We start from the raw sequence: 72,089 nt of genomic DNA, 5'->3' as shown, positions 1-72,089 counted from the left end.
AAAAAGAGCAAAAACAGATATTTTCGGGGTATTTTATAGCCCATCAAAGGGAAAGTTATTCACATGTGACATCACAAATATTTAATGCGTCGCCAAAGGGAGGATCTCCATAGCATAAGTGTTTGCAATATGCTCTTAAATGCTGTTAACTTTCTCATTATTTCTCCGATTTTTCAAAAACTTGTTTTGATATTATCTTTTCAACAAAATAACGACATTTCGTCCACGAAAAAAAAATTGAAGTAAAAATAATAAATATAAGAATTAGAAAAAAAGGTCTTCACTTTCAAAAGGGGGGCACACTTCTGTTTTAAAGGAACTTTTATATTACAAATTTTAATTGTGCCTCGGATCCGTGTACAGTACGTCCCCTAAAAAACTATAAACTTTTGTCACGGCTGCCAAATAAGAACTATATCACTTTGGGGGAAATACGGAAGCCAACGAAGTCAACTTTCAAATGACACCAACAAGTTGGAAAACTATTCATGCTTGAGCAAGCACTGCCCACTGAAACAAAGGGTATGAAAATTAGGCTGGACCGAAATTAGCCTTCCAATTTATTCAGTTTTTGAGAGGCAAATCCTTTGGAACTTGCAAAGTTAAGGGCGTTGTGATGAATTAATGATCTACCGTGACCAGTTTTGGTTGTTTACTAAATTGAACTTTAATGCATGAGTGAACACAAATTACACTTTTTGGGCAGCATTTCAACTTTATCATGTGGATCTCAGCAACGTGTTCATGGGAGTCGGATAATATAAATAAAGGGATGGTCCGGGCTGAAAGTTCACTGAGCGAAATGCCGAAAAATTCATCAAAATCGGATTACAAATAACAAAGTTATTGAATTTTAAAGTTTAAGCAATATTTTGTGAAAAATTTCGTCATAGGTGGGCTGATGATGTCACATCTCCACTTGTTCTTTTGTATTTTATTATATGAAATTAAATTTATTCATTTTTTCCTCCAAGAACTAGAAAAATTGGAATGACAACTTATTTAGTGCATTAGATATTTATTGCTGCAACTTATTTCATTATAATGGAGACATATTATTCACACAAGTATCAGCCCACCTAATGAATATTAATGACGACTGCTTCCACAAAATATTGCTAAGCTTTAAACTACAATAACTTTTTTATTTGTTATCCGATTTTGATGAAATTTTCGGCATTTTGCTCAGTGAATGCTACTCTATGTATTAAGATATAAATATTTTCAGCCCGGACCATCCCTTTAAGTGGGAGAAGTAGGTTGATGGAATAAGGGTCAGCAGAACATTTAGCCCCCTCCCCCTTTCCTCTCTCCCGCTCCGGTCACGCCTTTCTGATAGTAACGATAAGGGTCTGACCCAAACGTGAATAATCATATCTGACTGATACACATCTATGAAAACTCAATTACACACTAGTATAGTAATGATTATGATAACTTCTGCGCATTCCGAAGCTGGAGAGGACACGACGCGTCTCACAAAGAAACTATTTCAACTCTTTTCACCATTGTGATAACTTCAATAACATCCCAATTTCCACACCTTTGTTGCAATTGATACCCGACACAATGGGAACATATAGCCTCCAGGGGTTGAACAATACCAATCATTACAATTCATGCGCCACCTCTTACAATACAACATGTAGACACACCGCGCCCCCTCTCACACCTATCCTATTATTCAAATTAATTAATAATTCATGCGTTAAAACCCGCCCGTTGACATAGGCGATGATCTCTCAAAACCCGGTCGATAATCCGATATATCTGCCCCCACCGATACCGCAAATACCCGCAGTCAGTATCGGATTAAAGAGAATACTACTGACACCGAGTAGGGTATGAGGATGCTAATTGCGGGATATAATCCTTTTATAACGGAGTCCCGTTATTCCATGACGTCATAATGGATAATAGTTACTATGTTTAGCTGAGTTACAGTACATATCTCGTTATAGGATCATGGATATGGCCTTTAAGGCAATGAAAGTTGGCCCCTCATTTAAATGGCGCCTTCACGAATTAATTCCAAATATAATATGCTTCATTATGAGATGAAAGTAAGTACCAGATTTACAGGGTTGTAATATATATATATATATATATATATATATATATATATATATATATATATATATATGTAGCATTACGCCATGTACAGTAGCAGGGGCGCTGTACATTCCGTACGGTATTAATTTTTTTCTAAATAAATAGATGCTTGTAAGCATTCATGCTTTCTAAGCAATCAGGGAAAAAATCACCACCACTAATGAATACATAACTTCTACAAAACAAAATCATTTTCTGTTATTAAAGTTAACATACATATATACGCTTCCATTATATATCTACTACACGTTTACCATAATAAGAATAAAAAGCTTACATGTAGAATGTTGATTCATTAATGCTGTAAACTGCATTATTTAGTCTGAACAAATACGTTCAAATTATTTCAACCATGATGTTATGTGCTGAATAAAAAAATATCACTGGATATACGCTGTTTTAACATTTTAAGTACGTTATACAACTATTGTTTAAAATTTTAAACAACTGTTTTTAACAAGTTGTTTAAAAAAGTTTAAGCAATTGTATAAAAAAAAGTTCAAACAACGTGTTTTTTAGAGTGACAAGTTTAAACAACGTACTATTTTTTAACCGTTTATGCTTACTTTTTCCGAACATTGTTTTTTCTCCCGAGTCATGATGTCAACGAACTACCATCTCCGACAGTCTTGCAATTTTAAACACGTTTATCATAGCCATGTTCTAGCTGTCGGGCAAAAAGCTGATTGTGATTAAGTAATTAACCCTCACATCAGCTGAAACAGCCCGTCATTTGGCCATAAACTCCAAATGAGGGCTTAATTATATATATTTAACCGCTCAGACTTGACTGGCAGCTCAATGAAGTACAGAGAATGCCGTTCAAGGTGAATGATAGGGAAGTAATAAGTAAGTAATTAGATCATGGAAACGTCCATAATAATAAAATTATTCTAAAAGATGGATTTTCAACGCGTAAAAGGTTTCTGTAGCCATGGGAAACTTGAGTGTGAGCATTAATGGAAGGTGGGCGTGGTCATATTGCCACGACATTCTCCCGGTATGCATCGATAGGTCTACCAATGTGTGATTTCAAGTAAAAGTGTTGATCTTTTAGTGTTGGGTGTTAGCTCATTTTTTTATTACATGTATTGAGTACAACACCGAACATAAAATAAAGATGGTCCCGAAAAGTCGCATCTATAGGAAATGCAATCCAAATTTGCTTCCAACGCCAACACTAACACCAACACCGGACTGCCCCAAATTGGTTGGACAAAATACCCTCGTGCTGGCTAAAATTTTACCCATTATTTTTTTACACTGATATATACAGTTTATGCAATACATTGTCTTGCATGTTTGTTTCCTGCTTCAATACTGTTGATTCTTATAATATTTCCATAAGATGTAGGCCAACTGGTTTTGTTGGAAATGGGGAAAATATCTTTAAAAAACGAAACTGAACTGATATCAATCCCGGGTGATTGCAATAAAAGTGACCCACATTTTTTTTTTTTAATCAGTGTCGCTATTCCAAATTGGATGCGAATGATTGAATCAATTTGAAAAACGTGCCATCGCATCACAGGTTTGGGTTGAAAAGGACTTGAAGAGGAAGGTATCATACTGTGAATCTACAGGCGAAGTGCCCAATGATGACATTACAGCAAATAGACAACACTTGCTCTCTATTATCAGTCCCCACACTCGTGGAGGTTTACCCAATATTGGGTAAAGGGGAACAAGCATGTTGGTTGGGTAAAAGATACCAAATATTTGTTAAATTTTACGCAACGTTGCGTTGTAATAGCCCAATACGGGGTAAAAAAAAATACCCAGCAAACATGCATGTTCCCTTTCTACCCAATATTCCTTGTATCTATTTTTTGAGGGGTCCACATTATACAAGCTTTGCTTTTCAGTGGACCCCTCCATTCTTCTTATGATATATAATTGCATTGATTCAATTATATCTAATGATATTGATTATATTGATTTAATTTGACATGTATGTTAATTTATATTTAGATTACTTTCAAATATGTATTTTTTTTTCTTCCAATATTGAATTTTGTTCATGCTATTGTTTATTTAAATTGAATCAATCTATCTTGTACTTATTTGTATCATTTTGAAGAATGAAAATAAATTTGAATTGAATTGAAATATTGGGTAAATTTTACTCAATGATTTAGAGTGCAATGTACAACGAACTACTTAGTAAAATCGCTGTTTAACATTTTATGCAATGCCGTTTGCTATATGGACCTTGCAGTGGTTGTTTGAAAGTCTAAGCAACTATGTTTCATTTATTGATAATTATATATTACAACATCAGATTTATTGTTTAAGAATTTTAACACTTGTTACACTCTTTAAAAACTACTGTAAGGTTCATATAGTTATGAGCGTTGGATGGAAAAATGGTAAACACCGTTTTTACTATGTAATACAATGGATAGATATTTTTTCCGTCACTTTTTCACTTCGGAAAAAAATAATTCGTTGACATTATATTTTTTTCATATATTTAATGAATCCAGAAAGATGCAGACGTGATGTGCATGTGATCATAAAAATAAAAATACGGATCATTAGTTTCATCAGTTTGTTGCTTTTAAATCTTCTATAAAAAGTTTTCTTTTTATTTAAAACTTGAATTTTTTTCAATTTTATTATACCATGCAGTTTAACAAATATTCTAATACATTCCCCACATAATCCCTAACACTATATCAAGTGATCTAATTGTTCATATATATTGATACATTCTAGGAAAATTAAAAAACAAACATGCATTTTCAAATAATCGCTTTTTATGGCATGATAAGAACAGACTTTTGAATGTTTAATTTGTTTTCAATTTGAAAGTTAATAAGTTAAAAGATTTTTAAAATCCATTTTCGAAATTAAATTTTATATTTGATATGGTTCATGTTCAATTCGGCAATCGGTAGCACGTCAGTGTCTAAAAAAATCAATTTCACGCCACGTTATGCGTGTTATAGCCGTTGTTTTTAAAGGCGACGCGACATTTGTTCCGACGACAATATGGTTAGGGTTGCGATAGGCAGATAGGGTTTTACGAAAGTTTTGGGGCTGGATTTAAGATAGGGTGTATTTTTTAAATCCAGGGTTTAAGTTGTCCATTCAATTTGTGTGTGGAATGTATGGTGGAGCAATTGTCGCCGTAGCTAATGTCGTGGAATCGTTTTTACTATGGACCCTACAATGTCTTGACGTACTAGAAAATACTACCACCAGAGCTGAATGAAGCAGTGACCTTTGACACAATTAAGTTCATAGACCTTTCGATTTCATAAATTCCTTCGCGCACAAATGTTATCACCCTCAATTCCCAAAAAAGGGCGACCCCTCGACCCAAGAGCAGCCTAATGGGTGTTTGTTGTCTCCATGCAGCTTGTTGTCAAAACAAAAAGAAAATCCCATCCCAATAAACAGGTTATTCATCATTTTTCAAAGGTGATCTAGAGCACCTACATGTTTTTTTCCCAAAAAAACCTTCGATCAAACTTCGTTGAAACTTCATGTCATATATAGGCCTAAGCCAAACTTCCAACTTTACACTTTTTAACTTGATACTTAATTGTTTAATATCAAGGCGGTCTTTCTTTTTTTCCGTTCTAATTAGTTTCCTTTTTTACATTTTCTTTTTTTTTTCTTTGTTACCGTTTTATGTTCTTTATTTCATTATATATTTAGTGATGCAAATTAAGCTTAAAGGTATTGCAACCAATCAAGCTTTGAAATTATATCGGCGAACCTCTGTATTTTCATTGTGTATTTACTCGTGTAAGCCTATACTTTTACATAAATTATCTCGGTAATCTAATACATTGTATTCACGTTGTGACATTGTCCTGATTGTGAACATAATAACTATTGTATTCGTTCTTCATACGAGCATATATTTTTTTTTTTGGTTAAACATGAATTCAATCCAATAGGGGAAATAACTAAACATATTGAATCCAATAAAGGGAATAACTAACTTCGTTACATATAATGAATAATTAAGAAAATATCCTACAAACAATACAATGATTCACATCGAATACTATTTCAAACAAACTGAGACGATTTTGGTTTCTCTGTTTTAGGAAACTTCTAACTTTATAAAACATGGATGAGAATGATTGTTAGTAAATGATAAAAAAGGCTGTTATGAAAAAAAAATAATTTTTCATTAAAAATATACAATTACTTGAAAGCTATATGAACAGTTATTTTATTTGTGTTTCGTCGTTTCAATTTGCATTATCCCTAACGACATTGTAATAGGGAATATATATATGTCTAATAATTTCCCTTTAAATACAAAATGTTCTCATACTTTCTATGATGGGATCATCTACTGTCTGTGGGTGGTATATTCAGTGACCGTGGAGCTATAAAAGGCGTATTACGAGTTAGAATAGGTTTTGAAGTACCAATCGCTTTATTGAATCTGTCAGAGTATACGAAGTCATAAACTCAGATTAGAGGTTTAGTTCCAAGGCAAAATCATTTGAAATTGAAATATACGCTTTCAGCAGTGAGGTAAACCTCCCAGCTATTTTATTTCGTAAAATTGTCTAGCCAGAAGTGTGTGATCAGAACATGATCCTGCCATGGATAGGTCCATGGTCCTACTATCGTGACCATGGTTGAATATAGGGTTATTCTGAATATCGAGCACTTTATATATAAACAAAAAATAGTACATAAAGTGCGTAAAAGGGGGCTAAAGAAGATAAACAGAATAAGACGAAGAAAAAGAAGCTAAGGGGATGAGAGGGTAAAGAAAAGGAACAAAAAGTAGAAAAATAGAAATAATATTAAGAAAAAGGGCGCAGGAAGAATTGACAAATACAAAAAGGTTTGCGCTTCGCGCACTCATTAATTCGTATGCGAGATACGTTATCATACACTGCAACACTTCTGGGGCCCGTCTTACAGAGAGTTGCGATTGATCCGATCAATTGCAACTATGAAAAGCCAGCAAAGTCAACATGCAAAATGCATTTTTGTTTTTTAAAAAATCTAGATATGAATATAATCCAGAAATTAATTGATTTCTCGACGATTTGGTGTGTTCTCCTTTGTTTACAAAGGACATTTTGCAAATTTCATGTAAAAAAAAATATGAGACTGATGGATTTCAATAGAGTTACGATTGATTGGATCAATCGTAACTCTTTGTAAGACGGGGTCCAGGTCTGAATATAATCAACTTATCAACGGATCCTGCATGTTCACGAATTATTCTGTACTTTCGGCTCTGTTCTATTTCCTCATTAAGTTCACCTCATGCGCATCCTGCTAATGACAGAAGCAAGTGTCGAATACATGAAAGGGAAGAGATTACCCTCTCGCACTTTGTTAGATATTACTTTATAGTTTATAGTCATTAGTAAATTAAAACTACATGGTAATGAATCTATATATCAAGGATTATTGAATAGAAAATATTACATTCACCGATTCGAGCTTGACGAGCTAATCATGTTGTTAAGGGCATGTTTACCCTTATTGTTGCATTTTCAAGGTCCTATTAATTACGGGGAATTACGTAGGCTGCACTATTCATTGACGATCATCATTAATGAATCTTATAGATTAATGGACATTCTTTTGTTATTATAAAAGTTTTACTACTTATTGATTTCCAAGCTAATGATATGTAAATAACGGCATATTTACCCAGGGTAGTCGCTTCAGTTCCAAAAAATGTTCGCCCTGCTATCATTATTACCTCGGCTTAATAGTTGGGCTGACTAGGTGCTCTTCGAGCTATTTCTTCATTTTAGGTATACCAATTCACCTCACCTGAGTAAATTTCTTGCTGAAGGAAAACATGACATGGCTTGGAAACGAACCCACGTCCCTCAGATTAAAAGACGAGAGTCGTAACCACTATATCACGACGCCCCACCCCTTAAAAATACAACAAATCATCATGCATCCCGGTCAGGACGAAGCTTTTTAATGATTTTGCTTTCCCCACCCTTTTTTCTGAAGGGGGAATATTACGGCTGATATTAATAGACGTCATTACGACATAGATACGTCACGTACGAATGACAGAGAACGGGAAAGTGGTCTAGCAGCACATCTTTGCTAAACGCGCCTAATTCTTTGGGTAAACCTTCAGCATGTTCAGTGAATATGGTTTCTACAATTCTACTTGAATTAATTAACAATGGGCTCACTGAAAATAGAGTATAATCTGCATCATCCGCATAATCAATTGCCCAAATGTAAACATGGCATACTAACAAACCTTCTATAGTACGTTCAGTGGTATGTTGAATTAGAAGGTCGAATATGACTTGTGATTTACAGTAAGGACATAAAATCTAGACTAACAAATACATTTAATCATTTTAACTTGCTTCTTGTGTCATTGACTTTTGGCGGGAAAACGGCGGCCATCTTGAATTTTCTCCGTTTTGCCGAAGTCATCCGCTGGAGGGACAATATTCTTGCCAGCTTTCTGGGATGCAACTGAGGAACACCACATCAGGGAAGTAAAAATTATTATTATACTTCTTTGTACTTTATGCATGCTGTATTTGACTTTGACATTATTTGACAATATTGGAACCTGGCTTTGCATGTTCAATGTGAAGAGTGTGTGTCGTTGAGAGTGTCTCTACACTGCAGCTTGCTACTACCATGGTCACATTTGTTCTACGGCGGCCGTACGGCGAGTCGAATACAGCCGTTTTATCAATTTTGATTCAAACCACCTATTTGAATTTGGACAAAAAATGTTAAAACGGCTGTTTTCGACTCGCCGTACGGCCGCCGTAGAACAAATGTGACCATGGCATACACGATGATGTCGACAGTCAATCACTGAATCAGCAATGAAAATGTGATTTTACACCACACCACGCTTTTTAGCCTGTGATTTTTAAAAAAAAGTTTTAAAACATTTGGTCCTAACTGGTCATCCCCCTTCTTTTTAAGAAAGACATTTTAACAAAAGGAATTGAACTTTTTACTTTTTAAACTGAGAAAGTCCACAGACATCTTTTTGCAGGAACAGAGGATTTGATTTGGTTTTGAAGTCTACAATTTGATAGCTAAATTGACGCAATGTCTTCGTTTAACATTACTATATACATCTTATTTTGGTGTCTCCTGGGAAAATATTTTTCCTTGGGAATGGTCAGTGATGCTTATGTGTCTACGGCTACGCTAAATAACGCTAAGGAAAATGAATGGGACAGTGGTTTTTCTCATCTTATACCAAGATATGATTGTACGAGATACTCTTCTTTGTACATAATTTCGTGTAACCATTTGTCAAGAACATCTCTCATAAACCCTAGAAAGCATTTTGGTTACTTTTTAATTCTCTTGATGAGCGGGGATATTAACCTGAATCCAGGGCCAGGATGTAGTAATTGCAGTAAACTTTTTGCGAGAAACAGTCGGAGATTGAAATGCTATGATTGTGAGGACTTGTTTCATGTTAAATGCGTTGGAGTATCAGCTGCTGAGTATAAGAGCATTCATCAAGATAGTTTGCCTTGGATATGTTCGAACTGTAAACCGGAACCATGTGGGATGTGTGATGAAATGGTTACGAGACATGATAGGGGTATACAGTGTGATGAATGTAACAGATGGATACATGCACATTGCGGTGGAGTTGATGATGAAGCATACAGCAAATTGGAGGGGAAGAACTGTGTGTGGATCTGCCCAATATGTAGTGGAATGAACATTTCAGATTCACTATTTAATTCATCTGCCGAAAGTACCACCTCAAATATATTTTCTGTTCTGAAAGATGGTGATGATGGGAATTTGGCAGATTTTCCAGCCCAAGAAGCTCCTTGTAGATCTCAACCTAAACGAAAGACACATGGTCATTTAAGAAGGAGAAAACAGCAAAAAGGAAAAAATGTGATTAAGACAATGTTAATAAATTTCCAGAGTATCTGTAATAAAAAATCTGAACTAAAGGTCTTGTTAGAGGAGTTTAAACCTGACATTGTGCAAGGAACCGAGACATGGTTATCTTCTTCAATTCATAGCAATGAAATTTTCCCAGATGACTATGTAGTATTTCGACGGGATAGACAAGTGGGTCAGCATGGGGGTATCCTGACGGCATGCAGAAATGACTTGGTGATGTCACGTAAGGAGGAATTCGAGGGAGATGGTGAGATTCTTTGGACCCAGATTGAGCTTCAGGGTCGACGAACACTGTTGATAGGAACTGTCTATAAGCACAAACACGATGATAAAGATACAGTCAATGAACTGGAACAATCCTTTGGGAAAATAAGTAGGAAGGGTAAGCCTTATAACATATTGCTTTCAGGGGACTTTAACCAACCAAATGTGAATTGGGAAGAGTCAACGATTTTGGCAAATCATGCTGCCTCCAAGGAGACAGCCCAGGCTCTCCTTGAAACTACAACTGGATTTGATCTGACACAAGTTGTTAAGGAACCGACAAGGAAAAAAAATATACTTGATTTAATCTTCACAAACAACACTGGTCTTGTCAGTGATGTCAAGGTTATTGCTGGGGTAAGTGACCATGACATTGTTATAGCCGACTTGAATTTGCAAGCGAGATGGAAGAGGCAACCTAGGAAGAGTTATTTCGTACGGAAGAAAGCAAACGTGGAACAAATCAACTCCAGCATAGATGATTTAGGGAGAACTTACTCTTTATTGCAAGAAGCTTCAGTGCAAGAGAAATGGGATTTGATAGAAGGGGGACTGAAAAGAATCATGAAGGCTCACATACCACAAAAGAAGGCCGCCAAGGTAAACAGCCTCCCATGGTTTAACATACAGCATCACCGATTGAGACGAAGAAAACAAAGACAGTACAACAGAGCTAAACGTTCAGGGAGAGCTTCAGATTGGGATAACTTTGTCTTGACTCAGAAGGCCTTGCGAAAGTCGCTAAACTCAGCAGAGCGTGAGTTCGTGTCTAATAGACTTTCGGATGCACTGAGGGATAATGTCAAGCAGTTTTGGTCTTACATGAAACGACTTGGCAATAGTGAGACAGGTGTAGCAGATCTGATAGTTAACAACAAAATAATTAGTGATGGAAGAGAAAAGGCAGAAGTCCTTAATGCTCAGTTTGCTGGAGTATTTACACAGGAGGACTGTTCTAATATCCCGGAGTTGGGCACAAGCAACATCCCAGCCATTCCAGATTTGAAAATCTATGAAGAGGGTGTGCTCAAACAACTTCGGAACCTCGGTCCCAACAAAGCTCCAGGACCAGATCAGATTCCTCCTTGGTTCCTGCAGATGTTCGCGGATAAGTTGACACCTATTCTCACCGATCTGTTCCAAACATCAGTGGATACTGGCACCCTTCCCCGCCAATGGAAGGAGGCAAATATCTGTGCTGTGTTCAAGAAAGGAAATAAGCAATCACCAGATAACTATAGACCGGTTTCTCTGACATGTGTTCTGAGTAAAGTCCTGGAACACATTGTCCACTCCCACATTATGGACCACTTTGAAGACTACGGGATTCTGGTGGACTCTCAACATGGGTTCAGAGCGAGGCGTTCTACAGAAACACAGTTGATTTTAACAGTTAATGATGTGGCAAAAGCTCTTGATAGAGGAGATTCCATTCACATGGCAATATTGGACTTCACAAAGGCCTTTGATAAGGTTCCGCACGAACGCCTCCTTGGTAAACTTAATTATTATGGAATAAAAGGAAATCTCCTAAACTGGATTCGGGGTTTCTTGACTGGAAGGTCACAGAGGGTAATATGTGAAGGGAGCACGTCATCCTCCAAAGATGTTGTATCAGGCGTTCCGCAAGGAACAGTTCTCGGACCATTGATGTTCCTGACATATATCAACGACATGCCTGACAAGTTAAAATGTCAGGCTAGATTGTTCGCGGACGACTGTTTGTTGTATACCCCAGTCGCAAAAGAGGAAGACATGTGCAACTTGCAAGATGATCTTCGGTTGCTGGAAAAATGGCAAAGTACATGGAAAATGAGCTTCAATCCTTCAAAGTGCACCGTCTTGGCAGTATCTAAGAAGAAATCGCCTCCTCTCAGGGACTATATTTTTTGTGGACAGGTGCTAGAAAAGACAACGTCCCATCCTTATCTGGGGGTTCAGCTGGACAATAAACTAACATGGAGGGAACAAGTGGATAAAACAGCTAACAAAGCCCAAAAAACCCTTGGCTTTCTAAGAAGAAATCTATGGTTCTGTCCAAGGGATGTCAAAGTCATAGCCTATAAATCGTTAGTCAGACCAGTATTAGAGTACGCCACTTGTGCATGGGATCCTTATAAAGCTGATCAAATCAGAACTCTTGAAGGGGTTCAACGAAAGGCAGCCCGTTTTTGCTGTGGTGATTATAGCCGTGAAATTAGCGTCAGTGGAATGTTAAAAGACCTCCAACTCGATACGCTGGAAAGTAGAAGGGAAAAGAACAGACTGGCAATGATGTACAAAATCCAGAATAATAATGTTGATATAAACAAAGAGGAATACATTAACTTGATCTCGACAAGAGAGACAAGGAATAATAGTGGTACTCGCATAGAAGTGCCATTTGCCCGGACAGATACTTACAAAAACTCATTCTTTCCAAGAACAATCAGAGCTTGGAATGACTTGAATCCCGATATAAAAAACAAAACATCAGTAGAAAGTTTTAGAGCAACACTCTAACCCACACGTGAGCAGCACGCTGGCGATTTGCAGACTACTGCCCTGCCGGTGTAAACTTCAGAAGGTTCAGAAGGTAATCTGTACAGTAAATATAGTTCATTATCATTTATTCATCTATTTGTTTCTTTCTTTATTTACTTACTTATTTATTCATTCATTCATTTATTCATATATATATTCATATTCCACAAATCTTCAAAGTACATTTCAGACTGAGATTACAAATCTAACTGTGGATTCGTTCGCCCATGCAACTCAATGCAATGCAGCAGTGACTTTAGCGAGTCGATTGGAGAGTCGACTCCCCGTCCGTCCCCGTTGTTCTCCCTAATCCTGCAACGCCGCATCTCTATCTCCAGTCCATGAGGCATACTCAACTACGGCATCAGGTATGTACATGCTGCCATGATGTGGCGTCAAGGGTCTCGTCTCACAAAGAGTTGTGATTGATCCAATCAATCACAAATATGGAGAGCCGGCAACACCAACATCTAAAACGCATGTTTAATCAAAATGATTTTTAGATATAATGTATACTCACACATAAATCGTTTTCTTGACCATTTATTGTGCTTCCCCTTTCTTTACAAAAGACATTGAGCAAATTTCATGTGGGCAAAAAAGATTATGAAAATGATGGATTTCCATCTAGTTGACGCTGATCGGTCAATCTCAACTATTTTGTAAGATGATACCCAGATCTGTTGGACCCTTCATCCGTCACGACAGTCTCAAAACACCAGCGGTACTTCAAATCTGTACGAGGCACGGTCCGTATTGATTGGAACTCGTCGACACCTATTGCAAAAATGTTTGAAAATGCGAAACTCAATCACACCCTTTGGTAGCAATCAACTCTTTGTTATGTGCTGGGAAGAGTTAAGTCTACTGATCTTATTCCAACGAGGCAAATAACATGAATAAAACAAACTAAACAATGAATATCGAGATGCGGACGTGTAATGAACAGAGTTTGCCAGACTTTGCCGCATTTTGCTCGAATATACAGCAAATTAATATACAAGTTGTTGTTTTTCTTGCTCACAGATAACTATACTTGTATACAGTGCCAACAAGGAAGATGAGACTGGTGTTAATTATATATAAAGAAGACAAGAAAATCATTAAGCATGTTAAGGATAGGTTTAAGAGTTGGTTCTGCCATGATGAATGAGTCCAAAAAACAAAATTCAATTTTGGTGAAAAAAAATCAATCGTAACAGCTGAAGTCCTCTTATTTACTAAAAGCCTATCGTAGTAGAAAATTTATTTATTAGATTTTTTTCTCAATGATAACCTTCTAAAAGAAATATCTGAAAAGATTGCATCGTTTAATGGTGTAATTTCTGTCAAGTTTCATCAATATAATGCATTTATGGTTTGTTTGAATTTGTATATTGTATTTGAATATTTACTTATACCGTTTACTTGATATTTTTAATGTACGATTCTATTTGTAAACAGTCGCATATTTCAGTCTTACGACTGCTTGTGATTGTGTATTTTTTATAGTTCTATTGCATTGAATCCAATTATAGTAACTGTTTTGTAAATATTTATTTTGAAAGAAAGCTGGTGAAGTATCATCAGTTCAGTGCTCCCCGAACTACAGAGACGACAGCACTTGAAATAAATAAATAACAATAAATATCCAAACAGTTTCTTTTCTCTGAAAATCACACAATAGCCATGATAGATACTCGTCATGATACAATGGAGTATCCAATCGAATGTTTACGGTCGTTGACAGTAAGAGCTGTCACAGCTTCAACCCTGAATATCGATCTCGGTCTCGAATGTGTGAAAAACATTAACGAACTCATAACATAAGCCGTGACAATAATCACACCTTATAAACTAGTCAAGCCAGGCGTACACTTCGCGATTCGTTGCGATCCGAATGTCAAAGAAATTGTAATATAACATTTGATTTGAGCATTCCAACCGATAAAATAATAGCGATCAGAGATAAGAATAGAGTTAGGACTACTGAAATAGAAATTCAGTCTATGTGTGTGTGTATTTGAGTTTTGTCAGACGTGTATCAATCAGATATGATTATTTACGTCTGGGACCGACCTTTAACGTCACCATCCGAAAGACGTGACCAGGGCTCGAACCTCTGCATATCAATTTGTAACTTCCCCACAGCTTGGATTACAGTCGCACGCCACAACGCCCAGTTTTCGAGCTTCTCTGTAGTCTGTATACAGGAATACCAGCAGAGTCAAATCCAAATCGTAATGACGTCATCATAGGTTGCGATTTGAAGTCGATTTTTACTTTACTTCGACCACGAGCTTGGAGCAAAACAAAATCATGATTTTATCCCGGGATTTTATTATTTCTTACATTATGCCGAATTTCAAATGAAATAGTTTTACTGTTTGGAACTTTCACATTTATCACAAAATGCAATTTATTAAAAGATCCCATCGGAACGCATGGTGTGCGCTCCATGGTTTAAGTGAAAGGGGTGAGGAGATTCAGATTGAGGAGAGGGGGTGGGGTGCGAACTCTGATGAAGTAGAGTGGGGGAGGGGAGATGGATTGGGATGGTAGCTGAAGAGTAATATTTCGCTGGCCATACATTCTGTTATGTAAAAATGGAAGCACCGCCTGATATTGCAGAACCATTAGAATGTTCGAAGCATCTGTACTCCATTTACTGTGATATAAAATATATAAATGATGGTGGTGGTGGTGGTGATGGTGGTGGTGATGGTGGTGATGACGGTGGTGGTGGTAGTGGTGGTGGTGGTGATGGTGGTGGTGATGGTAGTGATGGTGGTAGTGGTGGTGATGGTGGTGTAGTGGAGATGATGGTGGTGGTGGTAGTGATGGTGATGGTGGTAGTTGTGGTGACGGTGGTGTAGTGGTGATAATGGTGGTGGTGATGGTGGTGTCGGTGGTGATTGTAACCTACAATACATAACTATTAGAACGCATATACTAGTAGGCCTATTCTAAATACATCGCCATAAAACATGTAGCCTATAAGAGATCATGATACCCTTCTTATTACTTACATGTAATTTCAATTGATGATGATGATCATCATCATTTTGAATCAAAATAGATATAGGCCGATGACAAAAAAACAAAATATACGCATAAGTAAAAAAAAAAATGAATCCTTGATTTTATATAAAGAAAGGTATAATTATGAGACATCGTAGACGAAATGGGATAGGATTTCGGGGTTGAGATCACAATAAGAAAGGGCTAAAATGCGGAATCATCTGTACCGCTTGACATGACTCGTTAACACACTAACCCTGTGACCGTCTTTATACCTTGGTCTCACCATCATGATGCTCATTACGGAATTGGGTGCAATTACGTCGTGAGGGATCGGGGTGAGACGTGGAGAGGCCTGGTATGTTTGGAGAAAGGATATCCCCGACTCGTTCGACAACAAGGAATAAAGAATCTCAACAAGTCCACGTACTTCACAATTAGAAGGTGAAGGAGGGGAGAAGAAGGCATCCTATTCACCCCTTCAATTGAATTACCTTGATAATGCAGTTTGTATAGTCAGAGAGCTTGGTAAACTGCTTCAAGCATGCCTTAAGCTATCGGGCACAGTTTCTAAAAAAGTGACATTGATCAGAATGGCAGTGCAATCTTTGAAGCATGAAGTCATGGAAGTATTTCGACGCCGACGGTCAATCTGGGATATGGCTGCACACACTGAATAAAATTTCGACTTAATTGTAATTAATTGTTTATACATGTATGTATCTGGAATATCCAAAGGAACTGTTGTTGAGCTATAGCGCCATGAGCGTCTCTGGACGATTTGTGCGCCCAATGAGACATTTCCATTATCATTATCATTATTTTTGGCGCTATTCCATTATTCTTAATGGTCCAAGACGGATTATGGCTTTCCTGATATCAATTTTGATGTAGATTAAAGAGGCTCTTCACCATAACATGATGCTTATTTGAATTTCATTGAAGAGCGAAATTCAAGAAGTAAAACTAAAAATTGACAAAAATTGCATATGTATATAGCGAGAGAGCAGTCTGAAGTGCAAAAAGCTCTGTCCAGACCAGCACGAAGACGTATTCGTTTAAGAATATCTGATTATTATACCTGCTGGATCATATTTCGCTTTTCTTATCTGCAAGTGAAAACGATGTAAACAATTACCAATACGTTCTTGTAATAATTCATGTATCAAAATTATTCGAATAATTACCTTAGAACTCTCCGACATTACCCCCTGTTGCACCCACAAATGTAATAACGCCCACAAATGTAATAACGCCCACAAATGTAATAACACTTTACCCACAAATGTAATAACGCCCACAAATGTAATAACACTTTACCCACAAATGTAATAATTTCACCCACAAATGTAATAATGCACTTTACCCACAAATGTAATAATTTTTGATCGCCCACAAATGTAATAATGACTTTACCCACAAATGTAATAAATTTGAAGGGATTTTTGGCAAATCCGTTCTGAACTAAAATCGTATAGTAATGCGTTCATATAGCACAAAAGTGCAAAGTCTCTTTTCCTGACCCGGTTAATTAACAAATTATACTATAAATCCAAAGTCTTTATTCCAGACCCGGTTGTTTCAAAAATAATAATATGAGCCCAAAGTCTTTATTCCAGACCCGGTTGTTTAAGAAATAATCATATGAGCCTAAAGTCTTTATTCCAGACCCGATTGTTTAAAAAATGATAATAGAAGTCCAAAGTCGTTTCTCCAGACCCGGTTGTTTAAAAATTTATAATGTAAATCCAAAGTCTTTTTCCAGACCCTGTTGTTTCAAAAATTATGATATAAATCCAAAGTCTTTATTCCAGACCCGGTTGTTTAAAAAATAATAAAATAAGTCCAAAGTCTTTATTCCAGACCCGATTGTTTAAGAAATAATCATATGAGCCTAAAGTCTTTATTCCAGACCCGGTTGTTTCAAAAATGATAAGTCCAAAGTCGTTTCTCCAGACCCGGTTGTTTAAAAAATTATAATATAAATCCAAAGTCTTTTTTCAGACCCTGTTGTTTCAAAAATTATAATATAAATCCAAAGTCTTTATTCCAGACCCGGTTGTTTAAAAAATAATAATATAAGTCCAAAGTCTTTATTCCAGACCCGATTGTTTAAAAAATGATAATATAAGTCCAAAGTCTTTTCTCCAGACCCGGTTGTTTCAAAAATTATAATATAAATCCAAAGTCTTTTTCCAGACCCTGTTGTTTCAAAAATCATAATATAAATCCAAAGTCTTTATTCCAGACCCGGTTGTTCAAAAGATAATAATATATGTCCAAAGACCCGATTGTTTCAAATATTATGATATAAGTCCAAACTAAGATACGATAATGATATTCCGGTGGAATAAAAATGAGAATCGAACCTAGCCTAGTCTCCAGACCCAGTTAATTAAAACTGGTGGAATCAAAGTCTTTGTTGTTGTTTTAAATTATACTGAACGTATTGTGAATATACGCGCTATGAGTAAATTGAGAATCAAGCATAGTCTTTTCTCCAGACCCGGTTATTTAAAACTAAAAACTAAAACCCTATAGTAATGCCTTCATATAGCACAAAAGTCCAGTCTTTTTCCAGACGCAGTAGTTTCAAAAATTATAATGTAAGTCCAAAGTCTTTTTTCCAGACCCAGTTATTTAAAAAAATATAATATAAGTCCAAACTAAGATACCATAATGATATTCCAGTGGAAAAAAAGAAAATCGAGCTTAGCCTTTTCTCCAAACCCTGTTTTCCTTCAGCAAGAAATTTATCCGCAATGTGCTGCACTCGACCCAGGTGAGGTGAATGGGTACCCGGCAGGATTAATTCCTTGCATGCACTGAGCGCCGGTGATGGCAGCTCGAGCTAAAGCCGGGGTAATAATAGCAGCGCTTTGTATCCTCAGGCAAAAGGCGCTTTATAAATACCGCTATTATTATTATTATTATTATTATTCAAAAATTGTAAATAACAATAGAACAACAACAAAAACCGTATAAAGACCCCATAATCTTATCAATGCTGGATAACATGGACATATAGCGTAGTCTTTCAGCCAGACCCAGTCATTTGTTTTTCAAAATAAGGCTAAGAGTAAAAATATAAATAACTCCAAATCTAATACCAAGCAATCCTTGAACCTAAGAACATGTTTTTAAAAAGAGGTTTAGAATGTTTTCTTTATTCCAGACCTAATTATTACAAAAATTACGAAAAAAATCTAACATAAGACCCTATCATATTCTCTTGGAATAACATCCTCCAGACCAGGTTATCTAAGAAATGAATTAAAAAAGAAAATCAAATCTAAAACCAGTTTTCAAAAGTTACACCCAGTAAAAAATATGTCTGTACCCCACACCCAGATTCTTTTGTATAATAATACTAAGACCCCTACAAAACATTGTAATTATGCATTTGCAAAGAAAACGTCCATTTTCCAGACTTGGTTATTATTTAAAAATAAAATTGTCTAAAACAAATAGCCAATAATCTAACTACTGTGGAATAACATGGAGATCGATTGTAGACTTTTCTCCAGACACAATTATTTCAAGAATAAAAAAACAATAAAACCCAACCCCCAACAACGAATCTAAGAACCAAAAATCCTCCAAATTAAGACCAAGTACAAAAGCACATGTTTAGAGCGTTGTCTCTATTCCAGACCCAGTCATTTAGAAATTAATTCAAACAATCTTAAAAACATAAGACTTTGTCATATTCTTATTCCTGTTGAATAACATTATTATTATGCTTAGACCTTCGTCTAGATCCAGCTATTTATAAGATAAATAAATAGTGAAAAAAAATCAAAGCTAAGACCAATCTTTAAAATTGAACCCAGTTAAATGCTTGGGTTTAGAGAGTTGTCTTTACCCCACATCCAGTTCTCTTAAAATACAAATTAAGCAAAAGATTAATCTAAAAACTTAGACACCAGCATCTCCCAAACTATAAAACCCTGTGATAAGGCATACCGTAAGTTGGTATACAACTTGTTTTTGTTTGATGGAAGTGAAATAAATAAAATATAATAATAATAATAATAATATATATGCTGAATATATTACAAATAGTGCTTGGTACACCGAAAATTTAAAATACCGAAGAACTTGTTAAAACTTTATCCCCTCTTGCTAGAATGATTTTCTTTTATATAATATCTCATAGATCGTCGATCAACAACCTTATCGTTTACTGGAAGTAATCCCCATATTGTGTGCTGATATCTTATTCCTCAGTTTTTTGTTTTATATGTATTTAAAGGTTTTGTGTTTTTTTTTTCATTAAAAAAAGGAATGAATATACAAAAAATAATAATAATAAACAAGTGGAATGCTTCTAACCGTCTCACCTGCATCACGCGATTCAAAATAGCAGCAGTGCTGACATTGAAAACTACTATAACTCGCACAAGATGTTAAGTGACACTTGGTTACTCTTATTTCCACGTTTTATGAACTAGACCAATACACTTACAGAAATAGGATGGTAATTCAACAAAATACCCCCAATGTGGCCAAAATTCATTGACCTCACATGACCTTTGACCTTGATCATGTGACCTGAAACTTGCACAGGATATTCAGTGATACTTTATTACTCTTATGTCCAAGTTTCAAAAGTCAGATCAATAAACTTGCAAAGTTATGATGGTAATTCAACAGATACCCCCATTATGGCCAAAGTTCATTGACCTTTGTCATGTGACCTAAAATGCACACAGGATGTTCAGTGATACTTGATTACTCTTATGTCCAAGTTTTATGAACTAGACCAACATACTTTCAAAGTTATGATGGTAATTCAACAAATGCCCCCAATTCGGCCAAAGTTCATTGACCCTAAATGACCTTTGACCTTGGTCATGTGACGTAAAACTCATGCAGGATGTTTGGTAATACTTGATTAATCTTATGTCCAAGTTTAATGAACTAGGTCTATATATTTTCTAAGTTATGATGATATTTCAAAATCTTAACCTGAGGTTAAGATTTTGATGTTGATTCCCCCAACATGGTCTAAGTTCATTGACCCTAAATGACCTTTGACTTTGGTCATGTGACATGAAACTCTGATAGGATGTTAAGTAATACTTGATTAACCTTATGGCCAAGTTTCATGAACTAGGTCCATATACTTTCTAAGTTATGATGTCATTTCAAAAACTTAACCTTTGGTTAAGATTCGATGTTGACGCCGCCGCCACCGTCGCCGTCGGAAAAGCAGCGCCTATAGTCTCACTCTGCTATGCAGGTGAGACAAAAGGAAGTAATGAAAATAATACTAAATAAAATTGTTACCCTACTTCTCATACAGTGGGTGGCATAAATAGTCAATCATGACTTATTGCCAAATAAAAACATGGAATCGAATGCCATGGTTATCCCCTCTTGTTAGAATGTTTTTCTGTTATATAATATATCATAGATCGTCAATCAACAACTTTATCGTTTTCGGGAAGTAATCCCCCTATTGCTTACTGATATCTTATTTCTCAGTTTTTTTTTTCATATGTATTTTAATGTTTTGTTATTTAGGTTTATTCATAGAAAAAAGGAAGGAATATACAAGAAATTATTTTTTTTAAAGGACAAGTCCACCCCAACAAAAACTTGATGTGAATAAAAAGAGAAAAATTCAACAAGCATAACACTGAAAATTTCATCAAAATCGGATGTAAAATAAGAAAGTTATGGCATTTTAATGTTTCGCTTCATTTCACAAAACAGTTATATGCACATCTCGGTCGGTATGCAAATGAAGAACTGATGACATCAATCACTCACTATTTCTTTTGTATTTTCTTAAATGAAATATGAAATATTTTTATTTTCTCGTTATTGTCATGTGAAATGAGGTTTCATTCCTCCCTGCAACACGTGGAAATTTATTATTTTAACATTTTGTGCTTTAGGCAAGGAGGTCCTAATCGTCAAATTTGTAAAAATTGAAATAATGTATAATTCAAACAATGAAAACCAAAAGAAATAGTGAGTGAGTGACATCATCAACTCTCTCATTTGGATGTAGCTGGCTCGTTCATATAACTAGTTTGTTAAAAATAAACAAAACTTTGAAATGTCATAACTTTCTTATTTTACATCCGATTTTGATGAAATTTTCAGCATTGTGCTTGTCTGATTTTCCTCTATTGATTCAAATCAACATTTTTCTGAAGAGGACTTGACCTTTAATGGTTGCAGGGTCTTTGTTTTGTTGTTGTTGTTGTGTTTTTAATGACTTTTATAACTGGGTCTGACAGAAAGACTACGCTATATTTCCATGTTATTCAACATAAATAGGATCGTGGGTCTTTGTTTTTTTTTATAATTATTATAATTTTTGAAATAAATGGGTCTGGAAAAAAGACTTTGGACTTATATTATAATTTTTTTAATTAACCGGGTCTGGAAAAAAAGATTTCGCATTTTTGTGCTATATAAACACATTACTATAAAGTTTCAGCTTTTAGTTACCGGGTCTGGAGCAAAGACTATGCATGATTTTCAATTTACCATTAGCGTCTGGAGAAAAGACTAAGCTCGATCTAAGCTCTCATTCTGAGCGCGCGGAAGAGGAAGGGTTCTCGCCGAGCTCTTCCTTTCCTTCCTTTTGGTTTTGGTTTTCTTTATCAGAATTGCTATTTTTCATCAAGCCGCATATTTTACGGATAATTTCGGACCAATATTTGGATTTCTTCTGCAAAGAGAAAGCAAAGGTAAGCAGGATTTGTTGGCCTTTAACTGTTTTCCATTCCGCACACACTAACGCATAGGCTAACACGTAATTTAAAAAAACCCCGCCCTTAACGGCGGACCAATCATGGCACAGGGTCACGCTAAAACGGGACCGCAATTGCAAGATACCACTGACGATGAATTCCGGACTGTCACGTACGCACGATCACCTAAAATCAAATTTCGCGGCAAACGAAGACGTGAAGGAAGCTTGGACGTGGAAAATATCACGCCCAGGGCGGAATCTTCGTCAGATAGTACAAGCAACACAACTTTTACGATACATAGCACCCCATCCACAAACAGAAGGGCCAATTTTACTCTGTATATTAGCCCAATAGAAAAAAACAAGAATTTCAATAACGTAAATCCCATAGAAATAGCAAGAGCAATTAAAAGCACTTGTCCCAATCCAATTGACAATATTATCTCTCTCCCTCACAGCATTATTGTCAAGTGCAAAAACCAAAAGCAAATGACCGCTATTCAACAAATAACCCAAATTGGCAACATCCCAGTAAAAATAGAAGAAAAGCGAGCCGGTGTGAAGGGTGTTATTTATGGGGTTTCTACAGCTATCTCAGAAGAGGAAATCAAGCAGGAGCTAAAGACCCAAGGAGTTTCTTTTGCAAAGAGAATTACTAAGAAAGCAAAACAAAATGAAAATGGTCCCATCGAAGAGATACCCCTCAAAAGTGTAATTTTGACATTCAATAAAACAAATCTCCCCCAACAAGTAAACTTATGTTTTCAAATTTTCCCAGTTAAGGTCTTTGTACCCCGTGCTTCAAGATGCTTCAAATGTCAACGTTTTGGCCACGGCATAGCCCAATGCAGAGCAAAGATACGTTGTGTTAGGTGCGGAGAAGCACATACCTTTGAGGAATGTCAAAAGAAAGAAGATAGGAAGTGTATCAATTGCGGGGGTAGACATTCTGCAGCATACAACGGCTGTGCCGTGGCAAAAAAGGCACAGAAAATACAGCACATAAAAGTAACTAAGAACACAACTTATGCTAACGCCGCAAAAATGCTCGCTAATGAAGAAAAAACAACAGAAAATAACTTGACCACGCCTCATAATGTAGACTCAACCAACAAGCACCAAATTGATCCCCGTGTAGCTCAAACTAAATCCGCCCCTTCAGTGGTCCGTCCAAAAGAACCCCTCCCCCAAAAGACGGCACAACAAACAGAAGTACCAATGGATTTTAATTATGAACAAACAAGAAAAGAAGAACATAGGTACGAGCCTCAAACGAAAAGTAATTTTTTAACAACAGCAGACAATGAACAGATTATAAATTTTATTACTTATCTTATATTCATTTTTGCGGAAGGAAAAACAAAGAATGAAATTTTAGCCCTGGTCGAATCGGTAACTGGACGATTGCTTAAAAGTGGATCCACCCCTACCCCACAGGCAGAAGGAGGTAGCTAGTTTTTTTCTTATTATGGCGTCCCTAGCAATATTGCAGTGGAACGCACAGGGCCTACACTGCCATGGCAGTGAACTTATAAGATACCTAAGTAACCCTCACAATTTATTCTATCACATTATTTGCATACAAGAAACTTGGTTTGGGGAAGATCATATTTTTAACATTCCCAATTATACATGTATACCCAGGAACCGTATAAATCAAAATAGAGGAGGGTGTGCATTTTACATCCACAACACAGTCCACTATTTAACCCCTCATTTTGATGAAGAACATGAAATCCAACATATTAAAGTGTATTTTGGCGAGTCCCATATTGGAATAGTCAACTTTTACAATCCATGTCAAAAATTAAATGAAAATATTTTAAATAAATTACTGAGTATAGCCTGTGATACTGATAGGTTTCTCATACTAGGAGACTTTAATTCCCACAACAGCCTTTGGGGCAGTGCAAAAAATGATCATAACGGTCTTATCATAGAAGATTTCATTAATAAACACAATTTAGTTATATTAAACGATCTTTCAGGAACAAGACTTGATCCTCTCTCTGGAAAATTGTCCAATTTGGATCTTACTTTAACTTCCCCAGCTTTATCAAACCGATGCTCCTGGGAGGTCCTCAATTATTCCTTTGGCAGTGATCATTTTCCTATATCGATAGAGCTTTTTATGGATATCTCTAAAGACACCGCTCCTCAAAAAGATGATTCTAGTCGTATGAAATTGTGGTCTTTCAAAAATACAAAATGGGCTGATTTCGCTAAGAAGTGTGAAGAATTGATGGATGAATTCATAAATTTTGAAAGTCCTCAAGAATTTTATACTTTTTTCATAAAAAGTCTTACAGATATTATTCTTAAGACAGTTCCTTCTAACACAAAAAGTCAGCATAACCCTATACCTTGGTGGACTCCCGAATGTACCAAAAGCATCAAAGCGAGGAATAGAGCTAAAAATAAATTAACAAGACATATATCTGTAGAAAATCTTGCCTCTTTTAAGGAAAAAAAGGCAGAAGCACAAAAAATTCTACGCAAAACGAAAAAGGAATATTGGGATTTATTCTGTAAGAAACTCAACCGTTTCGTCCCCGAAGGCAAAATATGGGCAACAATCAAACGGATGAACGGCTTAACTAGCAAGAAATCTAACAGAATGTCGGCACTTATTGAAAAGGATAAGGTAATAACAAAAGATCCAGACAAATCAGAATTATTAGGTACCCATTTTCAGGAAATAGGATCATCTACCTTTCCAACAAAAGACCTACTACCCAACCTTGAATTGGAGATACTTCAGGCACAATCTGAGGGTTTAGATCATGTAATAAATGAATCTTTTACAATTTTGGAACTAGAAAAGGTTCTCAAAACCTGCAAAAATTCAGCCCCAGGTAAAGACAACATACCTTATATTGTTTATCAAAATCTTCCTCTTAAATCTAAAAAAGTAATGTTGAAAATAATGAACAAAATTTGGGACTCGGGAAATATACCCCATGAAATGAAACATTCTACTCTCGTTCCGATTCTTAAGGAAAAGAAAGATCCTAAACTTGTCTCTTCATATAGACCAATAGCTCTTTCTTCGTGCTTTTCCAAAATATTTGAACGCATGGTTAAAGGAAGACTTGAATGGTACATTGAAAAACATAATGTTTTGCCTCCCATAATCAGCGGCTTCCGAAAAAACCATAACACCACTGATAGTATTGTTGATTTGGAAAACACTATTCAAAAAACTATTAATAATGGTGAACATACTTTGGCTCTATTTTTAGACGTCGAAAAGGCGTACGATAGATTGTGGATAAAAGGTCTAATTTACAAATTACTGCAGTGTGGTATAAAGGGTAAAATGCTAACTTTTCTCTACAACTACCTTTCAAATAGAACATTCCAAGTTACAATTGGAAAGAGTGAATCAAAAATTTATGTAATGCAAAACGGACTCCCACAAGGAAGTACTCTTAGTCCAATATTGTATAATATCATGATGAGGGACATCCCTATCATCAATCCAGTCACCACATCTATATATGCAGATGATATAGCAGTCTGGATGTCTGGTAATCAATTAGATGTAACCTCAAAAAATATTCAAGAATATCTTAATAATTTACACGAATGGTTTAATAAATGGGGCTTTCGTCTTTCCTCTCATAAAACTGCTCTGGTATTATTTACAAAAGCCCCCAAAAATAATTGCCCTGATATAAAACTAGGAGAAAATATTTTAACTTTCAACTCTGTTAAAAAGTTTTTAGGTGTCACTTTTGATCACCGACTTACATGGCATACCCATATCGAGGATATAGTGACAAGGTGTAAAAGGAAACTTAACATTCTCAGAAGCCTTACTGGAACTTCATTTGGAAGCTCCTCCAAATCCCTCCTCATTGTTTATAGGGCAATAATAAGATCACTAATGGATTATGGGTGCGAGGCCTATGATAGTGCATCCCAAACAATGAAAGCAAAATTAGATGCAATTCAATATCAAGCATTAAGGATATGTGTTGGGGGGCTCCCTCTTACCTCACTAGAAGCCCTGCAGGCTGAACTCGGGGAAATGCCCCTCGACCTGAGAAGAAGAGTACTCACAGATAAGTTCAGAACAAAGATTGAAACATATGAAGACCATCCAATTTTGCTTAATATAAAACCGTGCTGGCAATTCGATTTATCCAAAACTCAAAAAAATAACAAACCTTTTGGAATCAGAGCGGAAAAAATAAACTACTCTGTAGAATCATATAAATACGCTTTTCCTCCTTGGCTTTTTCAACGCCCGAAGGTTTCAGTAGAACTGAACAAGGAATTAAATAAACATGACCATCCTTTATACCAAAAACAAAAGAGCCTCGATCTTATTAACTCAAAATGGTCAAATCAACTCCATATTTACACAGATGGATCCAAAGAACCCGTCACTGGAGCCTGTGCTTCCTCCTTTTACGTTCCAGCTTTCCATTACTCCCAGTCTAAACGCCTCACTGATTATACTTCATCATATAGAGCTGAATTAGCAGCAATTATCTTAGCCCTCAACTGGTTAGAAAATATTGATGTATATGTAGGAGTAGTAATATTTAGTGACTCATTAAGCTCCCTCGTAGCAATATCAGAACAAAAAGAAGTACCTTTTGTCTCGGAAATTCTTACCCTATTAACAAATTTAACATATTTAGGCATAGATATAAACTTTGAATGGATCCCCAGCCACTGCGGTATTAGTGGAAATGAGATGGCGGACATAAAAGCAAAAAATGCATTGCAGAAAAAAATTGAAATCAACAACAAATTATCTTTAACAGAAATAAAACATCTCATTTTCAAAAGATACAATCTAGAATGGCAAAAAAGATGGAATGAATCCCACAGCCTCCTCAAATTATACCATCCCACTGTTAATTCTCCCTTCTTTTGTTCCCTAATTAGATTCCACGAAACCATTATCCACAGACTCCGTTTTGGTGTAATAGGATTGAACTACGATTTAAAAAGACTTAATATACACCCCACGGGACTTTGTGATACATGTAGGCCTAACAAATTTGAAACAGTTGAGCATTTCTTAATCGAATGTCCCAAATATATAATAGAGAGGGCCATGCTACTTACAGAAACAAATCTTTCAACCTCCCAAAAAATAATGGATCTCTTAAAGAGTACTAAAGTAGAAACCCAATCTGCACTGGTCCGTTTCGTTCTCAGAACGAAACGACTATATAAAGTCTGAATAAGGAGGAAGAAAGGAGACTTTTCTCCTTCTTTCTTACCCTTGGCTGATTATCCGAGTTTTTTTTTTTTTTTTTTTTTTTTTTTTTTTTTTGATTTGGTGATTCGCCAGGGGGACAGAAAGGAGATAAGGATGAAGAGAAAATTTTCGTTGTTAATTTGTTGGTTTGTTTAGTTCTATTTTAATTTTTTTTTTTTTTTTTTTTTGTTTGTTTGTTTGTTTTGTTTGTTTTTTGCACTTTGCACTTTCATCCAATACTTTAGTTTCGGTTTCCCGAAACCTGGAGTTTTATCAGGCCACAAATCCAGTTTACTTTTGCTTTTTCTGTTACAGCTTACTGTAGCAGAAGAAAGAATCAGAACGTAATCAAAAGAAAAATAAATTAATCTTTTTAAAAAAGGAAGGGAAACAAAAAAGAAATAAAAGAAAAAAAGAGAAAAGAAAAGAAAAGAAAAGAGAAAAAGAATTCATGAAAAGAAAAAAAAGAAGAAATATAAGAAGAAAAGCAAAGAAAACAGAAGAAAGAAAAAAGAAAAGAAAAGAAAAAAAAGAAGAAAAAAAAGAAAAGAGGAGACAAAAAGAAAAGAAAAAAAATAAAATGAAAAAGAAAAGAAAAAAGAGAAAAAAAAAGACAAAGAAAATAACAGAAAAGAAAAGGAAGAAAAAAAAAATTAGAGAGAGAAGGAAAAAAGGAATGGAAAAAAATATATAATAAGCTACTGAAAATGAACAAAAGCTGTGGCAAAAATAGTCAATCCTGACTGGTTGCCAACCAAGGAAAGAAGAAGAAGAAGATATATTATTGTTGAAACAATCGGGTCTGGAATAAAGACTTTTGGCTCATATGATTATTTTTTAAACAACCGGGTCTGGAATAAATACTTTGGACTTATATTATAATTTTTTAACAACCGGGTCTGGAATGAAGACTTTTGATTTATATTAAAATTTTTGAAACAACAGGGTCTGGAAAAAGACTTTGGATTTATATTATAATTTTTTAAACAACTGGGTCTGGAGAAAAGACTTTGGACTTATATTATCATTTTTGAAACAATCGGGTCTGGAATAAAGACTTTTGGGTCATATGATTATTTTTTAAACAACAGGGTCTGGAATAAAGACTTTGGAATTATGTTATTATTTTCTAAACAACCGGGTCTGGAATAAAGACTTTGGATTTATATTATAATTTTTGAAACAACAGGGTCTGGAAAAAGACTTTGGATTTATATTATAATTTTTCAAACAACCGGGTCTGGAATAAATACTTTGGGCTCATATTATTATTTTTGAAACAACCGGGTCTGGAATAAAGACTTTGGACTTATATTATTATTTGAAACAACAGGGTCTGGAAAAAGACTTTGGATTTATATTATAATTTTTCAAACAACCGGGTCTGGAATAAAGACTTTGGGCTCATATTATTATTTTTGAAACAACCAGGTCTGGAATAAAGACTTTGGGCTCATATTATTATTTTCGAAACAACCGGGTCTGGAATAAAGACTTTGGATTTATATTATAATTTTTGAAACAACCGGGTCTGGAATAAAGACTTTGGGCTCATATTATTATTTTTGAAACAACCGGGTCTGGAATAAAGACTTTGGATTTATATTATAATTTGTTAATTGACCAGGTCAGGAAAAGAGACTTTGCACTTTTGTGCTATATAAACACATTACTATAAAGTTTCAGCTTTTAGTTACCGGGTCTGGAGCAAAGACTATGCATGATTTTCAATTTACCATTAGCGTCTGGAGAAAAGACTAAGCTCGATTCTGGAAAAAGACTTTGGATTTATATTATAATTTTTGAAACAACCGGGTCTGGAGAAAAGACTTTGGGCTCATATTATTATTTTTGAAACAACCGGGTCTGGAATAAAGACTTTGGACTCATATTATTATTTTTGAAACAACCGGGTCTGGAATAAAGACTTTGGATTTATATTATAATTTGGTAATTGACCGGGTCAGGAAAAGAGACTTTGCACTTTTGTGCTAAATGAACGCATTACTATACGATTTTAGTTCAGAACGGATTTGCCAAAAATCCCTTCAAATTTATTACATTTGTGGGTAAAGTCATTATTACATTTGTGGGCGATCAAAAATTATTACATTTGTGGGTAAAGTGCATTATTACATTTGTGGGTGAAATTATTACATTTGTGGGTAAAGTGTTATTACATTTGTGGGCGTTATTACATTTGTGGGTAAAGTGTTATTACATTTGTGGGCGTTATTACATTTGTGGGCGATTATTACATTTGTGGGTGTAACACCCCCCCCCCTCTCTCTCTCTCTCTCTCTCTCTCTAGGCTACACTGCAAAAACTCCGATGTTGATGTACACAGCCCGGAATCTATATATGTCCACACCAGAGAAGTATTGAAACAACACCAGTTTGGAATCGAACCGGTGCTGTTTGGATACTAGTTGGTGTTGTATAAACACCTATCTGGTGTTAGACCCAAACGAAATTGGTGTTGTTTAACACTTCTCTGGTGTGGACATACACAGATTCCGGGCTGGTTTTAAATCAACACCAGAGTTTTTGCAGTGTATTATTATCTTACAGTTTAAATAATCATGTACGTGTCAGTCTAACTGTTGCAGAGAAAATAAAAATTTCAACGATTGGAGCAGACTACAATGGATTGAAGAAAACGATGTGAGAAATTATCCAGCCTTACACCTGTTTTCGCAGGTTGACGAGGAATACCACTTATCAGCTGTATTCATAGGGGTGAAAGAGGAGAGATATGAAACATGAAGAAATATTTCATTACGAAGGGGAAAAATCCGTCCTGTCAAGGATTACGCCCGTAAAAATGGACCGATGTTAATGAAAATATTTTTTGGCGATTCCTTAATCACGAATTTCATCTTTGTCTAATCGTCACTGACAGCAAATGCAACATGTAAGAATAACTTTCGTTGTATAAGTGTAACACAGGAAAATATTTTCCCCTTTTTATCATCATTACACTTAAACAACCAGCTTAACATTTCCTTGTTGAACGAAACAATGTTGGAATACATATACGGTCACAAAATGCATACTTTCTGCCCCTGTAAATACAGTTCAATGAAGTTAGACAAATATTAGGGTCTATAGTCCGAGTAATTACATTAGTAGACAACATATTCTGAAGGAGACAATGGAATGAGTTGTGGTAAACTCACCTCACCTCTGCATTACATGTAGGACCTATAGGCCTTTCACTATATTTTTTTTAAACTCACGAAAGATGAGGGAGATTCCAGTTCTTACCTCGTTTTTACTTTGCTGCTCCAAAGTGAGTATTATTCGTTGAATGTTAAAACACTCGAACAATACCATCCATACAGAATGTGGCGGACAAGTTCAAGTAAATTTTAAAAAAAATCGCGTTAACCCTTGCAACATATTACATAATCGCATTTGAATATAAGAAAAAAAATAGAACTAACCAGCTCGATCATAGAAGCCTCCGCGGGACAATATCCTCTAGCTGAATACCAATTCTAAGTCCTATAATGATCCAAGAAAGAGATTCACCACCGAAAATGACCGACGACGTGTTACAACTGCTTTTCAGGAGTAAGTGGTATCAGGGAAGCGAATCCCTAGGTCTCGTATCGCACCAAAAACACAACAACGAAATAGTTTCCAATTCTCACCCCCTTCCAACCCAGATATTATGTTCAGGCAAGGAGATGTCAACAAGGTGGATGCGATTGGTAGGAGCCCTGACGATGTATGAACAGCCGGCTTTCTGACAGCTTCCCGACGAAAGTGTCGTGACCCGACAGAGGGCGGAATCTCCCTCTCTCTCCTTTCTACCGAAGTATAATTTCTAGGTTGATAAAATCATAAGAATAGTCAAAACGACATTTGTTGTAAATCCGGAGATAAACGTTTTCTTTTCAATCGAATGAAAGCATGCGGTTCAAACGTAGCTTCTGATGAGAAAAGAAAATGTGCTTGGTAAGGAGTGGATATATTGTTGAGAGATGGTGGAACATTAATGAGGCAGTGGCGGCATAGTTTAAACGGTCGCGCACCTGGGGGCGGAGAAGCGGACGATGTGCGTGCGATGCCACTGGGCCTTGCTGGCAGTAGAAGTGGCGACAGTTCGCAGTCGGTTGTTGAAGAAGTTTATCAGATGTATCCACCACAGCGTTGGAAGAGAGTGATACAGTACCATCTCAGAGTGCATATGATGATCAATACGAGGAAGTTATAATGATCAAACTCAAGAGCATGCAGATCCCAGATTTCTTAGCGCAACGTATAAACGAGCGACTTTGCGATTTAACACATTTCGGCTGGAATTTAAGAAAAAATCACTCTCCAATAAAGTGAAGACTTCTTTCTGCAAATCATGTAGCTCCTGTGGAGCATAATTATATTTCTCCATCACCAGTGCGAAAGTGAATTTTTAGATGCAAATAATGTTTGTCATAAAAATTGCGGTGCTGCCTGTATAAATCTTCTCAGGTTTATTCAAAGGTCTACCAGGACAAATCTCTCTGCTTTAATTCATCATCCGTGTATACGTATTATGTAAGCGACTTGCTTACTCGACCCCACCCCTTACAGCCCCGCTCTCGTCCCCCCCCCCCCCTATTTCCATTTCTTCCATCATTCTTATCCATGTACACGTTTGCTTACTCAACCCCCCCCCCCCATCTTACTTACACTGTCTCTCCGTTAAACTCCTCTCCAATAAACATAATAAAGCATTTATCCCTATATATCGACCTTGCTATGTTCATAATTAGCGGTACTAGTGCCTTTGATGTGCGCTGATCCACCTGAAAGCTGGTCGGAACCGCAGACCTTTGGGTCAGCGAATTGATGTGTGAATTGGATTAGAACTCCAAGGTAGGATGAACTATGAAAATATCTTGTAAAGGTCGCTGCACGATAGGATATAATCATTCCATATCTGTTATTGAATTTTTTTTCTCATATAGTTTAGAACTCAAAGGCATAGTCAACACAATCATAAAACTAATTAAATTCAAATATAGATAATGAAATGAGCATAATAGCTTTACTTATTTAGTTACCTCCATGTTTATTCATCTATATATGTATTCAATTATTAATTACATCACTCACTCAATCATTCATTCACTTATTCTTGTTTTTTTTATACTTGTTTTTTCTCCATTATACACAGAAACGCTTGTTTTTTAAGAGATCCCCGTACGTGTGACAGAATTCAAATAAAATGTAAAGTAATCATGTGACAGTAAACACAGGAGGCTGAAACGAAACAACGATAAAAAAGAAATAGTGAAATTAAAAAATATATGGTTGTCTAATCATTCAGACTTAAAATATACAAGGCTTGTTCAATATGAGACAATAAAATGACAAACTATATGAAAGTGGGAATGGTGTTGATACACAGTAAAAACACTGTTTAAGATTTTTTTACAACGCTGTTTACTATATGAACCTTACAGTAGTTGTTTAACAGTTTAAACAATCATGCTTAATTTATTGAAGATTAGATATTCAAAATTAAACTTTGTTGTTTAAGATTTAAACACTTGTTTAAACTGTTAAAACAATTACTGTAAGGTTCATATAGTAAACAGCGTTGTATAAAAAAATTAAACAGCATATTTACTGTGTAACAAGTGTATGAAAATATTTGTTGTATAACAAAAACAAGCACATTCATTGGAGACAAGGAAGTTACAATTTATTTAAACATAGAAAATAACGAACTTTAGACCTTAACCCCAAATGCGAAATTTTGGGTGACGTTATTTGATCTTGAAATTGAATATTTAGTTATTTAAATGAATAGATTATAAAAAGCAGAAGAATAAAATAGATGAAGAAAATGATGGGCACAGCGTAGAAGTTTATTTTCAACCACAACTCCTTTTTATACTGAGATCAAGAGTGCCTATACCTATCTCTGAGCAACGATTGATATATCTAGTGCCATTTCGAGTTTTATGTCATTCATTACGCACAGAAAACACAGACTATACCCCTTCGATGACCGCCATATATACCAACTCCGTTATATAAGATCCGTTTAATTAGTAATTTCTTAACGACCGATGGGACTCAATTAAATCTGCATTAATTAAGACCCTATTCATTCAGGCACCAAGGATACTTTGACATGCTAATTTGAACGGGTAAAGAGAAAATCGAGGTAGGGGAGCAGAAAAGGGAGGAAGGAGGGGGGATAAAAAGAAGAAATACTTGAAGAGGAGTATAGCAAAGAGATGTGCAAACCTTTCGTTTGAGTAAGGAGTCTGAATGTGAAGCCTATGATACTTCGTGTACACTAACACTCTAAATTACAGGGATTTAAATCAAGTCCACATGGACTGTAGTTAGGGACCAATCGAATTCCGGATTTAGTTTGAATCCATAAGATTCATTTTTCAATCTCGAAAGTTTTAAATTTAAATCATTTGAGATTTAAATTTAAGTCTTTAAGACTAAAACTAAATCCAGAAATTGATTGGTCCCTAACTACAGTCCAGCTGGACTTATTTTAAATCCCTGTAATTTAGAGTGAAAGGCCAGCAAGTTTTATGCTTTTTTAAGTTCCATTTTTATGTGCTAGTCTTTGTATGGATCGACACTCACTTGTAGATCAAAGTTTCAATCAGGGTTTGTGCCTGCAGACTAGGTATAAGTAAATCGTGTAATTCTTACGTCTGTAATTTATCTGAGGAAATTATCAGGTCGCCCCCCCCCCCCCCCCCACTATACCAGTCCCCTGACGCTGCCCCTGTTAAGTTTGTCGCTGTACATGCTGTCCTTACCAGCACCATAAAAATGGAGATAATGATGCCGATTGAATATTTATAAACATGTAATATTGACTGGCTTGAGGGGAACATCAAATACATGGAAATGTCAGCAAAAGAATAATATTGCCCGAGTCTTTAGACGAGGGCAATATAGATCTGTTAAGGGCAATATATTTGATGTTCCCCGAAAGAAGAGCCAGTCAATATCTTTATTATCATCCAAATCAGATATCTAGAGAAAAAAATCACGATAATTGTGATATTTCTTTAAAAAAGTTCTATTATGTCATGTTAACACAGGTTCTAGTCTCTCACTTTATTATGATGACGTACTTGTAAGCGCCTGGATCCAGCGTTGTCTTTATCATGACGTATTAAAATAGTGGTGCGCGGATCATTATTCGAATCCTCAAATGTGAGACCAGGGAAAATCCAGAGGTATATGTTGAGTCGTCTCTGCATGCAAAGTCAATACACGCACAGAAACCGAGAAAATACAAACAATATACATATCCTTTCCCGATATTCAGAAAATCTTGTGCAATATATTCGGTTTTGTAAATGATGCAGCTCAAATGTCTGATACGGGAAATAATTAGGAATATTAGAGTTAGAACTGGTTTTTAGCAAAATTCAATTTTTGCTCGACAAACGAAATATACCGTAAAACGAGCATACCGATGTAAAAAAAATATATAAAAACACCATTGCCAAACAGTTAAAGCATAGCTCTATGGTTAAAGCAACGACAAGATTGAAATATAAACACCTTCATTTATACAGTAAACTTCATTTTACGCGTGTAACACTGTGGTTAAGTTCGCGAACGTGGACATTCAATCGCTATGAAATCATGCAATATCTATATTATAACACAATCATATCACTTTACTACATGGCCGGTACATCCCGAAACCTTTTGATCAAACGTATGGCCTGTTGCATAAAACAATATAATCAATCTTACAAACAACCCTTTAACACGAGGTTTACCAGCATATGCATTTTCAATCGTTTTGAATGCAAAAAAAAAACCTAATTTTTACAAGTTCAAATTTACACATAACGTTTCTATATAAATGTCGTGAAAGTGAATGTGCAAATTTTCAATGTCTACAAAGTAGTATAAAGATATCACATACACAATCCTTTTTATTTGCTTGTTCATAAATTGTACATGCATTTCCTTTGCATTTTTATACTTAATCGTTCTCAGTTTTCTTTAAACAAAGCAGATTTACGAATATCTCTATTTTTCCAAATATAAATAAACTCATAAATTCACTTGCTTGCCCTTTCATTTACGTCTTTCATATCCGCCAGTATAGAAAGACTGAATATCGGAACTTCCGACGCCCGTTTAGTTGAAAAAAATAGCAGGAAAATAATTTTAAAAATATTGGTGAAGGTTTGAGGAATATCCATTAAAAACTTAGAAGGTTATCATAATTTTAAGTTTGGGATTTGTGACGTCATGAACGAGCAGCTACCCATTATGTTACACAATATAAAATGAATAAAATTCATTCTTCTAATGGTTCGCGATGACTTACTTTTGTTTTGTTTTTAGGAATGGACGTAAAAATATTTGTCTATTGATAGGTACGGTAAAAAACATTTTCAATTTTCTGAGACAAGAAATTTCATTGATTTTTTTACCATATACGATATGTAGGAATGGTGCTCGCATATGACGTCACAAATCAAATAATCAAAATTCTATCAACTTTTGTATTCTTTGATGGATTTTTTTTTAAACCCTCTGTAATATATTTTTTATGTTGATATTTTACTACAAACTATTTGCCAGGATAACCCTTTAATTGATATTAAGACCATCTGTCAGGAAATTAAATTTACTCTAAACATTTTGTAAAGACGTAAGGACAGACGCATATACACGTCTACTAAAAATTATATCGCATTTCACAACAATAGTAGGGGCATGAAAATTCAAGACCTCGCTGTCAATTGCTTTCCTATCTCTTGGGTTTTATCTTTATTATATTTTTGGACAACTTCTGCCATTAACCGACATCAGGAAACATGCCGAACATAGTTTTGTTGCCTAGGTCAGGCATTTCATCACGACTTTCTTTTTACAATAAAGAAGGGAGTTATATTTGTATTAAGTCAGAGCCCACCCGGACATTAAATTCTGTGTTTTGAATTCAATTTCAAAAAGATAGATTTTAGAGCGCGTGGGTAACCCGGAAACGGCGGAGTTTTGTCTGTCGAGTGTCTGATAACGAAAATCAAATAAGCTGCCAAGAGGATAATCAAATTTCATTCATAAGCTCTGGAAGGGAATTTTTTTGTGTGAATCTTCACCGCCATGACACGTGAGCATCGGTCTAATTAGTTTCCATTTCAGCATATGTGAAACATGGCGCTTTGATTAAAAGAGAGCAAGAGAATGTTCGAGGTAGGCGAGATGGGGAGAGAGGATCGGAGGCAAAATACGAGAGAAAGCCTAAAGCGGAGTTCTATACGGGGGTGACACTTCAACAGTAACAGAAAAGAGAGTTCGTAGAAGATTTACCAAGCGGTACGTACCCCTTTCTCCACCTTGCACACGCACACACACACACTCCACATCCGCATAAATACAAACCCGTAAAGCCCCAAACTTTCCTAGACACTAAAACAACCATAATATCGGGCTGACATTTATTTTCCTTGCAATGTTTGGACATGGACCTACTAAACAACAACGTTTGGATGATCACTGGTGTGTGTGTGTGTGTGTGTGTGTGTGTATGTGTGTGAGTAATTATGAGGGTGACTATGTGGGTGTGGGTGTACAATTGCGCTTTCGCTGTAATTCATCATTATGACAATGGTAATCGCATCAGGGCCGATCCATTCATTGAATGCTTCAGATACCCTGTTCGTATTCAGTTACCAGTATCACGGAGGTACCAGATTGTTGCATCTAAGGTTGACCGTGACGACTTTCACCAATTCTTCCCACAAATAATGCTGACCCCTTTCGTTATCAGACCAGACGAGATACGGTCGATGATCGCTCAAGAATAAACGAATCAGGAAAGGAAGTTCTTCATGACCAATGTCTTCAACAAAGAGAAGAGTCATCTTCTCCGTTGCAACGTCGTTGATGTACTCAAGAGCTGTCCGGAACTTCAGAAGATACCACTGGTCCCGCAAAGCAGCACGACTAATGACGAATATAGTTTTAAAGCTCTTTTCGACGACATAGTGGACAGCGTCGAGGTAGTGCATACCAATCATGAGCTCGTTATCACCGCAAACGATGCGGTCGTAATCCGGGAGTCTTTCAGCGAGAGCTGGCCGAAGGTGTTCATCGACCCATTCCTCGTCGTCTTCGTGAAGCATTATGGCGATGTCGTACAGGAAGTTTCCTCGAGGGACGTCCTCACGGATTTCATTGTAACCGATGAAGCAGAGCTTGAAGAGGAATAACTGATACCCAATCCACCATCGATGATAGTATGCCAAACCTAATATTAGGAGAAGCATCACAACAACTACGGAAAGGCCACAGTATAGCGCGATGTTCACAGCGCAATCTTTACTTGGATCAAAGGTGATCAGTTGCTTCCCCCCGAAGGGCGCCAGGGTGGCCGGAGTATAGAGACAGGTGGTATCCAATGAATTTACAATCTCTACTGATCCTTTCAACCAACTGTGTAGCCATTTAAGATCACAGTTGCAGACCAAAGGGTTATACGCCAGATCAAGGACACGAAGTCTGTCCAAGGATTCAAACGTGCTCTTGTTCAAGCCCGCTAGATTATTATTGGAAATGTCTAAATAAGTAAGATCCATGTTGAACTTGAAGAGATTTGAATCAAGATATGATAATTGATTCCCATCAAGTATCAGTTCCTTCAAGTTTTTAATCTTGTCAAATACACCTCGAGGAAGAAAAACAAATAGGTTATTCGCTAAATCTAATTGGGACAAGTTTCTAAGATCATCCAAAACACCAATATTCAGCTCATGGATCTTGCAATCATCTAAACGTAAAATGTTAAGATTGGATAGATTTTTGAAGAGCCCTACAGGCAGGGGAAACAGTGCATTCTTTGATAGCTCCAGCCTTGATAGCCTGTACAGGCCAAGAAAAGATGAAGTCTTGCTGTTGGGATCCCATAGCTTGCTTGTAAAGAGTTCAGCGTCGACTAAATTTAGTTCAGCCAGAGAAGGCGTTTCATTACCAAGATTACCTGGCTGGATCAGGTGACTGGGACAATATGCCGATTGTAGAATTAGGCTAGTTAGGAAAGGAAGATGGTGTATTGCATGCAGATCAGTTATAGATGTACCTGACAGATCTAACATTTTGAGGAACGGGACATTGGCAAAGGTATTTTCATCAATGACACGCAATTCGATATTTCCACTTAAATCAAGGAACTGGAGAGTATGGAGTCCTTGGAATGCAGAGCTGTTAATCTCCCTAAACTGGTTACGAGCTATATTCAGATGAGTTAGTGATAGATCCCAACTTTCATTTTGACTGTTGATGACATTGATATTATTTTCTTCGAGGGAGAGTTTGGTTAGAGCTACCATTCCGTTAAAATATCTTGGTTCAACACTGCCCAGGCAGTTACAGCCCAGGAGAAGCTGAGTCAACCCATCTAAACCTGTTAATGAATTGTTCTGGACACTCCCAATCTTACTTAAAGAAATGTCAAGAGTTCGGAGACGTTTTCCCTTTAGAGGGGAGAAGAAACCTGGATCTATTAAATGAAGGCTGGAATCTGACAATCCTATCTCCTGAATATAATGTGACAATTTGACTCCAGAAAAGAAATTCGAAAACTCCGATACTGCCAGACGGGTCTCTCTTAAATAAAGAACGGATACTTTTAGTGAAGAAACAAAACTGGGAGTAATGTATTCCACCGGATTTCCCGATAAATGCAATGTATTGATTTTACTGTTTACCACAAAATTCTCATCAGAAAGCTGGCGAAATTTGTTTTGATTCAGGTTAACGTCGAAGAAAGTATTATAATAACTTGTCCAATTTATCTGGCGAATGCTATTTTCTTGAAGATTCACTATGGCATCTCGGGCAAAACATGCAAGGAGGTCGCCTCCAAATGAGTCCATATTCACAGAGCCGGCTAGCAAAGTCGAAAAGCTGTTAGAGTCAAACATACTTCTTTTCAGTGTAGTTAGGTACGTATTATATCCAATGTCCAGTTCAACCAAGTTCTTCAGAGGTGTGAAGGCGCCATGATCCACCACCGATAAGTTATTACTGCTTAATTTGAGTACCCTGAGACTGGGGTAGTTTAGAAAGGTATCGTTTCTAAGCCTACCAAGGAGGTTTCCGCTGAAGTAAAGTTCTCTGAGATCTGGTACAAGATAGATGGGCACTGAGCTGAGATGGAGGTTTGAGCAATAAGCAATTTTCAAATTCCAGTCCTGTTCACATGATTTAGAAAGACCGGAAGCCTTCCCGTGGTTGAATGTTAACGTGAATACCAGAATGAAGAAAATGGTGGGAGTGATTGGCAGAAGATTGAACATCCTGATTCCCGATAGATTCACCATGGATGGTCCTAATGTAATGTTGAAAGCGAAGGAGCAAGAATGTGGGAAGAACAAAGAGGAGGAGGAAGAAGAGGGGGAGAAGAAAAAGGAAAAGTAAAAGACGTATAAGAGGGAGAAGATGATGATGATGAAGAATGGTAAAGAAAAAGAGAAAAAAACAAGGAAAAATTATAAATTGTGGTTTTCACGGGCATGACGGGGCACAAGAACAATTTGTGGAGGATCAGGTCCAAACGTTTTGCGTGATGCTCGCGGGATTGGCGGAAATTAAATCCACAGCCAGACCACGAAATTTTGCCGAATGTCTCTCGCAAGACGCGACGTTTACCTGAATATTTTGCTTATGATTCTTGGAACATTCTAGATATTTGAGATTGTCAAATGGTGTTTTATTATTTTGTGCCTCTAGTTAATCCACGGAACACATAAAGGTTGGACATATGCTATGAGAACTACGCGCAAACTGCAAGGGACTCACGGACGTTTTATGAAGGACGCAAATGTCCGAAAATGGCGAAGTCCATCATTCGTACTTTATGCGACATCAGTGCGCAAAACGGGTGCTTGAAGGTGCACGAACCCCGGAGCTTTTGGCGGTTTGTACTCGCCTCCATGTTCATTACAAAGATCATCGACGTAATTTGCATGCAGCTGTCAATCATCAGCCCTTCGTGCAGCACGTGCACACATGCAAATACACATATCAAAAACATTTTGGCTACATCGGCATCGGCCCAAACATCTGCTGACGTCACTTCTCACAGCAGCCCAACCTGCCAATATCTTCGAACAGCAGTCGAAGCGCACACAAACTGAGAATCGTCAGAGTTTGGGAAATCGGAACATGTAGGATCTGTGTATGCGTCGTAAAACGTTGGTCTCATTGGGCAGCTGTAGGTGACGCATGGAAATAAAAGGACTCCGTGAGCTGACGTCTTCCGCAGCGCTTACGTATGACCAATTAACAGCGCCCTCTGAATCCAGGGACCATGCACCTTTAAATATTTGTAACCTTCTCCACCTTTTCCAAGGTTTAAAATGCCATCGACTTAGATAGATGGCGAGATAAATTATCATTTCATGCGGAATGTTCTTTATTACTGACATCCGCTCTTTTGTTGAATGAAATACGAATGGTGGACTTTGTGCTTTTTTTTAAATATAAATTGCGTCCTTGCTAAACCTTCGAAAAATATATGTGAGCCACGTAAACATGGCGCCTTCAACTATTCGATTGCCGCGGGAGACGGCGGGAAAACACCCCGAATTTCGACTTCGCAACCACTTCGCGTGAGCCATAAAAATTGCACTTTTTAATAATTTAATCTACACATCAATCAACAAAAAACTGATCCATAAAAGACCGCAAATAGAAATAATTAAAGAACGACTTCTATTTCTGGACACATGATAATAAATGATATGACAATTTTCAAGCCATTGAGATTTGTTTTTTTTTCCAACATGCGGCAACAGTCAAATATCATTTTCTTGTATCTCTTATCATAAGGGGTACAAGAAAGATATGGAAGCACTAGTTCATGTCAATACAGATGATCTATATTCTCTTACCTGCATACATCAAATTTTCTGCTGAAACAATGTCAGTAATGTCAGTAACAAATGAAGCGAGGCAATTAAGATATCATTGACCAGACAAGATGCAAATGAGAACTGCATACGGTTAAATGAATAATGAGGGACTGCTTAAATCGTAGTTCTGTGAAATGCGCTTTAATTACTCAATGACTCCTTCTAATATACTGTATATTTCTTTTCCTTTTTAGTTTCCATTCTACTTTCAGGATGCAATAATCGTGTTTATTTCTGGCTAAACAAAGATTTCCGATTAAAATTGTTCATCTTACGACATTTCTTTCATGATCTTAATTATTTCCAAGCAATTAATACTTTTCCAACTCTTAACTTTGGTTTTGGGTCACCAGGGCAATCAATGTTATTTCCTAAATAGTTTCGGTTTGCTTACTTGATAAAACAAACCATTTTATAGTATGGTAAGAAGTAAAGAGTATTAAACTTATAATCTATTATTGAAGTATATAGTCCATTGTTGCTCGCAAGGAAAGTACGGGGTATCCTCCCCCCCCCCCCCCACCGCCTCCTTCGTTTGAATATTTTCAAACAAATCTATCCAACATCTGCACGGGATTCATCAGGGTTTTTTTCTTCAATTTTTAATTCCCTAGCTTGAATGATTTTGTCTTTGATGAACATTTTTTTTTCTTTTATTCTTGCCCCGGTCCCTTGCTCCCACGAAGGCTTGTCTGCCTGCAAGTCCGTGGACATTTCAAACGACCAGCTATGTTAATAATATTGTCTACACTTATATCATGATAAATAAATTCCATAATAAAACATACATATTTTTTCCTTAATCTGTTTTAATTATCTCCACTATCGAAAGATTCATTCATTCACTGGCGTAAATCCGTGTTGATGGGTGGGGGGATGACTGAAATATTTTGGCTTTTTTTTTCCTCTTTTTTTTTTTTTGGGGGGGGCAAGTGCCCCTAAGCCCCCCGTCTCTACACTCTAATAGGGGCGATTATCCCCTTACCCCCTACCCCTTCTCCTGTGACGCCGCCCCAGCTCATTCTTCCACCATCAATCTCAAGTATAAAATGACGCCGGGCCATCGACAATAAGCTTAAATGGCTAGCTCACTTTCCACTAATGGCACTTGTAGTAATACCCAAAGTTCTGGTGCTGATTGAGTGGCCTCTGTTGCACTCTCTGTCTCCCCCGGCCCTCACCCGCCAGAAAGAGCGTAGGATAACCCTTCCCTGAGCCTTCGACAAACATGTATCAATGACTGGATAGCTATCTGATGACTAGCAAGTGACAGACGAAGCTCATTTAGACCAGAGGAGGATTTCAAATGATGATAGAACCGTTGTCTCGGGGAAACTGAGTATGGGTGGCCGGTTGGGGCATGGCGTAGCTGATCAGAATTAAATGCTATGTCACCTTGTTACCATTAAGACAAAAAAAAGTTCTCTCAAATTCAAACCGTTGGTGTTTTATAAACGGAAGGATATTTAAAAATCATCGCTTGCTAGAAAATTAATGATCCAGCTGATTGACCGACATTGTGTTTCAAAAGTTAAATTGACTACATGGGATAACACATATTAAAGGACAATATTATTACCGTCCATCCCAAACCCGTTCGCACCTATCGAGAGGCGCATGTTTAGCACGGGTCAGACACAATTTTAGGAGCGATTTCCAACGTCCGAGATGAGATGATTACTTGTTTCTTTTTTTGTTCACATCCACATTTGAAAGTCCATGTATGAGCATGATATCCACCATCACCTCTCCATCTGAGAGGTTAGTCAATATGTTTAGAAAGGCTTCAATCAATTCTTTCAGGTGGAAATAGCTTTGTTTTTTGTTTGCCATCATTTTTGTCACTCGGCTTGTGCTCAAAGGAAATTTAATAAAAAAGAACCGCTATCAGGGGCTATCAGATCATTATTCCCCTAAGAAAAAAGGATACTAATGTCCTAACATCTTTACATCACTTGTATTTGACCCCCCCCCCCTTCTTTCTTGCTTTCTCTCTGCCTGTCTATTTTTAATTGCCCCCTCATTTCTTCTTTCTCCCTTTCTCTCTCGATCTCGTTTCAGAACTTATCCTTTTGTGAACTAGTCTTAATGATGAGTAAAATTCGCTCTTCCACTAAAATTGATCATTGACATCAATTCCCTCATTTCCCTGAATTGAAATAAGGGTCCCAACCTATCCCATTGAGGGTAGATAGTAGATAGGACAAGTGCCCGTAATCTAAATTCATGTCATTCTAAATGTCCATTCCCAGGCTCTCAACCCACAAAACAGGTACATGGGGGTATGCAGCAGGGGGGCAGTCCCCCCCCCCCGCAAAATTTTGAAAACTTACATTTTTTACTGACAATTTTCACAAAATTCACCAAAAGTGTGCAGGAAATCCTACAATTTTAGTTTTCAAAATGCAACACTGCCTTAATGACAAGCTTGGTCGCTTCGCTCCCTTGCTGTTGAGTTTTTTTTTTTAATATAACGCATCCTATCCCCCCCCACAAAAAGATTCTGTGTATGGCCATGAACCATGAAAATAAGGGAAGACATCAGATTCATGTAAATTGCGGTTTGGGTGCTCTGGCGCCCCCCCCCCCCCAAAAAAAAAAAAAAAAAAACACTTCCACAACCAAGAAAAAAAATAAAAAGAAAGAGGATAGGGAAGACAAGGTGGGAAAAGGTTTGAAATATGATACTGGTTGGATACCAAACCAACATCTGTTAATATATTAGACTTTAACTTAAGAAAAGGAAAATGTTTGCTCGCTTGCTTCGCTCACTTGCAACCGTTTATAATTTTTTTCCCATATGCTATGTCAGGACCCTCAAAATCGTTGGCCCTTTATGCTACTGATCAAGATGATAATAACCTGACTCTAGCCACTTCACATGATACTGACAGTCACTTGAGCTTGGGAACGATTTGTAAAGAGAGGGTGCTGGTTTGTTAACAAGCAACCAAACAAAGCACACACACACACATACACCCTCACGTACACATTTTTTACTCCAGAATGAAGGGGATTTGGTCAGAAAAGAATTTGTCAAGCAAAAAAAAAATTCATTGCTGTCTCAACGTGATCTAAGATACAATTCATTTTACCACATCAACCTACTTTCCATCACCCCCCCCCCCCTCCACAAATCTTGGGGTTGCTACAGCACCCCTAGTTAATCTTGGGAGTTGCTTCAGCACTTCCCAGAACCCCCCCCCTCCCTTCCAAGGGACATGGATAGTCACTGTTGGAGGTCACTGACCAAAGCTCTCCTGGGGTGAATAGAAATATCACCCATCATATAACACCTGGGTGGAGAGAGGAAAATGAAGATAAATGCTGGCACTTCAGAGAGACTTCAACTTAAAATGATCTCACGGCACAATACTTCCATAGTATATTACTCTGCTTGTTCACATCTTTGTAAAAATACACAAACAGAATCTTTAACGACAACTATTGAATTAAATCATTTGGGCATGTCCAGTCGATGAATGCAAATTTTCATTTTAATTTCAAACATATGTAATACATACTGAATAAGATTAGAATGACTGATAAAACCCCAGGATAAAAGTATATTTCAACGATAATAAATACTGTACAATTATCAAATGTTTGAGATGTACTTTGTGTCCACCCCCAATACAACCCGGTCTTGCTTTAGTTCTTGTTATTTAATGTCCGGTGGCATTTTTTTTATTGAAAAACCAGCAGCAAATCATAGTCAATAAAAGTACAAGAACTAATGCAAGACGAGAGTAAACAGGCGGTTGCTGCGTCATAGTCTTCCTTATTAGATGTATTGCTGATGTAAAGGTAAAGACAATATCTGCAGCCTCCGCCTCGATTATAGGAAATGCTACACACAGATTAAATTTACGCCAAAGAATACCTTCTGATTATCCAGGCATGAATATAATATGACATAAAGTTGGAATAAAATTATATGGGAGAGGATACTCTTCCATAATAATGCGTTTATGAAAATGAATTTCAATAAACTGATGATTGTTAAAGGTGTAAAAAAAAATTTTCACCCAGTGGTGGGAATATAGACTACCGAAGCGTGTATTATTGGCCTGGTTCTAGATTTCAGGAGCCAGGCCAATAATACATTGCTTTCAATGGGGCTAATTACATATTCTTGAGGTCATATCTTGGGGTCCCATGGACCGACTCCCACCAGACATGGGTTGTGGAGGTATTTCATCATGCTCCAAAACATAACAAAAAAGCTGAAATGCCCCCCCAAAAATTTTTTGTGACGCAATCACTCTGCTACTCTTTAAGCAAAAAAAAGTTCACATATTCTCTGATGTAAATTCTGGAAGTTGGAATGGTGCCAATTATCCAAGGTACAATTTACTCTGCGTAGAAATATCTCAGCTAATTACTACACAACTGCATACCGTAATTAAAAATTCATTAAAATGTCAATAATTATGTAAGAAGCTTCATCCTTATAGGAAAAATTATATGTAATAATGATATTAAAAGATGCTTGTCATAACATGAAAGATTGTCAAAATAAATAAGTATTTACATAATATTCAAAATGAAAAGAATTGTAATTTCATTTAATAAAAATTTATATTTTACAACATACAATACTATAATTCACATGATTCTTAATGCCCAAGGCTATATGCAACGCATGATAACTTTTTTTTACAAATAGAAGAAAATAGGTCAATTGTCACAAAACACAACAATAAGAAATGTCATATAAAATATGTAAAGATGAATGGAAACCACAACTACAGAATGGAAAAGGTCACCATGTCAAGAGGTTATTTGATATCTACACAGTCATAATGGATTTAATATACACACAGATTTACATAATGAGAGCCTATCATCATACCCAGCTCCATGAAATACAAATAAGATGAATTTTAAAAAGATACTTTAGAAATAAATTAAGGAATGTAAATTTATGATGTACATTTATGAACATCCATTTAATTCCATTATCATATTCAATATGAATTACCAAATTTGCATACCTATAAAAAAGTAACAAATTGGAATCTGTATGCTGACTTGCTAAAAACTTTAGAATGACTATGGCCATCACTGATCATCTGCAGCTTTTTTTATGATGTGCATTGCTTCATATTTGGAAAATACAAATGTTGTATTATGTTCAAATGTTTTATCGCAAACATATTGGTCCAGTCTAGACTAGTGGTCATATTTTAGATAAGTTATTTCCTTCTTCTTTTGGTAAGATGTACTGAGAAAGAAAGGTCTGAAACACCCAAGCATTCCTGTGCTTTTGGTACTTTAGCAATCAAGTCATTTTGATGGCATTGGTTAATATCCCACTGCTGCCACAAGTCCTGTTGATGGCATTGGTTAATATCCAAATGCTGCCATCAGTCATTTGATGGCATCGGTTAATATCCCAATGCTGCTATCAGTCATTTTGATGGCACTGGTTCATATCCCACTGCTGCCACAAGTCCTGTTGCTGTCATTGGTTCATATCCTACTGCTGCCTCAAGTTCTGTTGATGGCAGTGGTTCATATCCCACTGCTGCCATCACTAATTTTGAAGGCATTGCTTCATATCTCAATGCTGACACCAGTCACTTTGATGGCATTGTTTCATATCCCACTGCTGCCACCTGTCATTTTGATGACATTGATACATATCCAACTGCTGCCATCAGTCATTTTGATGACATTGATACATATCAAACTGCTGCCATCACTCATTTTAATGGCATTGGTTCATATCCCACTTCTGCGAATTGGTCATTTTAATGACATTGTTTCATATCCCACTGCTGCAATCAGTCATTTTGATGGCATTGGTTCACATCCTGCCACTGCCATCAGTCATTTTCAAGGCCATTTTGAAAATATGTGTTTATATTCTAATCGATTATGTCACTCCCCACTAAGATGTGTATCAAACACTTGTTCGTTCTTTTTTTTCTGCATCTAGGCCATTTCCTTTTCTCAAGCTAATTTATTCATTCAGCCAATCCCTCTTAAATGACAAAATATAAATTCTTCACATTTAGAGCCAAATTTGGTTCAGCCTGTTTTTTACTCTCCACATAATTACAAGTTTAAGTTATTTGTAGATGTAGGCCTATTCACACCTTCAGATGACTATAAATAATCTTGAAATCCCTTGGGATTTCACAAATTTAGCTGTATTACAAATTCGTTGAATCTGAATCACTGGCAATGTCTTTAATACTTGAACTGCTAATGTAAATCAAATTGCCTTATAGGTACCTACAGCTGCAAAGGCACTTGGATCACCAGGAGAGAATCCTTGGAAGTCTTTGAAGAATCCTCAACTTAAACTGTGTCATGACAGTGACATGCCAACAGACTGTGTAGCTGATTGTATTGTACATTGAAGCCTGGACAAGGTTTGATGAACCATCTCTACTGAAACAGTACCTGTTTCATTCAGCAGCATCTGAGAAACTGTTGAGAGGGTGTCTGTACCTGACATTCCATAAAGAACACTCCTATGTGTAAAAAAATAAATGAAACAAATATAAATCACACTTTTACCCTGCTTATGTACCAATGTGTGCATTACTTTCATTTGAATGGCCAAGGGCAAGTCTAAAGAAAATTTATTCTGTGTATTGCCCTTTGTATATTAATCAATATCATGCTACCATTATAAAAATCCTAGGATCCAGCTGTCTATCAGAATGATGGTTTATTTGATAAAACAGGGATGCCAGTCTTTTTTACTACATCTGGAAAGAAGCCAGAACACATTCAAGCCCCATACATAATGTAAAATATGAAGCTTGAAAAAGCATGAAATTGGAAGACTGCTATACGGCATCTGTGATAAACCATTATCATGATAAGCAATGATGGTTATAAGTTAACATCAGTATTTACAGTTTTTAAATAAAATTACGCTTTACAGGAGTGGGGTAACAAGAACAGGGCTGCGGAACAGTGTACCTCGTGGGAAAGCCTACACATAGATGATTCTGAGTTGCTTGATGTCTTTTTTACTAAAAGTGGAGGGGGGTTAGAGGACATCACTTGAATATTCTGCCATTAAAAATGGATTTCCTCCCAAATATTTGAGATGCAAGGTATTAAAGAACCCAGTGAAAATTCCCATTTTTTATCAGATCCTGCATATACATGTATATTGGCACAATGTGGAAAAACAGTAATTTTTTTCACAAATTACGCCTATCTCATACTCACCCCATGGTCCCTCCTATTGCATCGTCAATGAATGAACGTTCCATGGTCATCAAACGACTGTTAACCATCGTCATGGTAATTGGCGAGTCAATAATTGAATCTGATCCAATAGCATCCTGCAAGCCTTGGACTGCAGTCATGTAATCTGTGGCGGCGGATCTCAGCATAGCTGTGAAATCAAAATGGAATGGAAATCAAAATTGACTATTAAGACCTACTTACGACTGTTAATGAAAGAGTAGTGCTGGTATATCATTGATTTAAATATTCTGCGTCAAATATCGCCGGCAAAATAACAAGTTTGACATTATTTGCAGAAAACATTATGCACTTACAGTATTACATCTGTTATTTCAAGTAATAAAATACAAAAGACAAAGATCTGTTTTCTGAAGTTCGCTTATGACTAGGCTATGATCTAACTCTTTACTAATATAATATTATGAGAAGTCAAATATCTAAGAAAATTTGTTTTACTGTACCATATGTTTTTTTTTATGTTTTTTTACTGTGCTCTTACCTCATAATTCAATGGTAAAAAAAATCTATACAAATGGTTTGATTGTCAAACAAGCTCATCAATTGACTCTGTGCTGTTAGAAATTTGTGGCATAGTTCACTATGTTCACTATGCATAATTAAACATTGTGGCCCAAATTCACAAAGGTGGTTTTTATAAAAACCATGGTATAAATAAACCATGGTTTTTGTGAATTTGGGCCTATGAGTCTGTGCCATCATCAGTCCAGCCCATCATTTGCATACTGCCAATGATGTGTGTTTTACTTTTTATTGAAAGTAAGCAAAACTGAAAAATGATGTAACTTTCTTATTCTAGATCCAACAATTATGAAAATGTCAGTGTTCTCCTCATTTGATTACTATCTTTTGAATCAACACAACTCATGCTTGGGGTGGACTTGATGTTTAGAAGGTATTTTACTCACTTATTGCACCTTCCGCAAACATTGGCTCATCAGGAGACATAGTGCTGCTGAGCACAGTATCAATGTTGTCCACGTAGGTCATCACAGTGTCCGCCATAGCGCCTGCGTCTAGATTTAACACATCATCATCAGCCAAGGAGAGAATGACTTGGGTGCCAAGCTGGGCCGATGACACACCCATGATAGCACCGCCATCGATAGGTAGCATCTGATGAAATAAGACATAAACATGATCCTCAAACTGCCTACTGTGTTGCTTAAATGGATTTAGTAACTTTGAGATGTGCAAAAATCTGAGCTGTCGGGGATGGCATGATGTCACAGTGTATATAATAGTCTCCAGAAGACCCAATGTTATAAGATTGACAAATTGTTGCATATCATACATTTTTCTTGTACGATTGTGACAAAATTTGCAATGTTTTTAGTACGACAAAATGTTGCATATCTTGTGTGTTTGCCAAACATTTTTTGTGATGAAGTATGCAATGTTATGAGTATGACAAATATTGCATATTGACTTATTGTACATGTTTGTAATGAAATATGCAATTTCATAGGAACAAAAAAAAACATTGCAAATCCTATATGATATCCATACATGTCTGTGATAAAATTTGCAATACATTTGTTGTAATGTAAAATTGGCTATATACCTTTACTGGTCTTGCAGACAGATTAGTAGAACTGGCTTAGTTTACAATGGCTTTTATTCAAAATTCCTTCATGGATGCATTCAAGCATCCCTCTATACTTGACTGGACTGACCAGTGTAATCGACCAATCAAGAGTCTGTTTCTGTTTGTTGTAACTCCTGTGGAAACTTGGCAGGACAGCGATTTGCTGGTATAACCCCAAACTGGTATATAACCAATTCCTTGATTACTCCATACAATCCCTCTCGCAACCTTAGGTCTTCTAGTTCATTCTTACTCGCTGTACCACAATCTCATAATTCATGGGGGGATCGATCATTTCAACATGCTGGGCCTTTCCTATGGAATAAACTGCCAATAGAAATCCGCAATATTTCTAGTCTCACCACTTTCAAAAGCTCTCTTAAAACCTGGTTATTCACGCAAGCTTTTAGGTAATTGTTATTCTACCCCTCTTTTTAGGTTTTCTTTCTTCCTTCCTTTCTTTTTCTTTTTCCTTTTCTTTTCTTTTCTTTATTGCGCCATGAGCATCTTATTATGATGGATGCCGGCGCATTACAAATGTTCATATTATTATCATTATTACGTAGAAAACATTTTACATCTCGGTTAATCAGACAAAAAGACTGACTTTATAGACGACAGATATTACTCTCGGGCCTTTTTATCAAAGTGGAGACAATGGCAGAGTGGGAATTCGAACTCACAACCTTGCCATTATGAGTCCAATGCTCCAACCACTGGACCACACAGTAGTTAGTGGTTTGGTGGTTTCATTTATTTTTTTTCATTTTGCTGTGGAAATAAATGAATCTGAATTGACAAATCATATATAATGAACACTTACTTCAATGTTGATGTCATGACTACTCATAATCTCAATACTAGCTGAAGGAATACCAACAGAGTGAGAGAAAGGTACATAGTCCCCCATTCCGCTCAAAGCATCTAGGTTTACCATCGATGATATACCAATCTGAAAATGAATAAAAATAAAATTTGAATATGTCCTCTATTTCTATAGCCACAAAAAATCATTATAGGTCCACTAATCAATCACTATATATGAACTTCATTATAAAATCATTAGCAACATCATAATCATTACTATTTTACAACAATATTCATTATAATCCCAGCATCATCATTGATCATTATCATGTTTATCATAATATTTTCATCAATGAAAAACACTATCATTAATGTAATTTGCATCATATCCATTATCATTATTAACTATACCAAAAGTGATTAATATCAATGGCATCATCAATATTGCAATTATATCATCATAATCGATAATGATATACATGTAGAACATTTATGACAAATCAATGTTGTGAACATAATCATCAAACATTTATGAATAAAACAAAGATTAGCATGTAGTCCTGTTCCTTTCTTGTCATTGTAATTGTAAATGTAAGGCATTGATATCATCACCATCATCATGACCACAACCATTAATTTAGACTCTTACCACAATCATTGTCTCACTGATGATTTTAAACAATTTATACATCTACCTGTTCAGTAGACTATATGATAACTCCCCCTGAGCATGGGTGATGACTACAGGGCTGTCTGCACCAGCCCGAGTTTTCAAATCAGCGCGCTATTTGTGATCTGGCAAATTATCCTGATATGAACAATCTGGAGATTATCTGTAATGGAGATGCAATTATCGCGCTAGTTTGCTGGATTAATCTCGAGATTGCAATCCAAGTCAACTTGGGATTATTTCCAAAAAAGCGCGCTATTTTACGAATTATCCCGCTAATTCGCAGGTGCAGACGCACTCGGGATTATCTATTCACAGCGTCAGACCATAATGCATCGATGCCTCGCTCAACCAGGAATCGCTCTTCTTGCGATGGTGGAGACAAGGTTTCTTGAATCTCGAGATTAATCACATAGAGGGCCGATTGGGCTAAAATCTCGAGAAAGACCAAACTCGGGCTTGTGCAGCACCGCCTTATGTGTGTAAACTGTGGTTATGGTCAATGGTTGTAATTGTAAATGTGAAATATTGATATCATTATTAGCTTCATCTCCATCGTCATCACCACCACAACCATCCAGACCACTATAACATAATCACATAATCTCAATGTTGATTTTGGACCATTTATCCACCTACTTGTTCGGCTGATTCCATGAGAACTCCCCTGAGCATGGGTGATGACTGTGTATTGAGTACGATAATGATGTGAGACATGAATATCATTATCATCATCTTCACCATCATTATCATCATCACATTACCATCCAGACCGCTAACATAATCACATATCTCACTGAAGAATCCACCTACCTTTTCGGCAGACTCCATGAGAACTCCCCTGAGCATGGGTGAAGACTGTGCATTGAGTATGGTACCGGTACCACCTCCTGCTAGATCAATATAAGCCACAGCCCTGTCCCTCAAAATAAGTCTGTTATCCTGCAATTAAAAAAAATGAAATATGAATAAGTCATCTATGGAAGGTATATGAAGCGAGGGTAGACCCATCAATAATCATCTTTATTCGCACATAAAAAAATATTTACATACATTTAAAAAAAACAGAGAGGAAAATCCATGAAAATGAGAGGAAAATGAAGTAGCCATCCTACAAGGGCAAGTAGGCAATGGCCCAATGCCCGCCAGAAGCCTTGAGGGCGCTCTCGTTAAATAATTCCAGTTAGCACCACCAGGCAATGTACGAATTGGTGATTTTTACCTACCTCCACCCATTCCGTAGATCCCACCTGGCCGAACTCTGACCCTTCCCACAGTCCAACCATGATGGTGCGTCTAGGCATCCAGCCACTCTCCATCATCTCGCTAATGACCCGCGCTGACTCCATCACCGCCGACGACGACCCTGCGGTCACCATAGAGGTCATCATACTGGAGTAGTGACCTCCAAGCAAGACATATTCATCTGTAGAATTAACAGAGATACATAAATCAATAAACAGTATTTCCAAGGAAACCAAAACAAATTGGGGGAATCATCCTGACAATTAAAAGAGTAAAATGAAAGGATCAATATAAAATTACTTTTATTAAAATTGTTCATAAAATAAGGGAGTTTTATGGAAATTTGAAATATCTTGTTGTATATACATGGGGATCCTCAAATAATCAAACATGCATCAAACTGGCTGATTTGTGTAAATTTGCTTTCTTCACAAATTTTCAGATTTTCACCACTATCTTTAAAATCACATATTGCTTCCTTCTAGGCATAACATATGTCATGGGATCCACCACTCCAATAGTGTATGATTTTTAAAATTATCTGGAAATTCCTTGCTGTGTAATATTCCATAATTTTTATTACTGATATTTATCTGGAGTGACACTGCTGTGATCATACTGCCTTGTATTGTTTCTGAATTTGTGTTGTGTCTTATACCATAATGTTTTATAGCATTTACCATTGTCCTTATCGTATTTTTCATTTATTCTCTGTCACTCTCTTTATGTTCCCTTCAGCTATAACTTCTACCATTTTTTTAAGTGCTTCAGTTAGTTGAGCGGATACTTGCCTGGATACTCTGAGCCCTGTATTGTTCCTACGACATCGTAGACCGGCTTTTGGATGACGTCATTGTGAATGTCTAGCTCTACAAACCATGGCTGTCTGGCTAAAAATGATGAAAACATTAAAACGGAATTCAGATGAATCGATTACAATCATGAGGATCATTATGATGATGGTGATGATGATAATGATGATGATGGTGATGATGAAATGATGATGATGATGATGGTGATGATGATGATGATGATGATGATGATGATGATGATGATGATGATGATGATGATGATGAAATGATGATGATGATGGTGATGATGATGACAATGATAATGATGATGGTGATGATGATGATGGTGATGATGGTGATAATGATGATGATGGTGATGATGGTGATAATGATGATGATGATGATAGTGATAATGATGATGATGGTGATGATGAAATGATGATGATGGTGACGATGATGACTATGATGATGATGATGACAATCTTGATTATGATAATAATGAAAGGGCTATGATGATGACTGCGACAATGATGACAATTACTATGCCAACAACGACGATGAAAATGACAATGATTATTATAATGATGATGATGATAATAGAAAAAAATTAAAATCAAATTTTTTATGTTATGTACATTATTATAGTTTAAATTGTTATATTTACGTTATTTTATGTTTTATATGGTCGAAAGACATCTTGAAATAAATATGATTTGATAAAGAAAAAAAAATCAAATTCTTTCTAATTGTACAAGTATATTGATAAATATAACATTGATACATTATGTCATAAGATTTTAATTAACAAGTGAAAGAAGCAAAAGAAATGAAAGAAGAGGGGTAAAAGAGGAGAGACTAGAGATACAGAGGAATTCTAAATATATTTTCAATTCTTGTTAAGGATGCCTGCTGGTCAAAGAAATCCTCAATCTTGTAATTTCTACAGAACTAGCAAACTGAAGACCACAAATTTTGTTCTTTTTAGTCTTTATCATCCCAGCTTTGAGACAGACATATATACCACAAATATCAAGATTGTCATCAGTAAGATTTCCAGATTTCTAGAGATGATTAATTTGACATATTTGTGATCTTTTCAGAATCAATTTGCACTGTTTTAAAGAATTTCAAATGGCTCACTTACTTTCTCCCGTTAGACCTATCTGATAGCTCACATTGAGACCGCCGACCCAGTCCCCCTCAGCAGCAATTCCAGTCAGATTAGTCAGCAACATGGCTGCTGTTGCCATGGAAACAGGTTGTATCGGAATGCTGGGAAGGTCGACAGAGTTCATGGAAGTTCTGAAAATTCCATCTAAAGTGACAGAAAGACATCAATAGGGGATTGACAATATTGTTATAAAATGGAAAATATTGGAACCCAAAACTTTGTACATGTATCTCTCTTTGCAAAAATACAAGATCTGGGCCCCGTCTTACAAAGAGTTATGACTGATCCAATCAATCGTAACTCTGGAAATCCATCAGTGTCATCATTCTTTCCTACAGGAAATTTGCAAAATGTCCTTTGTTAACAAAGAAGAACACACCAAATTTTCAAGAAATCAATGAATTTATGGATAAACAGTCATATCTAGATATTTTTGTAACAAATATGCATGTTATATGTTGACTTTGTTGGCTTTCCATAGTTGTGAGTGATCAGATCAATCCCAACTCTTTGTAAGACTCCTGGGAGTGTTTTGAACAGTTTTCATTGTACCTAAAAATCATCTCAGCTTCCACATTGCACGTCAATTTTATATCACCTCACTGTGCCATAAACTGTGCATACCGTATCACATATTTTAATATAAGACAGGACAATACCTTGTCATGGGTATTCATATAATATGAATTATACATGTACACAAGATAAATTCATGCTATCTCATTATCTTGCAATGTAATACCACATTATGAAATCTGCCCAATGAAATAAAAACAGCTTCATAGCTGTGCAGACAGTTAGTTTTCATCAACGTAAATACAGTTAAATACTATGCAAGACTTTCAAAGCTGTAATGCATGCTAATTGATAAAATGAAAGTAGCTGAGTTAAGACAGGAAAGCCTGTAAAACCAAGATTAATTGTCTCTATATCATTGTGGGTCTTAATCTGGTAGGGCTACATAAACTGAATCATGTCAAATTTGATAAATGATCACAACACTGTAGATCACGTACAACACAGATAAAGCACATGAGGGAAATCGAATCAATATTTCTTGGAAAAATACCTGACATTTTGCATGAATCCCGCATGCTTATTTTGCTAATTTCTAAGCAATGATACAGTTTCTTCTAAAGTCTCTTGGCTCATATTTCTTTAATTATGCATACAGACACTTTGTTGGTCATTTTATTGGATAATGTACAAACTTTTTTTGAAATCATTGCAACTATAGCGTTAATCTTTAACTGAATGAAAAGATCTTTTATCACAGAACTGCTATAGCACTTACCTCTTGCTGGACATCCCGGCGTTAAAGGGTCACCGCTCATACCAGACATGTCAGGGGTCATCACAGAGGTCATTGGCATGTCAGAGGTCATGTCATCGGGGTCAGGGTAGAGAAGAAGTCCAGAGATTCCATGACTTGCAGCAACTTTGGCCTACAAAAGTAAAAAGGAGGGCAACATCATTATATGCAGCCAACGTGCAATGAAGTCCCCTTGTTCCTTTATATTGTAAGGTGAGAGTACTGATTCTGTATTTCAAGGACACATGTGAACGCATGATACCATATAGAAGGGACAAAATACATGATACTACCGCTATTATTTCTACAGTAGTACACTGTTAATATACATAGCACAATCAGACAACTTTAATTGAAATTTCAAGATTTTCAAAATAAATCTGCAGGAAACAAAATGCCCTTCCAGAAGCAACTAAATAGATCCAAGGACACTTTTGGATTAGAGCTGGTTCACTGTCTACCGGCATACAGAAAAAAATTCAAACTGAAATCGTCAACTTCTACCTAACTTTGAAGTTTATCCTTTCTCCTTTTTAAATTTTAGAATTGGTTAGAATTCATGAATTCATTTGTCTAATCTATATGAGCCATCATGTTGTTTCTGTTGTTATACATTGTTATAAGCATTGAAGAAAATGAGACTCTGTGGATTGACAGAGTCTGTAGGCTTAACAGTGCTAAGATACCGTAGCTCACTATTAATTGCATATATTATTATCATAGATAGGCCTAAATGTATAACCCATTTTTACCTGATCTACAGCACTGCCCTGGCCCTGCCGTGCAAGTCCAATCTTCCCTGATACCTCCACACCAAGATCCCTCAGAGTTTGAAAGTCTGCTTCTCTTCCGAAGTTCAAATACACAAGATCACCCTTAAGAGATTACATTTTTTAAAATAGCGTTTAAATCATCAAACATAATAAATAGGAATCAGAGTCAAGTTACTGTTATAAGCTACTGAAATTATTATCGTCATCATCATTAGCCATGTTCAGGCCATTGCAGGACGAAGGATTACCTCTCCAAGTTGGTGCCAAAGTTCCTTATCTTCACAGGGTCATATGCCCCAACTGCGTATTATTAACGATGGTAGCCCCTTCCAACTGCTAATAGTATTCTCCTTTCTAGAACCCCCTTTTAGATGTGAGAACGAGTACCAGTTTTTAATCATTTCTTTACTTCCCAGCATTTGCAAGTTTTTCTCATTATTTCCCAATTGGGCAGAAAATACTTAAATTGCCCTGGATATTGCTAACCCATTATGTTACAGATGTCCTAAATAGCACTTGGGACATCTACAGGTAATTGAATAGTTTTTATATTTGGTCATACTACCCAAAAAATTGATCATGGCACATACCTGGGCTGTACCAGAAGCAGTATAAGGTGTGTATACAGGCATTGCTTGCGATCCTCCGCTGGTCAGCACCATTGAATCCCCACCGGTTCCTACAAGAACAGTATCTGCAGAGCCCAAAGGCACCTGGTCACCTACGGACACTTGTCCGCTGCCGGAGGAGAACTGCGCAGGCCCCCTTGCTGGGGCGATGTTGTAGTTTGGCCCAGCATCCTGCTCACCCCCGTAGAGCTGGACCATCTGGAGGGTATTCCCTTGTGGGTCCACGGAACGGATACTGCTCATCCGGGTCATGTCTGGGTAGGAGACCAGGACGCTGTACATGGATGTGGAAACCTTGAAGCCCATAGAGGACAGCTGAGAGGCGAGGGTTTGTGTCAGGTTGCCCGGGCAAGAAGAACTTCCTATCTGACACTGCTGACCTGCATGTAACCTGGAATGGGAAAAACATAAGAAGGGTAACTACTGGTCAATGAAGGCAATGCAGGGGTCAGGGTCATATGCCCATATTGCCTATCATTAACAATGGTATCCCCTTCCACCTGCAATTAGCATTCACCTATTGGAAGTTCCATTTTCTTGAACCCCCCTTTAAGATTAACGAGTACCAGTTTTTAATCGTTTCCTTTTGTGTGTGTGTGTCTTTTGCTTTGCAAAATCATGCAATTTGGTTAACAAAAAGGATTAATATTCAGTGTCCGGCCGAGTCCTCCCCCGTTATCATTGGTTTATTTCCAATTTGTCCAATTGCCAACTTGTCCACTATCATTTGGTCTAATTGCCAATTCGTCCACTCACCAATTTGTCTAATAACCAATTGGTCCAATTAATAGCCATTTAGTCCATAGACTCCATATCATTTGGTCTAATTGGACTAGATGTTAATTGTGCAAAATAAATGAAAATGAAATGGATATTAGATCAACTGGTTACGAGATGAAATGGTCACAGACGAAATGGTGAATAGACTGAAGTGATGATTGGACCAAATGGTTATTGGACCAAATGACTGCTAGACAAAATGTTGATGGAAGGAATGGGATTAGACTAAATAAAAGAAGACCATGTGGTGAGTGGACCAGTTGGCAGTAGACGAATTGGCAATTTACCTTAATATCGTCTGCCACTTGTAAACTGGTAAAGGATGATTATGGTATGAATACCAATTAAGGAATGTGTATCCAGAAGGATTTGGTCATTGTTTAAAAAAAATACAATTTATTTTTCCCCGCTGCTTTATACACATGATAGGGGAACTCCAACCCACACTGACAATTACAATTTAAAGGTGAATGAAACCTTTGGAACAAATAGGCTTGTGTAGAAACAGAAAAATCAAAGAATAAGAATAAAGAAAGTTTGAGAAAAATCGGACAAATAATGAGAAAGTTATGAGCATTTGAATATTGCAATCACTATGCTATGGAGATCCTCCTATTGGCAATGCGACAAGGATGTGTGACATCACTGATGAACAACTTTCCCTTTGGTGGACTGTAAAATACCCTCAAAATGTCTTTTTTTGCTTTTTCTTATGATGATACAAACTCTTTATCCATGATGTATTTTCAAAAAATATGTATTACATACCCTCATGTAGAAAGAACACATGATCTATGGATAGATGTGATAAAAGAGGCAATTCAAGTGAAATATATACTAAAGTAATGGGGAGAGTTGTTCACAAGTGACATCACACATCTTTGTCGCATTGCCAATTTGCTATCTTCATAGCATTAGTGATTGCAATATTCAAATGCTCATAACTTTCTCGTTATTTGTCCAATTTTTCTCAAACTTTCGTTGTTCTGTTTCTTTGATTTTTCTGTTTTCACACAAGCTATCTTGTTCCAATGGTTTCATTCTCCTTTAAGAACTTACATGAAAACCTAAATAGAATGATATAGGATGATATGAAGGAGATAAACCTTCATCAAAATAAATTCATTCAAGTGGAAAATTTGAAATATTCAGGATTACAACTTTTAGTAACTTTTTTCAGTCAGGTAGTCTTAATTTTCTTGTTGATTGTCTCATATTGTTCAAACATTTTATCTTTCTACTTCTCCAATTTTCAAGAAAGAATACAATCACATTACAATCCTTTCTTCAAATTTTCATTAATATGGGTAAATTAGTAATTTAGGCCCAGTCAACATACAGCTAGGTATGATGAATTTCCTATTCCAATATTCATTCAGTGTTATTTTGTCACAACCCTGATAATTATTATTATTGCTTTTTGAGTATGATTTTTATAGGAAATTCCCTTTTTGATATCTTCTCATAGGTTGTCACATGGCTGCAAATTATAATACAATGCCGGCACCAATTCCCACGTGGTTCTAATATTGATACCCTCAATGATTTATACGAGGTCTACATCCTTCCTCTTTCCTTCTTTAAAGACTTAATCCCATTAAATAGTTGTATAGGACTAAAATCTGAGATCAACCCTTAAAAAAAGTTTGTGAGAATAAGAAAGTGTTTTTTTTAGAGAAAAACCATTGAAAGAACTGAAAGTGAAAACTACATGAATTTTGCATCAAGGTATGTTTTTATACCGGTATTGAATGTTACATACAGGAAGAGGATGCTGAAAGCAATTAAACATTCAATCACAAATTTAAAAAATATCAACAGAATATTGATCTCTATCAATGGATTTCCATAAATGATTTTTTTTAATAAAATCCCCTTTAATATGTTTATTTGCCTATTGTACTCCAGAATACCTTCTGTTCTTCAAGAGTTTTGCATTGATTGGGGAAAACAAATTCATGTACAATTTTGAGCTAAATTTTCTTAATGGGAAAACATCCATGCACATTCAATCTCACACACACGCACTCCAACATATACCTAAACAGACTTATATTTAGCAATAGCAAATACATTAATGCAAAAATGAAAACAGGTGAAAACATATCATTAGTGTCAATTTTCTAATTTGTATTTGATAACATTTCTTGTTTTGTTCTTCAAGAAATTTGTATTGACTGATGAATGAACTTTTTCAAGTAAAATTTGGGGTACATGTATGAGCTCAAATTTCTGAATAGGAAAACATATATATTTTTAACTTTATTGGAAGAGAGCTCGCAAGTTATGTTGCCCAGTTACTACAATGATGAGTGTATTTGCTTACAATTCCTGAAATTGCTGATGTGGTTTACGGTACACCATGTGGAGTGTTATAGAAGCAGTGGATAGAAGAAGAGAAGGAAGTGGATAGGCGAGAAAGTGGAGATTTGAGAATAGAGTATTCTTTCTTGAGAATAGTCCTGAAAAGGACTGTAAACCAGAAGGAATGTTGAGTGAGAACAGCTTGAGTAGTAGAGCTGATGAGGAGATGCTGGCTTGCGTCGGCGAGTAGAGATGATTAGTAGAGAGACTCGACGTTTCGGACAGGTTGACTGTCCGTCTTCAGTCCGTCGTCACTCCTGAAGACGGACAGTCAACCTGTCCGAAACGTCGAGTCTCTCTACTACTCATCATCTCTACTCGCCGATGCAAGCCAGCATCTCCTCATCAGCTCTACTACTCAAGCTGTTCTCACTCAACATTCCTTCTGGTTTACAGTCCTTTTCAGGACTATTCTCAAGAAAGAATACTCTATTCTCAAATCTCCACTTTCTCGCCTATCCACTTCCTTCTCTTCTTCTATCCACTGCTTCTATAACACTCCACATGGTGAACCGTAATCCACATCAGCAATTGTACATGCCACCATGCAAACCTTCAAACAACATCCAATTCCTGAAATGTCTACTTTACCTCACAAATAATCCATCCCTTTTACAAGCAGACAAGACTTCCCCTTTAAAAAGGGATAAAATTGATATGGTGTCTTTATCCACAGGAAGTATAAGTGCTTCCGATATGGAAAATTAAAGGATGGCTAGTTTTTTAAGGTCTTAAACTTGGTGACTTGGAAACAACACTGTTTGAAATTATTAGCGAGTATGCTCACGTGTACATTTGGGTTTAAAAATTATGTTCCTGGTCATCTGTCTTGCATATCGTCGGCCTTATGCCAAAAGGGCCTTAACTGCTTTTGGCCATTCCGAGATAATGGCGTTTAAAGGTTTTGGCCTCTCTAATAATCAAAAGTTTGTGGTCGTTTTTTTGCTTTTGAAGCCAATTTCGATAAACGTGTTCAGTTATTAAGTTTTACATGAAATGTGTTAAATTTATTATAAAATATTCAGAACCCCTAAAATCGGGTTAAGGCCCTTTTGGCATAAGGCCGACGATATATGGTATAAAGATGGTGAAAAAATGTGCTGAACTGGGCCTGCATGTGCTGAACCAAAATATGCTTTCAATTACAGTATCCTAATCATCTTATGTAGATATTTCGAATAATTAATTTGAGAGGTGCATGAGATTCAAAAGTATCCTCCAAGAACTTAAACACCAGGTTTGAATATTTTCAATTTCAATTGCGTTCACATTGAACTGTTTAATTCAAATAGGGACGATAAATGAGATACATATTGTGTATTAAGTGATGCAAAAGGAGGGTGCAATCTCATTCTACATAAGGGACAGGGTTAAGATAATTTATGTGAAATATTAAGCCACAAAAGAAATAACAAGCCTTCCGATTGCTGTACCATGTTTTTTCACCCTCAATTAAGCAACGGAATACACTTTCTGCCCCTTCCCCTTTCCTATTAAACATTTACATGTCCTACCTAAAATAGAGCAAACAAAGCCCAGACTTCTGAATCAACATGAATCTTGACAAAAACTGTATGCAATACATGCAGGACTTTCAAAACATTTTGATAAATAATTCAAACCATTTTCAGAAGATGAAAACAGGACCAAAATCTAAACATGAAACTAATTTCATTGATTATGAAAGTCCTCTGGCTTTAAGTTAGAAAAATAATTTTTTTTCACTCAGTCATTTGATTGAAACAAGGAAATTACAAAATTTTAAGAAAAACCTCTTGAGAAACCAATTATATAGTTCAAATTTGTCTTTATCATCTCAAGGTTCAACATTATGTGGTTTGGCAAAATGGCAAAATAATCAAATAGCTTCATGGTTGTACACAGAATATTTTTTTCTGGAAAAGGGGGGCAAGAAACTCAAAAGTGAGGTAGAAAAGCAACTGAGCCTGTTATGAGGCTGCTTTTGCATTTCACAAAGTGAAATTAAAGGAGTTTGTGCACATATTTGGTAAATTTTAAGAAAAATTTCAGTAAAAAAAATATATAAAATGTTTAATAGTCATGTTTTAAATACCTTTCATACTCTCCTATACTGCTCTGCGTAACACTTCCCACTGCCTGTTGGTGCATCTCTTTCCTCTTTGCTGTTGTCATGGTAACTGAAGATTTGGAGACTGCATAGTGGGTGAAGAAGCCGATGAGAAAGCCCAAAGCAATGGCTAGAAACACACAAGCCACAGCACCGATTATCCATAAAGACTTTCTTGACATGCAGCAAAACTTGGAGTCTAATAAGAAAAGGAGAAAGACAAAATTAGCAAATTATTTAAAGGGCAGATGCAAACACCACGCATGCCCCCCCCCCCCCCCCGAAAAAAAGGGTAGATTAAACAACATAATGGTTTGCCTCACAGCTGCATAAGTAATAGAAGATTATAATCTAAGTTTCGACCGATACTCCTCTTCATGTATTCAAACCTCATCTGTGTCACATTATTTTGCCAGCTTGCAGTGAACCGACCCTTCTGGTATTATACTCTGTTATTCTAGAGGGTTATAATTTCATCTGAATATTTTAAAAGGAAATGTTATTTAGCAAACATGTAGATTAGCTGTTTCATGGGATTTCTTGTCATGCACAATTCCAGTGGATTATGGATTTACTGTAATAACTTATAATAACTTTTTTAAGAAAACAATTTGGCCGTTTTTACTTCCAGTTCTTGTTTCAGCGCCATGATTGTTTTGTATCATACCAAAAATCATGATAATCTCACATTGCCCCTACTTTATACAGTGAAAGAGAAAAGCTAGGGCCATCGCTTCAACTAGTCAAAATATCTCTGACAAAAGCACCTCTTTCACATAGGTACATGTACCATGAGAAATAGCTCCTCACAATGAACCTGACCATTGCATTAATTGTTGGCAAGGAAAGCTTTATTGATTTTTCTCCTTTTTTCAATGAACTTCCTGGGTTTGCTGGTAGATGTATTGATTTTTTTACTAGTAAGAATGTAAAATAACTCTCCCACTTTACAATGAAATAAGTTTGAAAGTAAATTGTGTCCACAAAAACTTCAAACTTTGGGACAAAGGATCATCAATAGGGAAGTAAAAAAAATTGACATAGCTTTGTGATTCATAAAAAAAGAGGGAATATCCTACCTGTAGAATTTGCATGATGTGTATTTCTGTGGTTTGCGGAGTTTGAACCTCTGTTCTGCATGAAAGCGTCCTCCTCCATCCGACCAGCGTTCCAGCTTTCCTCGGTCTTCGAATACAGGTTTGGGTGGGCTTTCAGCTGCATCGACAGGGCTGCCCTTACCGGTGAATGCTTCGGGGACGACATATCAGCCCAACTTTATTTGCAATCCGTGCAGAAACTAATCCCAGCACAAAATGAATCTCCTTCCTCCTACTTTCGAACACCAATTTTTTCCCCCCACTATTTCAAATTTTTCACCTCACTGGAGCTCACTGTTGGTCTGTTCGACTGCTTCAGGGGCGGCCAAGAGCTTGATGAACTTTGAAAAATGTCTGGCAGAGGTCACTACAGGAAAGATGAAATCTTCCTTGATCATGAAATAGGAAAGAGAAACTTCCTAAAGCCCTTGTCTGACAAGCCAAATGGCTTTAAATGTCTTCAAAATACTAAGTGGATCAATATAAAGTCTTCGATAATACTAGTGTCGATCGAATTCAGCATTCAGCGTACTGAAACTGCAAGGAAAAGGCACTCAGTCACATGGAGTGGATTGATGTGTATAAAAATACAGGCCTGTGTAGTCCAGTTTTCCGTGTTCTTTCAGTTTTAGCAAGTCAACTTTACTCTCGTAACACGCTCCCCAGTTGCCTCTTTGCAACCTCTTTTAAAGTTAATTCACTTAGAATACAGAAATATTTCATAGCTGGCAGATCGAGGCTTTTCAGTCAATGGGATTACTATTGTGTTATGAGTGGCACCAAGCATTTACTTTTTGTCATTCTTTGATGTAAATCATCCAATCTATAAACTTCTAGACAGATTTTACCAAAATGTCAGGCATCAGGAAATTCTATTCATAGTGGCATTTGTGTTTTTCTCTCCTTAGTTTCATGTTTGTCAGTCGGGTGAAGGGTTGAGTGATCATTCGTCTTGAAATGGTCTGCAAAGAAAAAGAAAATTGCAGCATATTGTTATGTACATGTGGTTTGTGGGGGGAAGAAATACGGATATCGGCCAACTGGACTTAATGCAATATAGAGAAGAACTATACTAAAAACTTTGCATTTAACTCAGACTTATATACTCTTGGCCCACTTTGGAATGTTAGAGAGGGGAAAAAGAAATAAGATAGGAAAAAAGAAAGGGAAAGAAAATGATAGAAAATAAAAAGAGACACCCTGAAGAAACAAGAGAAGAAAGAAAGAAAGAAAGGAAGGAAGGAATTAAGAAAGGAAGAAAGAAAGAAAGAAAGAAAGAAAGAAAGAAAGAAAGAAAGAAAGAAAGAAAGAAAGAAAGAAAGAAAGAATCCAGGAAGACACAATCAGAAATCCAAAATCAAAACTAAAAGTGAAATACAGACATTAAAGCATTGAAATATGAAATAAAAATATAAGAAATACAAATATAAGAAACATAAAAAAAATCACATTACCACATGCATACACAAAAAAACTTTTAATTGCAATTGTCAGGAGGAAGTGAAAATTGTAGTGAAAAATTCAAGTTTATCATTGTGCATGTGGCACTTCAACCCACTTCAAATATGTTGACAATAGATATCATAATTTTACTGGTATCTTTTTCACAAGGACAATCACTTTCCACTTAAAGAGTACTTGGGGTTCCCTTGTGGTGTCATTTTCCCCATGTTTATCTGATCCTGATTTGTTTTCCCCACTGCTTCCTGTCAATGTCATTCTTTTTTTTTTTAATTATGTGTTTTATTGGTATTCAAAATCACATATAATCACAATATTTACAGGTAATTGGAATGATTTAAAACAGTTCAAAAGCAGTAAAATCACAAAACAAAGATGAAATAAAAAAATAAATGGAAAAAAAATAAAAAGGGTGACATAAATCAAAATAAAACATTGGACGATATAGGTTACTCTAAAGGGAATACACATCAAGATAAATTTACATGTATAATCAATTGTAGCATATTACTCTGTGCATTGTACTAGTCTCAATTTAAGATACAAAAACAAATAGAATGGAAAAGGGGGAACTACCTGTATCTAAAATAAAAATCATATATCAAATCGCCACTTCTTAAAGTGTGCAGTGAGTTTGTTTCTTTTCTTGGCTAGGTGATGCTCAATCCCATTCTACTTGAATGTTATTTAAGCTGATATTATATCTCCCAATATCTTAAAATTAACAAACTTTGTAACCCAAATATCAAGCCTGATAAATTTGTTTGCAGACAAGACACATGACCTGATACAATTCCATCATATTGTACCAGTATTCTTCGTATCTCATGATGTAGTTTGCAGTAAAATACTGAAGTCAGGAGAAAGTTTCTAAACCAATGATAATTGTCGCGCATTATCATAGATCTACCTCAGAGTATAGACATAAACTGAACTTTGTTACATCATGAAATCAATGAATGATCACCAATACAGATAAGCACAGAGTACGAGAGACAGTGTATTATTATTGCTAGGAAAAAGAACATTACTGGAAGGCTACATGTATGCTTATTTTTCTAATATCTCAGCATTTACATAGGCGGTGCTGCACCAGCCCGAGTCGGCTCAATCTCGAGATTTTAGCCCGATCAGCCCTCTTCGCGGTTAATCTCGAGATTCGAGAAAAATCTGTCTCCACCAGCGCAAGAAGAGCAGTTCGTGCTCGAGCAAGGCATCGATGCATTATGGTTTGACGCCGTGAATAGATAATTTAGAGTGCGTCTGCACCTGTGAATTAGTGGGATAATTTGTAAATGGCATGCTATTTTGCAAATATGATCCTAAGTTGACCTGGGATTGCAACCTCAAAATTAATAAATTAATCAATGGATTAATCTCCCCATTACAAATAATCTTGAAATTGTTCAGAACTTCAGAATTCGAAAACTCGGGCTGGTGAAGACGGCCCTACAGTTTCTTCCATAATCCTTTGGCACCTGGATGCTATAAATCTGTACATACATGTATATATTAATACCCCTTTCATAGTGAGAGCCGAAGTGGAGTTAGTCCGGAGTCCAGGAGGAGTTACTCCACTTTGGAGGGCAATATGAAAATTCTGAGATCAGTTCGATCCGGATTCAAAGCGGAGTACTCAACCCACTTCGAGAAGAGGGTTACAAACGGAGTTACTCCGCACCGGAAATGCGGTAAGCGCTTATCGCTGTGATCTCGCCACACGTATGGCGCGAACTCGCTTGGAAACCATGGCAACGACTGCGGATACACCGCTGCGGTGCTTGCCAATATGAAAGACGGTTTAAAGTCGGTCCGCAGTACAAGCGTATAAACTCAATGCGGAGTTATTCCAGAGTAACTCCACTTCGCCTTCAGTATGAAAACGGTATCAGACACTTTGACAGTCATTTTATGGGGTTCTGTATGAACTCATATTTATTGAAATCATTACCATAACAAGGATTCATCTTTCAAAAGGAAGTGATATTCATACAATAAAATGCAACACACAACTGGAAGTAACAAACCTGATTCCTGTGACTCTTGCCAGGTTTCTGTATTAATATTCAGTCAACTATGAAATCAAAATATAAATACTCTATGACATCTCCACCACACTCTTATCCAAACCACACCATGCATTAAACCAGTATTGTAAGTCAACAGTAGTATCCACACCTACACATTTCAAGGTCCCATCTATTCATTCTTTGTATTGAACAGGAAATACTACTTCTTGTGCAAGTGCTTTAATTTGCCAGCAATATTAGGAATTATTGATTGAAAGGGAAAGGCATTCATGAATCATAAAGCCTTTCTGAAAATTTTGTGAGGGTTCAATGTTAATTTACTGGAGAATCTAATCCCACATTCCAATCTTACAAAATGCATAAATTTGTGAAAATTCTAAAGTTACTTTTGGGAATATCTGGCACCTTCTCTCTATCTCTCTGTATTTTTATTCTTGACTAAAGGTCCCTCCAACACTTGATTAGCTTACAGATTTTGTGATCGCATATATATATATAGGCTATATACATACATACATCAGAAAGCTTTAAACTATGATTATGTTCAGAACTATTAAAAAAATACATTTTTCTTTATTATGGTCTAGATCCAACTAAAATAAGTTTTTGTATAATAGCAAAATTATTATTATGATAATTATTATCATTATCATCATCATATCATCATCATCATTTTTATTATGTGCTTTTACAAGAATGGAATGGAAAGTGGTTACAACAAGAAAAAGAATATGTTTAACTATAAAATGTAATTATGCAGTCCTAAAACTCTGGGTTGGTAAAAAGAAATGTCTCAAGTCCCCTTTTAATTAAAGAGATAAAATGGCGATTGCCTGAGAAACATCTATTCCAATATTTGGATGCAGTTTACGGTTATAATTTTGTGAGACGAAGTGGGGCACTGCATAGAGGCTCATACATTCCTACGAGGGGTGTATGGCATCAATCAATCATTTAGATATTGAGGAACCTGAACAGATTTGAAAACTTTACAGAAGTAACTTGAAAACTATTTGATGTCTAGCAGGAAGCCAGTGTAATGAGTCAAGGAGTGGTTTGGGGGGAGTGGAATCTCATATTAGAGCTACTATCATCAACACACTTACGACTTACATGTATACGCATGTAATTATACTAGTAAACAGGAATAGTTACCAACACATTTGGGTGGATTTACCAAAGCTTAAATACCGCTTTATAACAAAATCAACTATTTTTGCAATTGCTTACTTATCAAAGTGCTCATATTTAAGATAATGGAATAGATACTTAAAGTATAGGATTAACTTTTGCATTATGAAAAACACTACCGGTATTGGCCCAGAATCTTGGGAATACTATAGTAATGTTCTTCTTTTTTTTTTAATGACATGGCAATGATTTTGAAGAGCTTTGTTAATAGTACAAGGATTAATCAGCTTAGAATATGATAACAAGAGTTTGTAAACCAGGAACAAACTGTATTAAAGTTGCTGGGGCATAGCTTTTTAATAATTTGAATGTATGAAGATTTCAATGAATGACTCATAAACATGACTAAGAATTGTCAATATAACTGTTGACAAGACACTATGAATTTCATTATTCATATCTACATCCTGATATAAAAGATAACAGATTTATGAATACAAACAATAAATTTTGTTTTCTTTTGCCAGAGGGTTGATGTTTACATCTGACAATTATGGAAAACACTGTAGGCCTACTATCAATCAAAGAAATGACTTTGGAATTACACTTCGACCTGAAATAAAGTTACAGCCTACCCTTTTCCTCACTATTCAATAAAGTAAATTGACGACTTTTGATGTCACAGCAAAATATGAAAATTACAAAAGAGGGTTTAGTATTTGCAAGAATGCAGGCCTGTATTTGTTGGGATAGACCAGTATTCTGAAAATGATATCATAGGAAAGTAGCATTTAAAAGATCATTATGAATAGGCAGGCCTGTAGCCAGGCTTTGCAATTCAGGGGATTTGATCCCCTAACTCCTTTCTCTTTTCTTTCATTTGTCTTGCTCTTGAAAATTTAAGGGGATTCGATCGAAATCAGACAGAATCTTGATTTGTATTTTGTTGAAAAATAAAATAAAAGAAATGAGATGAAATGAAAGGGAAAAGATAGCAAATTGGGAAATGTGGGAAGTGATAAGAATGAAGAAAGGAATGTTATAGAGAGAGAGGATGTCAGTGAAAATCTATTCTCAAGCTTAATTGTTTAGTTTACCCCCATTCTTCTAAAACCAAACACACAGAACAATGCAGATTGTATACAAAGAGGCTTCGGAGAGCCAATTGGATAAATACTCAGAATTCAGAAATGAGTTCAAACTAAAGTTTGTCAACATAAAAGCTCACCAAAAGTTACATCTCGCATATTGTGAAACAAGCATAGAGCTACTTAACCAATGGAGAATGGCTACACAGGGCTTTATGTATCCATAATTATAGTGAACAAATGAAAAATATATAGCTCTCTCTCTCTCTCTCTTGATCACTCCTTCAATAGAGAGTACAATGTTTGCCTCCACTAATTTATGTAAAAGATATCACAAGTATAATGCATATGAAAATATCATCATTTTGTAAGGTCCTTAATATGTTTGTGTTAGTCTTATCATTACCTCATTACCAACAGTTGGGCTGGGCAGAGTCATAAATTATTAGCTAAGGTAGCCACTTCAGCAATTTTCCCCAAGCACGATATCGGTGTTTATATGGCATCATATTAAGTTTTATCATCAACATCATCATGATCTTCATCATCATCATCATAACTATATTCATTATTATCACCACATTCATCCTCATCGTGTATAATCAGCACCTGATATCATCATTTTCATCAGCTTCATCATCTTCATCATCATCACCACCATCAACATCACCATCAATATCTACATAAACATCATTATCATCTTCATCATCATCGTTATCATCATAATCTTTCATCATCATCACCACCACCATCAACATCATCTTCATCTACATCATCAAAATCATCATCATCCATCATCATCGTCATTGTCTTCTTCATCATCATTAATTCATCACCATCCTCATCACCATCATATATGTGCTCACATACAACCAACACCATCTTTTTCACAAATCAACACCAGCTCATGTAGCCACTATTTGTTTTACCACCATATGCAATTCATCATCACCGGCTATATAGTGCACATCATCATCATCATGCATCCCCTATGATAGGGCCCTATCACCACCACATTCATCCGTATCACCAATAAGCACCTGATTTTATCATCATCTTTGAATCATCATGCATCATCATGTTTCAATTTCAGCGAATCTAAGTTAGTAAGTACTTCTGAATTTCGCCAGCTCAGCTCAGTACGATCCCACTCCCCGCTCTTTTGCCCGTGTGTCAGCTACCCGAACTCCGTACTACCGCAAAGATTATCTGGCATCGTATTTTCACTTGTCACTGGCTGTAAAGCCAAAGCCAAAAATTGCCACACAAAACCGGGCATATATAAAAACGTACATAAATCCTTCACAATTTGCAAATTACTCGCTCCTAAGATCAATAAAGTAGCCACATCATCATCTGGAATGCTCATAGCCAGTATACATTACCTGAAATTTGAGGAATAAGTTGTTTTACTGTATTAAGTAGATTTGTGCCACGGTCGCTCGAAATACACGTAGATGAATAGTCGTTTCGCCTGAGCATGGCGCGTTATATATAGGCAACATAGTTTGGAAGCAGACGACATGCAGAACGGGCGCTCTCAACTCAGAGGGATCGGCATGATAATCCGTATTACGTAATAGAAGACGTCATTCACAACAAACTGAATTAGGGCAACCCCAAAAGTTTTAGGTCAATCGTTACAATTTAAATCAACCGTATAACACAATGAGGTAGCTTAATTGCTCACCGGCGTGACGCATGACGTTCTCTATTCTAGGCCTACCTCAACATGGGGGTATCTAAATATCATTTCCTCGTTATTTATTTCACAAAAATACAGATGTTTCTCGTGGGCGCGAATGCACGGGTCACGAAATAAAGGTGAACCCAGCTGAACGCAGGACTATTATGAGGAAGGGTCATCTGAATAGGACTAGCTGAAATAGGAAAATGAAAGATGGAGTAGGAACGCGGAACTATAAATATATCCGGGGGAAATCATTACTATAGGTACATCAAAACCGTCCAAATAAGGATATACTCCAATTAAAAATAAACTCACCCCCATAACCCCATTGATCGAGGGTCGATCAGTAACGTGATTACAGGTCAGTTATACCGGAACCCTCAACATGCATGCTATTTATTTATAGACCTTTTCTAGCTGCTTTATTCCCTATTTTATCATGTCTACTATACTACTGAATTTTTAATGCCTATATAGGCATGTCGATGTGAGCAATTTTCTGTTAATT

At 36.4% G+C, this 72,089-nt stretch overlaps 3 protein-coding genes across 4 annotated transcripts; all 3 read right to left on the bottom strand.

The window, feature by feature from the left end:
- Nucleotides 1–36,217: 36,217 nt before the first annotated feature.
- Nucleotides 36,218–39,468, bottom strand: LOC121429407 (slit homolog 1 protein-like). The gene has a single exon (XM_041626384.1). It carries the CDS (start codon nt 39,041–39,043, stop codon nt 37,394–37,396), a length of 1,650 nt encoding a protein of 549 aa, XP_041482318.1. The 5' UTR covers nt 39,044–39,468; the 3' UTR covers nt 36,218–37,393.
- Nucleotides 39,165–41,792, bottom strand: LOC121429532 (SLIT and NTRK-like protein 2). The gene is made up of 3 exons (XM_041626591.1): nt 41,609–41,792; nt 39,496–40,044; nt 39,165–39,187 (listed from the first exon to the last, which is right to left on the bottom strand). Exons 1-3 carry the CDS (start codon nt 41,616–41,618, stop codon nt 39,165–39,167), a joined length of 582 nt encoding a protein of 193 aa, XP_041482525.1. The 5' UTR covers nt 41,619–41,792.
- Nucleotides 41,793–48,800: 7,008 nt separating this feature from the next.
- On the bottom strand, nt 48,801–71,320 carry LOC121430050 (N-acetylated-alpha-linked acidic dipeptidase 2-like). 2 transcript variants are annotated; one of them, XM_041627321.1, is made up of 14 exons: nt 71,277–71,320; nt 65,030–65,143; nt 64,164–64,570; nt 63,070–63,283; nt 57,813–58,242; nt 57,202–57,324; nt 56,432–56,582; nt 55,111–55,281; nt 53,967–54,065; nt 53,157–53,356; nt 52,744–52,872; nt 51,277–51,405; nt 49,774–49,981; nt 48,801–48,995 (listed from the first exon to the last, which is right to left on the bottom strand). In XM_041627321.1, the coding sequence occupies exons 3-14, from the start codon at nt 64,345–64,347 to the stop codon at nt 48,823–48,825; spliced, it is 2,211 nt and encodes a 736-aa protein (XP_041483255.1). In that variant the 5' UTR covers nt 64,348–64,570; nt 65,030–65,143; nt 71,277–71,320; the 3' UTR covers nt 48,801–48,822. The 2 variants fall into 2 exon arrangements, with proteins under 2 accessions (XP_041483255.1, XP_041483256.1); XM_041627322.1 differs by having other exon boundaries at nt 64,164–64,566.
- Nucleotides 71,321–72,089: the final 769 nt, after the last annotated feature.

Source organism: Lytechinus variegatus, chromosome 16 (genome assembly GCF_018143015.1).
Source record: "Lytechinus variegatus isolate NC3 chromosome 16, Lvar_3.0, whole genome shotgun sequence".
Taxonomy (NCBI): Eukaryota; Metazoa; Echinodermata; class Echinoidea; order Temnopleuroida; family Toxopneustidae; genus Lytechinus; species Lytechinus variegatus.
The sequence above is the reverse complement of the archived record's forward strand: the minus strand, read 5'-3'. Positions and strand labels throughout refer to the sequence as shown.

Bases quoted from the DNA above. Each gene is read 5' to 3' on its own strand.
- LOC121429407 (XM_041626384.1), bottom strand. From the start codon at position 39,043: ATGGTAGCTCTAACCAAACTCTCCCTCGAAGAAAATAATATCAATGTC.
- LOC121429532 (XM_041626591.1), bottom strand. The intron at 39,188-39,495 runs GTTATTATAATA...TCCCCTCTAAAG, and splicing joins TCGCCAGATAAATTGGACAA to GGAAAACGTCTCCGAACTCT.
- LOC121430050 (XM_041627321.1), bottom strand. From the start codon at position 64,347: ATGTCGTCCCCGAAGCATTCACCGGTAAGGGCAGCCCTGTCGATGCAG. The intron at 57,325-57,812 runs GTATGTGCCATG...TAATCTCTTAAG, and splicing joins CTGCTTCTGGTACAGCCCAG to GGTGATCTTGTGTATTTGAA. The intron at 48,996-49,773 runs GTGAGTAAAATA...TTGATTTCACAG, and splicing joins GTTTGCGGAAGGTGCAATAA to CTATGCTGAGATCCGCCGCC.